Source organism: Oncorhynchus keta, unplaced genomic scaffold, assembly GCF_023373465.1.
Source record: "Oncorhynchus keta strain PuntledgeMale-10-30-2019 unplaced genomic scaffold, Oket_V2 Un_contig_13038_pilon_pilon, whole genome shotgun sequence".
NCBI classification, from domain to species: Eukaryota; Metazoa; Chordata; class Actinopteri; order Salmoniformes; family Salmonidae; genus Oncorhynchus; species Oncorhynchus keta.
Genome location: NW_026278097.1, coordinates 1 through 71,218, shown reverse-complemented (window position 1 = coordinate 71,218; position 71,218 = coordinate 1). Strand labels below are relative to the sequence as shown.

The window sequence follows — 71,218 nt, the reverse complement described above, 5'->3', positions numbered from 1 at the left end:
GTGAGTGCTCAGTCCCCTCCTGTACTCCCTGTTCACTCATGACTGCAATGCCAGGCACGACTCCAACACCATCATTAAGTTCGCCGATGACACAACAGTAGGCCTGATCACTGACAATGATGAGACAGACTATAGGGAGGAGATCAGAGACCTGGCCGTGTGGTGCCAGAACAACAACCTCTCCCTCAAGGTGATCAAGACAAAGGAGATGATTGTGGACTACAGGAAAAAGAGGACCGAGCACTTTTAGGACAACACTGTAGAGGAACAGAATGAACTAGTGTCAGACATGACCAGTAGAGGAACAGAATGAACTAGTGTCAGACATGACCAGTAGAGGAACAGAATGAACTAGTGTCAGACATGACCAGTAGAGGAACAGAATGAACTAGTGTCAGACATGACCAGTAGAGGAACAGAATGAACTAGTGTCAGACATGACCAGTAGAGGAACAGAATGAACTAGTGTCAGACATGACCAGTAGAGGAACAGAATGAACTAGTGTCAGACATGACCAGTAGAGGAACAGAATGGAACTAGTGTCAGACATGACCAGTAGAGGAACAGAATGAACTAGTGTCAGACATGACCAGTAGAGTAACAGAATGAACTAGTGTCAGACATGACCAGTAGAGTAACAGGATGAACTAGTGTCAGACATGACCAGTAGAGGAACAGAATGAACTAGTGTCAGACATGACCAGTAGAGGAACAGAATGAACTAGTGTCAGACATGACCAGTAGAGGAACAGAATGAACTAGTGTCAGACATGACCAGTAGAGGAACAGAATGAACTAGTGTCAGACAAGACCAGTAGAGGAACAGAATGAACTAGTGTCAGACATGACCAGTAGAGGAACAGAATGAACTAGTGTCAGACATGACCAGTAGAGGAACAGAATGAACTAGTGTCAGACATGACCAGTAGAGGAACAGAATGAACTAGTGTCAGACATGACCAGTAGAGGAACAGAATGAACTAGTGTCAGACATGACCAGTAGAGGAACAGAATGAACTAGTGTCAGACAAGACCAGTAGAGGAACAGAATGAACTAGTGTCAGACATGACCAGTAGAGGAACAGAATGAACTAGTGTCAGACATGACCAGTAGAGGAACAGAATGAACTACATTTACATTACATTTAAGTCATTTAGCAGACGCTCTTATCCACAGAACTAGTGTCAGACATGACCAGTAGAGGAACAGAATGAACTAGTGTCAGACATGACCAGTAGAGGAACAGAATGAACTAGTGTCAGACATGACCAGTAACCAGAATGAACTAGTGTCAGACATGACCAGTAACTGTTAATGTAGACATAGTAACCTGTTAAACTGTAGTAATACTGTAGAATACTAGAATACTACTGCAGAATACTTTAAACTGTAGTAACCTGTGTCTAATGCAGAATACTACTGTAGAATACTACTGTAATACTACTGCAGAATACTTCAAACTGCAGTAACCCGTGTCTAATGCAGATTGCAGATGAATGAATGAATCTGTTGCTACCTGAAGAAGTGTGTCTGGGGTTTACTGTGAATCTGTTGCTACCTGAAGAAGTGTGTCTGGGGTTTACTGTGAATCTGTTGCTACCTGAAGAAGTGTGTCTGGGGTTTACTGTGAATCTGTTGCTACCTGAAGAAGTGTGTCTGGGGTTTACTGTGAATCTCTAACTAGATGTTCAAAGGAGGTATATATATGGTCGTGGAAACGGTATTTTACACTCTTCAGTCCTTTCTGAAACCATAGCTGGAAGCCTGTGTCTATGAGGAAGGGAGTGAAGAGTCCTCTCTGAAACCATAGCTGGAAGCCTGTGTCTATGAGGAAGGGCGTGAAGAGTCCTCTCTGAAACCATAGCTGGAAGCCTGTGTCTATGAGGAAGGGCGTGAAGAGTCCTCTCTGAAACCATAGCTGGAAGCCTGTGTCTATGAGGAAGAGTCCTCTCTGAAACCATAGCTGGAAGCCTGTGTCTATGAGGAAGGGCGTGAAGAGTCCTCTCTGAAACCATAGCTGGAAGCCTGTGTCTATGAGGAAGGGTGTTTCGAGTGGGTTGGAAATAAAAAGGCATGGATGAGATAGCTTGTCTATGTCCCTAAACTGAGACCTGAGTGAACTTTTCACAATAGGGTTGATTGAGTGGTATTGTTTACTCAATGGTAGGGGCACAGACTAAGGAGACCAGGGATGGTAGTGGCAGACTAAGGAGACCAGGGATGGTAGTGGCACAGACTAAGGAGACCAGGGATGGTAGTGGCAGACTAAGGAGACCAGGGATGGTAGTGGCAGACTAAGGAGACCAGGGATGGTAGTGGCACAGACTAAGGAGACCAGGGATGGTAGTGGCACAGACTAAGGAGACCAGGGATGGTAGTGGTAGACTAAGGAGACCAGGGATGGTAGTGGTACAGACTAAGGAGACCAGGGATGGTAGGGGCACAGACTAAGGAGACCAGGGATGGTAGTGGCACAGACTAAGGAGACCAGGGATGGTAGTGGTAGACTAAAGAGACCAGGGATGGTAGTGGTACAGACTAAGGAGACCAGGGATGGTAGGGGCACAGACTAAGGAGACCAGGGATGGTAGGGGCACAGACTAAGGAGACCAGGGATGGTAGTGGTAGACTAAGGAGACCAGGGATGGTAGTGGTACAGACTAAGGAGACCAGGGATGGTAGGGGCACAGACTAAGGAGACCAGGGATGGTAGTGGCACAGACTAAGGAGACCAGGGATGGTAGTGGCAGACTAAGGAGACCAGGGATGGTAGGGGCAGACTAAGGAGACCAGGGATGGTAGTGACAGACTAAGGAGACCAGGGATGGCAGTGGCACAGACTAAGGAGACCAGGGATGGTAGTGACAGACTAAGGAGACCAGGGATGGTAGTGACAGACTAAGGAGACCAGGGATGGTAGTGGCACAGACTAAGGAGACCAGGGATGGTAGTGGCACAGACTAAGGAGACCAGGGATGGTAGTGACAGACTAAGGAGACCAGGGATGGTAGTGGTAGACTAAGGAGACCAGGGATGGTAGTGGTAGACTAAGGAGACCAGGGATGGTAGTGGCACAGACTAAGGAGACCAGGGATGGTAGTGGCAGACTAAGGAGACCAGGGATGGTAGTGGCAGACTAAGGAGACCAGGGATGGTAGTGGCACAGACTAACGAGACCAGGGATGGTAGGGGCACAGACTAAGGAGACCAGGGATGGTAGTGGCAGACTAAGGAGACCAGGGATGGTAGTGGCACAGACTAAGGAGACCAGGGATGGTAGTGGCACAGACTAAGGAGACCAGGGATGGTAGTGGCACAGACTAAGGAGACCAGGGATGGTAGGGGCACAGACTAAGGAGACCAGGGATGGTAGTGGCAGACTAAGGAGACCAGGGATGGTAGTGGCACAGACTAAGGAGACCAGGGATGGTAGTGGCACAGACTAAGGAGACCAGGGATGGTAGTGGTACAGACTAAGGAGACCAGGGATGGTAGTGGCAGACTAAGGAGACCAGGGATGGTAGTGGCAGACTAAGGAGACCAGGGATGGTAGTGGCAGAATAAGTGGCACAGACTAAGGAGACCAGGGATGGTAGTGGTAGACTAAGGAGACCAGGGATGGTAGTGGCAGACTAAGGAGACCAGGGATGGTAGTGACACAGACTAAGGAGACCAGGGATGGTAGTGGCACAGACTAAGGAGACCAGGGATGGTAGTGGCAGACTAAGGAGACCAGGGATGGTAGTGGTACAGACTAAGGAGACCAGGGATGGTAGTGACAGACTAAGGAGACCAGGGATGGTAGTGGTACAGACTAAGGAGACCAGGGATGGTAGTGGCACAGACTAAGGAGACCAGGGATGGTAGTGACAGACTAAGGAGACCAGGGGTGGTAGTGGCACAGACTAAGGAGACCAGGGATGGTAGTGACAGACTAAGGAGACCAGGGGTGATGTTTGAGTTATTTTCCATAAAGGACCGGTCCTTCCTCCTCTATGAGCGTTCCTAGGCCGTCTGAAATATTTATATATATTTTTTTAAATGTAAAAACCCCAATTCTTGTGAATATTAGTAGTACAGTAGTAATGGAGGACGAGGGTCTCTCCTTTCTGTCTCTCTGTTTATTCTTGTGAATATTAGTAGTACAGTAGTAATGGAGGACGAGGGTCTCTCCTTTCTGTCTCTCTGTTTATTCTTGTGAATATTAGTAGTACAGTAGTAATGGAGGACGAGGGTCTCTCCTTTCTGTCTCTCTGTTTATTCTTGTGAATATTAGTAGTACAGTAGTAATGGAGGACGAGGGTCTCTCCTTTCTGTCTCTCTGTTTATTTTTGTGAATATTAGTAGTACAGTAGTAATGGAGGACGAGGGTCTCTCCTTTCTGTCTCTCTGTTTATTCTTGTGAATATTAGTAGTACAGTAGTAATGGAGGACGAGGGTCTCTCCTTTCTGTCTCTCTGTTTATTCTTGTGAATATTAGTAGTACAGTAGTAATGGAGGACGAGGGTCTCTCCTTTCTGTAGTACAGTAGTAATGGAGGACGAGGGTCTCTCCTTTCTGTCTCTCTGTTTATTCTTGTGAATATTAGTAGTACAGTAGTAATGGAGGACAAGGGTCTCTCCTTTCTGTCTCTCTGTTTATTCTTGTGAATATTAATAGTACAGTAGTAATGGAGGACGAGGGTCTCTCCTTTCTGTCTCTCTGTTTATTCTTGTGAATATTAGTAGTACAGTAGTAATGGAGGACGAGGGTCTCTCCTTTCTGTCTCTCTGTTTATTCTTGTGAATATTAGTAGTACAGTAGTAATGGAGGACGAGGGTCTCTCCTTTCTGTAGTACAGTAGTAATGGAGGACGAGGGTCTCTCCTTTCTGTCTCTCTGTTTATTCTTGTGAATATTAGTAGTACAGTAGTAATGGAGGACAAGGGTCTCTCCTTTCTGTCTCTCTGTTTATTCTTGTGAATATTAATAGTACAGTAGTAATGGAGGACGAGGGTCTCTCCTTTCTGTCTCTCTGTTTATTCTTGTGAATATTAGTAGTACAGTAGTAATGGAGGACGAGGGTCTCTCCTTTCTGTCTCTCTGTTTATTCTTGTGAATATTAGTAGTACAGTAGTAATGGAGGACGAGGGTCTCTCCTTTCTGTCTCTCTGTTTATTCTTGTGAATATTAGTAGTACAGTAGTAATGGAGGACGAGGGTCTCTCCTTTCTGTCTCTCTGTTTATTCTTGTGAATATTAGTAGTACAGTAGTAATGGAGGACGAGGGTCTCTCCTTTCTGTCTCTCTGTTTATTCTTGTGAATATTAGTAGTACAGTAGTAATGGAGGACGAGGGTCTCTCCTTTCTGTAGTACAGTAGTAATGGAGGACGAGGGTCTCTCCTTTCTGTCTCTCTGTTTATTCTTGTGAATATTAATAGTACAGTAGTAATGAAGGACGAGGGTCTCTCCTTTCTGTCTCTCTGTTTATTCTTGTGAATATTAGTAGTACAGTAGTAATGGAGGACGAGGGTCTCTCCTTTCTGTCTCTCTGTTTATTCTTGTGAATATTAGTAGTACAGTAGTAATGGAGGACGAGGGTCTCTCCTTTCTGTAGTACAGTAGTAATGGAGGACGAGGGTCTCTCCTTTCTGTCTCTCTGTTTATTCTTGTGAATATTAGTAGTACAGTAGTAATGGAGGACGAGGGTCTCTCCTTTCTGTAGTACAGTAGTAATGGAGGACGAGGGTCTCTCCTTTCTGTCTCTCTGTTTATTCTTGTGAATATTAGTAGTACAGTAGTAATGGAGGACGAGGGTCTCTCCTTTCTGTCTCTCTGTTTATTCCTGTGAATATTAGTAGTACAGTAGTAATGGAAGACGAGGGTCTCTCCTTTCTGTCTCTGTTTATTCTTGTGAATATTAGTAGTACAGTAGTAATGGAGGACGAGGGTCTCTCCTTTCTGTCTCTCCAAAAACGCTTTACGCAACCGTGGGACCTTTTGATTCCAAATTTAAGTAGATAAGATAGTAGCTGTCTATTAAAAAAATATATACTGGTTGTTGGATTCCTCATGTCCACTCAAAAGGTAGGAAGAAGAAGTGTTTGGTTCTAATTGGATGTTGGACACTATATTTATTGACTATTATGTGAATCCTATAAATCAAAAAGGGCCAATCAACTAGCTTCATTTCCTCAGAGATCAAGTTACATTTCAAGTTGCTGAAATGACATGGAATGCCTCAGCGGTTTTTCCTAAATCTGTAGCAGCAGCTGGAATTTCCAGAGTTTTCCATCCCTGTGATTGGGTAGGGAATCTCCTACTCCTATAGGTCAGTAAAGAGGTCAGGTAGTATGGGAGTTGGATTGTGCCTAAGAACAGCCCTTAGCCGTGGTATATTGGTGAGGGTTTGAACAAATGGAACATCTCTAATTCATAGACAGAGCTGTGGATGCAAGGACCCACCATGAGATCATAATTATGGTTTTAAAACCGCTTTGAGTCAAATACAGTGTTTGTTTACATTTGCATTGTTTACAAGCTTATATTTGGGGTTCTGGTGAGGAGCACATTTCCGTGTAATGTCCCTTTGGCTTTAAAACCACACATTAGTTCAACAACTGCAGAGTTTCTGGACATGTTTTTAAGACAGTACTCACTGGTGTTAATCAGATCTTCAGTGTCCTCTTCATCTCTCCAAGCGTCTTCCTCCTCTTTTATTGAGATCGCCTCCTCTTCCACTCCAAAAGGTTCTTCCTCTTCTTTCAATGTGATACTGATAGCCTCCTCTTCCTCCTCTTTCATTCTGAAAGCTTCTTCCTCTCCTTTTACTGAAACATCTTCCTCCTCTTCTTTCACGACAATGTTCAGCCACAGACCCTCTTTCTCCGTCCAGCAGACCTCTTCTTTAGCAAGAGGGGAGTAGCTTGGAGAGCTCATGGTGCGCTAGCTAGCATTAACGATTAGCTTAGGTTAAGTATAATCAACACATTTGTAAATTGAACAAGTAAGTTACGTTTAAGTTAAATAGTAGATAGGTGTGTTAAAACACCGAGAACAATATACACAAAAATGGTCGAAAGAGCTTTAATGTTTTCGGTTGTATGTTGGCTACCAGGCTAAAGAGATGGTTGAATGAGTCAGTATCCGTGTTGTTGAAACAGCTTCCGGTGTCGTGTTGGTCCACTAGATATGATGTCACCAACGGAAGGTCGCGCATCGCAGTCAGCTGACTGGAATGGGTAACGCAGTTTAGAAAAATATTCACTACATTGTTTATTCATTTAACGATGAGCAAATATGTTTTGTCTGACTTTTTACAGCCAATGCTTTCGTCTATGCAGACCTATAGCTACATATGAATATGTACATTATGAATATATACTGGTAGAATAGTTCCGTGTAGCTCAGTTGATAAAGCATGGCGCACGCAACGCCAGAGTTGTTTGATATGAGTCTGCTTAATTAATAAAATGTTCATAAATTAATACCTAGTTAGGGAGTTAACTCCAATCTTGACAATATAACGTCAATTGTCAGTGTTATGGCTGCTTTGCTTGATGTATTGTTGTCTCGACCTTCTTCCTCTTTGTGCTGTTGTCTGTGCCCAATAATGTTTGTATAATGCCTTGTGCTGCTGTCATGTGTTGCTGCCATGCCATGTTGTCGTCTTAGGTCTCTCTTTATGTAGTGTTGTGTTGTAGGATTGTGTTGTCTCTCTCTTGTGATGTGTTTGGTCCTATATATTTTTTCTATCCCCCGTCCTGCATTTTGCCTTTTGGTAGGCCGTCATTGTAAATACGAATTTGTTCTTAACTGACTTGCCTAGTTAAATAAAATTACACTACTTCACATCAGCAATATTTTGTCATTCAGTCAAACAAACAGACAATTGTTTATTAATTTATTAAGAAAATCTGCGAAATGGAGAGTTGAAAATAAAGAGACTGGAGGGTCACAAAAGTGAAGTTTGGGAAAGATTTGCTGAAGTGCTGAAAGAGCAAGATGATACCTATGTCATGTGTGATGAATGTGAGGCACGATACAACTTTGTTCCCATTGGAAACAACGCCAATGACACATCTGGGGTTAGTTATCAGTGCGCTGCATTCATAACCAAGTGGGAATTTACCACATACGACTGGGGAAAAAATCCACATGAATGGCCATTCAACTGGTATTTACTACTTCACAATTGAAAAATCCCGACCTCCCACTTGGTTACGAACACAGCATTATTGGTTGCCACACCTCAGTCCATCTCATTCACATGAAAAGGGTTGGGGCTAGCTCTTTAAATGCCCCCACCTGCAGTCTTTGGGCGCGTTTCTCTGCTCAGACGTTGCTGACACCTGACTGAGTTTACAATGCTTGGACAGGTATTTGCACATGTTATGGCAATGGGCTCGTTCGAGCGGATCACTTTCGTCAAGTCACCGCCTTTTCAAATTGTGATGCATTATGGGGATAAAAAATGTCCATCTTGCGCCTACATGAACTTAAAAAAAAAAAAAAAACATATGATCAAAGATCATAAAGTCAATTGCAGACAGTCGACTGCACACAGTTCCTCCTCCCCAGCTGTAACTTACAGCCATTGGCTGAAATTGTGGAAGGTTCTATTGGGTCAACCAATCATCAGAGTGTTTCTGTTTGACCAAATACGAACAGGAACCAACTTTGCAAAACAATGGATAGTTACTAATGAATGTGATATTTGAGGATCTCTTTTTACTAATTGATTGTAAAATGTAGACATCTATTTATAGTTTCTGACTGTGTGAAAATGAAGACATGTTTATTTCGACATTGTTTCAACATACTATTTGAAATACACAGTGAATTCGGAAAGTATTCATACCCCTTCCCATTTTGTTACGTTACAGCCTTATTCTAAAATAGATTAAATACATTTTTCTCATCATCAATCTACACACAATACCCCGTAATGACACAATACCCCATAATGACACGATGACACAATACCCCATGATGACACAATACCCCGTGACGACACAATACCCCGTGATGACACAATACCCCATGATGACACAATACCCCATGATGACACAATACCCCGTGATGACACAATACCCCATGATGACACAATACCCGTGACGACACAATACCCCGTGATGACACAATACCCCATGATGACACAATACCCCATGATGACACAATAGCCGGTAACGATACAATACCCCATGATGACACAATACCCCATGATGACACAATAGCCAGTAATGACACAATACCCCATAATGACACAATACCCCATGACGACACAATACCCCATAATGACACAATACCCCATGATGACACAATACCCCATGATGACACAATACCCCATGATGACACAATACCCCATGATGACACAATGATGACACAATACCCCATGATGACACAATACCCCATGATGACACAATACCCCCACCCCCAACCCCTCTTTTACGCTGCTGCTACTCTCTGTTTATCATATATGCATATATCCTTTAACTATACATTGATGTACATACTACCCCAATCAGCCCGACTAACCAGTGTCCCTTTAACTATACATACTACCCCAATCAGCCTGACTAACCAGTGCCCCTTTAACTATACATACTACCCCAATTAGCCTGACTAACCAGTGTCCCCCTTTAACTATACATACTACCCCAATCAGCCTGACTAACCAGTGTCCCTTTAACTATACATACTACCCCAATTAGCCCGAACTAACCAGTGTCCCTTTCACTATACATACTACCTCAATCAGCCCGACTAACCAGTGTCCCTTTAACTATACATACTACCCCAATTAGCCCTACTAACCAGTGCCCTTTAACTATACATACTACCCCAATTAGCCCGACTAACCAGTGCCCCTTTCACTATACATACTACCTCAACTAGCCCGACTAACCAGTGTCCCTTTAACTATACATACTACCCCAATCAGCCCGACTAACCAGTGCCCCTTTAACTATACATACTACCCCAATTAGCCTGACTAACCAGTGCCCTTTAACTATACACACTACCCCAATTAGCCTGACTAACCAGTGTCCTTTAACTATACATACTACCCCAATCAGCCCGACTAACCAGTGCCCTTTCACTATACATACTACCTCAATTAGCCCGACTAACCAGTGTCCCTTTAACTATACATACTACCCCAATTAGCCCGACTAACCAGTGCCCCTTTAACTATACATACTACCCCAATTAGCCCGACTAACCAGTGCCCCTTTAACTATACATACTACCTCAACTAGCCCGACTAACCAGTGCCCCTTTAACTATACATACTACCTCAACTAGCCTGACTAACCAGTGTCCCTTTAACTATACATACTACCCCAATTAGCCCGACTAACCAGTGTCCCTTTAACTATACATACTACCCCAATTAGCCTGACTAACCAGTGTCCCTTTAACTATACATACTACCCCAATTAGCCCGACTAACCAGTGTCCCTTTAACTATACATACTACCCCAATTAGCCCGACTAACCAGTGCCCTTTAACTATACATACTACCCCAATTAGCCCGACTAACCAGTGTCCCTTTAACTATACATACTACCCCAATTAGCCCGACTAACCAGTGCCCCTTTAACTATACATACTACCCCAATTAGCCCGACTAACCAGTGCCCTCTAACCCTATTGTTCACCTAATACCAATTTTTTACTTAATCACACTGTTGGTTAGAGCCTGTAAGTAAGCATTTCACTGTGAGGTCTACTACACCTGTTGTATTCAGCATTTCACTGTAAGGTCTACTACACCTGTTGTATTCAGCATTTCACTGTGAGGTCGACTACACCTGTTGTATTCAGCATTTCACTGTGAGGTCTACTACACCTGTTGTATTCGGCATTTCACTGTAAGGTCTACTACACCTGTTGTATTCAGCATTTCACTGTAAGGTCTACTACACCTGTTGTATTCAGCATTTCACTGTAAGGTCTACTACACCTGTTGTATTCAGCATTTCACTGTAAGGTCTACTACACCTGTCGTATTCAGCATTTCACTGTGAGGTCGACTACACCTGTTGTATTACCTCCCGTGACAAATAAACTTTGATTTGTTCTGGATCAGACAAGACAAGGCTCCTGTTTCTAGGAGCTGTTCTGGATCAGACAAGACAAGGCTCCTGTTACTAGGAGCTGTTCTGGGTCATACAAGACAAGGCTCCTGTTTCTAGGAGCTGTTCTGGATCAGACAAGACAAGGCTCCTGCTTCTAGGAGCTGTTCTGGATCAGACAAGACAAGGCTCCTGTTTCTAGGAGCTGTTCTGGAAGGCTACTTACTGATATAATCATTTACATTTTGCAAATAATATAATAAACAACATCATAGGGTTTACATTTTGCATCCAATCAATCGAAGCTAATAAGATTTTTTTGTGTATACATATTTTAAAATATTTTGATTTGATTTTAGACATGATCAGGTCTCCAGATGAAAATTTAAACAAAAGTAGGTCTATTTTGTTAATGATTTCATATAAACAATAGGATTTCACCAAAAACACAAAATTCTCAGGTCAAAAACACAAGTCAGAACACAGCCTCTCTATTCTCTCATGTGTTTTCAGGTCCTCTAACTGGGAAAATGTCTTTCCACACTGAGAGCAGTGGTATGTCTTCTCCTCCGGTGTATGTATCCTCTGATGTGATTTCAGGTTCCCCAACTGAGTAAAACTCTTTCCACAGTGGGAGCATTGGTAGGGCTTTTCTCCTGTGTGTGTCCTCTCATGCTTTGTCAGGCCTTCTAACCACCTAAAACTCTTTCCACAGTGGGAACAGTGGTAGGGCTTTTCTCCTGTGTGTATTCTCTCGTGTGACTTCAGGCTCCCTAACCAGGTAAAAGTCAAGCCACAATGGGAGCAGTGGTAAGGCTTCTCTCCAGAGTGTATTCTCTTGTGTATTTTCAGGCTCCCTAACTGACTAAAACTGTTTCCACACTGGAAGCATTGGAAAGGCTTTTCTCCTGTGTGTGTCCTCTCATGCTCTTTTAGGTTTCGTAACTTAGTAAAACTCTTTCCGCAGTGCGAGCAGTGATGTCGTTTGGCTGGTTTGGGCGTCTCTGGGTCTGGTTCCCCTGAAGGACTCTTCCCGCTGTCAGAGTGAGAGTCTGGTCTCTCTCCTGCCAAAGACAAACAGAGTATTTAGTTAAACAGAGAGGCCTGAATGAAACCTCCACATGATAAAACTGTCTTCCTATGAGGTTTAATCTAGACTACAACCTGAGGTCAGTTTTCACAACATTACATCATTAAAAGTAAACTTGGTGAGATTTTAAAAACAAATGATGTAGAGCTCCAAATCCAATCTTGTTCTCATGGGCGTCATGTTTTGGTCGAAATATGTTCTTAAATGGTCATAAAATGTACATTTTCGACTTCCAAAGCAAACCACAAAGATGGTTGGAGGTCCACACATCAGAGAATGTTGGACTTGAATGGGAATATCTGTTATAAATTATATATATAAATTATACTGTCAATCCTCCATAGGAAACCTGTTGAAATCATAGAAATAAACAGAATAGAGAGGACCATTTAAGTTGACATTCAACGGATGGATGGACCGGCGGCCATCTTTGTGGTAGTAATTAGAAGTTAAAATGTAAATTTCATTACAATTTAAATGATGTACTGCAGTGGTCTGAAGCAGAGGTGCAAAGTACTTAAGTAACAATACTTTAAAGTACTACCTAAGTACTTTTCCTTGACATCCGAAAGTACTCGTTACATTTTGAATGCTTAGCAGGACAGAAAAATGGTCCAATTCACACACTTATCAAGAGAACATCCCTGGTCATCCTTACTGCATCTGATCTGACAAATACATGGTTTGTAAATGACTTCTGAATGTTGGAGTGCGCCCCTGGCTATCTGTAAAATAATAAAACAAGAAATGCTAAATATAAGGAATGTGAAATGATTTATACTTTTACTTTTTATACTTAAAAGTATATTTTAGGAATTTCATTTACATTTGATACTTAAGTATATTTAAAACCAAATACTTTTAGACTTTTACTCAAGTAGTCTTTCACTCTGTGACTTTTACTTGAGTCATTTTCTATGAAGGAATCTTTACTTTTACTCCAGTTTGACAGTTGGGTACTTTTTCCACCACTGGTCTGAAAGGTCCATTCTATGAATTCTATGGTCTGAAAGGTCCATTCTATGAATTCTATGGTCTGAGTGGTCCATTCTATGAATTCTATGGTCTGAAAGGTCCATTCTATGAATTCTATGGTCTGAAAGGTCCATTCTATAAATTATATGGTCTGAAAGGTCCATTCTATGAATTCTATGGTCCGAAAGGTCCATTCTATGAATTCTATGGTCTGAAAGGTCCATTCTATGAATTCTATGGTCTGAAAGGTCCATTCTATGAATTCTATGGTCTGAAAGGTCCATTCTATGAATTCTATGGTCTGAAAGGTCCATTCTATGAATTCTATGGTCTGAAAGGTCCATTCTATGAATTCTATGGTCTGAAAGGTCTATTCTATGAATTATATGTGTATAATTGAAATGACTCCCTGTATTCAACCAATGGCAGAAACCTCAGATGATGTAAAGTAGGGTCTAAACTACAACATGAACCTCAGATGATGTAAAGTAGGGTCTAAACTAAAACATGGACCTCAGATGATGTAAAGTAGGGTCTAAACTACAACATGGACCTCAGATGATGTAAAGTAGGGTCTAAACTACAACATGGACCTCAGATGATGTAAAGTAGGGTCTAAACTACAACATGGACCTCAGATGGTGTAAAGTAGGGTCTAAACTAGAACCTCAGATGATGTAAAGTAGGGTCTAAACTACAACATGGACCTCAGATGATGTCAAGTAGGGTCTAAACTACAACATGGACCTCAGATGATGTAAAGTAGGGTCTAAACTACAACATGGACCTCAGATGGTGTAAAGTAGGGTCTAAACTAAAACATGGACCTCAGATGATGTAAAGTAGGGTCTAAACTACAACATGGACCTCAGATGATGTAAAGTAGGGTCTAAACTACAACATGAAACTCAGATGATGTAAAGTAGGGTCTAAACTACAACATGGACCTCAGATGATGTAAAGTAGGGTCTAAACTACAACATGAACCTCAGATGATGTAAAGTAGGGTATAAACTACAACATGGACCTCAAATGATGTCAAGTAGGGTCTAAACTACAACATGGACCTCAGATGATGTAAAGTAGGGTCTAAACTACAACATGGACCTCAGATGATGTAAATTAGGGTCTAAACTACAACATGGACCTCAGATGATGTAAAGTAGGGTCTAAACTACAACATGGACCTCAGATGATGTAAAGTAGGGTCTAAACTACAACATGGACCTCAGATGATGTAAAGTAGGGTCTAAACTACAACATGGACCTCAGATGATGTAAAGTAGGGTCTAAACTACAACATGGACCTCAGATGATGTAAAGTAGGGTCTAAACTACAACATGGACCTCAGATGATGTAAAGTAGGGTCTAAACTACAACATGGACCTCAGATGATGTAAAGTAGGGTCTAAACTACAACATGGACCTCAGATGATGTCAAGTAGGGTCTAAACTACAACATGGACCTCAGATGATGTAAAGTAGGGTCTAAACTACAACATGGACCTCAGATGATGTAAAGTAGGGTCTAAACTACAACATGGACCTCAGATGATGTCAAGTAGGGTCTAAACTACAACATGGACCTCAGATGATGTCAAGTAGGGTCTAAACTACAACATGGACCTCAGATGATGTCAAGTAGGGTCTAAACTACAACATGGATTTTGCACGTTTTAGATAATTGACGGTAAAAAGGTAAAAAAATGTAATAAAAAATATTTTAAAAATTGGGAGGGGGGGGTTATAAAACAGTTTAACAAACCTTTTGTAAGCTTTTAAATTATATCACACTCAACTGTTTGTCTATTCCAGTGATTCAAACATGGGATGTCTCATGGTATGGTGGGGAATACAAAACGGGTCAACTTTGAACATTTTTTATTATTTATTTAACGAGACAAGTCAGTTAAGAACAAATTCTTATTTTGAATGAAGGCCTAGGAACAGTGGGTTAACTGCCTTGTTCAGGGGCTGAACGACAGATTCTCACCTTGTCAGCTCGGGTTTCGATCTTGCAATCTTTTGGTTACTAGTCCAATGCTCTAACCACTAGGCTACCTGCTCCCCCTACACTCTAACCACTAGGCTACCTGCTCCCCCTACACTCTAACCACTAGGCTACCTGCTCCCCCTACACTCTAACCACTAGGCTACCTGCTCCCCCTACACTCTAACCACTAGGACACTCTATGGACACTCTAACCACTAGGCTACCTTTATGGAACCACTAGGCCACCTACTCCCCTACACTCTAACCACAGGCTACCTGCCGCCCCTGGACACTCTAACCACTCTACCTGCTGCCCCTACACTCTAACCACTCTACCTGGCCCTACACTCTAACCACTAGGCTACCTGCCACCCCTACACTCTAACCACTAGGCTACCTGCCGCCCCTACACTCTAACCACTAGGCTACCCTGCTATGGACACTCTAACCACTAGGCTACCTGCTCCCCCTACACTCTAACCACTAGGCTACCTGCTCCCCTACACTCTAACCACTAGGCTACCTGCTCCCCCTACACTCTAACCACTGGACTACTCTGCCGCCCTATGGACACTCTAACCACTAGGCTACCTGCTCCCCTACATTCTAACCACTAGGACACCTATGGACCTACACTCTAACCACTCTACCTGGACACTCTAACCACTACGGCTACCTGCCGCCCTACACTCTAACCACTAGGCTACCTGGCCCCTACACTCTAACCACTAGGCTACCTGCCACCCCTACACTCTAACCACTAGGCTACCTGCCGCCCCTACACTCTAACCACTAGGCTACCTGGACACTCTAACCACTAGGCTACCTGCCACCCCTACACTCTAACCACTGGACTACCTGCGCCCCTACACTCTAACCACTAGGCTACCCTGCCGCCCCTACACTCTAACCACTAGGCTACCTGCCACCCCTACACTCTAACCACTAGGCTACCTGCCGCCCTACACTCTAACCACTAGGCTACCCTGCCGCCCCTACATCCCCCTACACTCTAACCACTAGGCTACCTGCCACCCCTACACTCTAACCACTAGGCTACCTGCCGCCCCTACACTCTAACCACTAGGCTACCTGCCGCCCCTACACTCTAACCACTAGGCTACCCTGCCGCCCTACACTCTAACCACAGGCTACCTGCCGCCCCTACACTCTAACCACTAGGGCTACCTGCCGCCTCTACACTCTAACCACTAGGCTACCTGCCGCCCCTACACTCTAACCACTAGGCTACCTGCCGCCCCTACACTCTAACCACTAGGCTACCTGCCGCCCCACATCTCCTGAATGTTTTGCCATTCAGGTCCAAAAAGTAACTTTCTGACCACTTCTTACATGGACAAACATCTATGGACTCTATGGACACTATGGATACTCAAAATGGATGCTGTCAAAAACGTGATTGAATTGAAATGGATTTATCCTCTTTATCTACAACAGGGCTACGCTACATCCTCTAAATCTACAACAGGGCTACGCTACATCCTCTATATCTACAACAGGGCTACGCTACAACCATCCTCTATATCTACAACAGGGCTACGCTACAACCATCCACTATATCTACAACAGGGCTACGCTACAACCATCCTCTCTATATCTACAACAGGGCTACGCTACAACCATCCTCTATATCTACAACAGGGCTACGCTACAACCATCCTCTATATCTACAACAGGGCTACGCTACAACCATCCTCTATATCTACAACAGGGCTACGCTACAACCATCCTCTATATCTACAACAGGGCTGCGCTACAACCATCCTCTATATCTACAACAGGGCTACGCTACAACCATCCTCTATATCTACAACAGGGCTACGCTACATCCTCCATATCTACAACAGGGCTAGGCTACATCCTCTATATCTACAACAGGGCTACGCTACATCCTCTATATCTACAACAGGGCTACGCTACATCCTCTATATCTACAACAGGGCTACGCTACATCCTCTATATCTACAACAGGGCTACGCTACATCCTCTATATCTACAACAGGGCTACGCTACATCCTCTATATCTACAACAGGGCTACGCTACATCCTCTATATCTACAACAGGGCTACGCTACATCCTCTATATCTACAACAGGGCTACGCTACATCCTCTATATCTACAACAGGGCTGCGCTACATCCTCTATATCTACAACAGGACGACGCTAAAACCATCCTCTATAGAATCGAGCTCCAATGTAATACAGTGTAATTTAAGTCATGATAAGAGCAAGTCCATTCTGTGAGACATTAAAGATGGGATTTTGCGTGTAAATCCATTGTTACCGTGTTGTCGGTGACCCACTCTTTGGTGGTATACACATCTTACAGTGTAGTTTTTTCAATTCCTACATTAAACAACATATTCAAGCATAAACAGTCAGTCGAACGTCGCTTTAAAACCACGCATCAGTTCAACAAGAGTTTGTGCTGCCGTTTTTAAGACAGTACTTACGGGTCTTAATCAGATCTCCTGTCTCATCCTCTTTCAATGTGACAGTCATCTCCTCCTCCTCCTCTTTCACTCCAAAAACTGCATCCTCCTCTTTCTCTTCCTCTTCTTTTACTGTAACATCCTCTTCCTCTTTCACTCTGAACGCGTCTTCCTCTTCTTTCACTGAGACGTCTTTCTCTTCTTCTTTCATGGTAACAGACTCACCATCTACTTGTTTTTGTATTGTAACAGCCTCCTCTTCCTCTTCCTCTTTCACCAGATCTTCTTTCTCCGTCCAGCAGACCTCCTCTTCTTTATCAGGAGGAGAGCAGCTCAGTGAACTCATGGTCGGAGATGTTAGCTAGCTAGCGTTCATTAGCCTATTGATAAGCTCATTTATCAAGCCAGCTACCTAACACCGTATACATGAAATCAAATGGGGAAACTAGCTAGCAATAAGACATACGCATTTTTAAAACACAGGTGCAACTAAACAACGACTATTTTGTCTAGAAAGCTACCGAGGTGTCTGACCAGCTGTTGTTGTTGAAGGAACGTCCCGTCCACTACATTATACGTCACACTGGCAGCGTCGCCTGAAAGACGCTCATCGCCATCTGCTGACTGGAGTTGGTAACGCAGTTGAGATCGATGTTTATTTTATTTTTTATTTCTTTCATCACATAATAATAAAATAATGGGCGGCAAGTAGCCTAACGGTTAGAGCGGTTTGAATACCAGAGTGGAACAGGAAAACATCTGAAAGATTTGTTGATGTGTCTTTAATTAAGCAAGGAACTCATTTGCTCCAGGGATGCTGTACTACTGTGGCTCACCCTGTAAAACAACACATTTCACTGCACCTATGTGGTGATGTTTGTTGTTGTATATTACTAGCAGAAGTCCAAAGGAAAGCATGTGTTGATTGATTAGTGCAGATTTGTCATGAGTATGAATGTAAAGCATACACTAATCTCATTGCAAATGGTGAGGGGGACCCCAGAATAATAATGGTGAGGGGGACCCCAGAATAATAATGGTGAGGGGGGACCCCAGAATAATAATGGTGAGGGGGACCCCAGAATAATAATGGTGAGGGGGACCCCAGAATAATAATGGTGAGGGGGACCCCAGAATAATAATGGTGAGGGGGACCCCAGAATAATAATGGTGAGGGGGACCCCAGAATAATAATGGTGAGGGGGACCCCAGAATAATAATGGTGAGGGGGGACCCCAGAATAATAATGGTGAGGGGGACCCCAGAATAATAATGGTGAGGGGGACCCCAGAATAATAATGGTGAGGGGGACCCCAGAATAATAATGGTGAGGGGGGACCCCAGAATAATAATGGTGAGGGGGGACCCCAGAATAATAATGGTGAGGGGGACCCCAGAATAATAATGGTGAGGGGGACCCCAGAATAATAATGGTGAGGGGGACCCCCAGAATAATAATGGTGAGGGGGGACCCCAGAATAATAATGGTGAGGGGGGACCCCAGAATTATCATGGTGAGGGGGACCTCAGAATAATAATGGTGAGGGGGACCCCAGAATTATCATGGTGAGGGGGACCCCAGAATTATCATGGTGAGGGGGACCTCAGAATTATCATGGTAAGGGGGACCCCAGAATTATCATGGTGAGGGGGACCCCAGAATAATAATGGTGAGGGGGACCCCAGAATTATCATGGTGAGGGGGACCCCAGAATTATCATGGTGAGGGGGACCCCAGAATAATAATGGTGAGGGGGACCCCAGAATTATCATGGTGAGGGGGACCCCAGAATTATCATGGTGAGGGGGACCCCAGAATTATCATGGTGAGGGGGACCCCATAATTATCATGGTGAGGGGGACCCCAGAATAATAATGGTGAGGGGGACCCCAGAATAATAATTTATGTTGTAAAGAAATTAGTTCAACCACCAGAAAAACTCCTGTTTTAGCCACTCCATTGAATAAAGTACAATATTTCATGCATTTTTCAAATCCCCAAATCCGAAATAAAGAGCATTTACTTCAGTGTCTATTCTACCCCCTGATTCAGACCTGTCTCTCTGCTTCACACTGAGCCTCCCAGCTGCAGTTTCACTGTACAATCTACCCCTAGACTCAGACCTGCCCTCTGCTTCACACTGAGCCTCCCAGCTGCAGTTTCACTGTACAATCTACCCCTAGACTCAGACCTGTCTCTCTGCTTCACACTGAGCCTCCCAGCTGCAGTTTCACTGTACAATCTACCCCTAGACTCAGACCTGTCTCTCTGCTTCACACTGAGCCTCCCAGCTGCAGTTTCACTGTACAATCTACCCCTAGACTCAGACCTGTCTCTCAGCTTCACACTGAGCCTCCCAGCTGCAGTTTCACCACATTCTCATTGACAACCCCAACACCTGTCTCTGAAATGGTCCATAATATGAGGTCAACTACCTGCCCGTTGGAACCTATTTCCACAGTACTCATAAAATCCAGCCTCACTCTTATCAGTCCAACTATAACCACAACTGGAGTTGTGCATAAATGATGTAACCATTGAACAAGTTGAAGAAGCTGAGTAGCCTGTAGTCTGTAGCCTGTAGCCTGTAGTCTGTAGCCTGTAGTCTGTAGCCTGTAACCTGTAGCCTGGAGTCTGTAGCCTGTAGCCTGTAGGCTGTAGTCTGTAGCCTGTAACCTGTAGTCTGTAGCCTGTAGTCTGTAGCCTGTAGCCTGTAGCCTGTAGTCTGTAGCCTGTAGGCTGTAGCCTGTAGTCTGTAGCCTGTAGTCTGTAGCCTGTAGTCTGTAGTCTGTAGCCTGTAGCCTGTAGTCTGTAGCCTGTAGCCTGTAGTCTGTAGCCTGTAACCTGTAGCCTGTAGGCTGTAGCCTGTAGTCTGTAGCCTGTAGCCTGTAGTCTGTAGTCTGTAGCCTGTAGCTTGTAGGCTGTAGCCTGTAGTCTGTAGCTTGTAGCCTGTAGGTTGTTGCCTGTAGCCTGTAGTCTGTAGCCTGTAGCTTGTAGCCTGTAGTCTGTAGCCTGTAGGCTGTAGCCTGTAGCCTGTAGTCTGTAGCCTGTAGCCTGTAGTCTGTAGCCTGTAGCCTGTAGCCTGTAGGCTGTAGCCTGTAACTTGTAGCCTGTAGCCTGTAGGCTGTAGCCTGTAACTTGTAGCCTGTAGGCTGTAGCCTGTAGCCTGTAGCCTGTAGGCTGTAGCCTGTAACTTGTAGCCTGTAGCCTGTAGGCTGTAGCCTGTAACTTGTAGCCTGTAGGCTGTAGCCTGTAGCCTGTAGTCTGTAGCCTGTAGCTTGTAGCCTGTAGTCTGCAGGCACCTTTCATGAATAGTGATTCTAGAGGATGTGCCGCAGCAGTAATCTGGTCATGGTTAGAGACGGCTGTCATGTACACTTTCAATGTATATAAGGACTTCCCTGCTGCCATCAGCTCCTGGAGGACTTCCCTGCTGCCATCAGCTCCTGGAGGACTTCCCTGCTGCCATCAGTTCCTGGAGGACTTCCCTCAGTTCTGCCATCAGTTCCTGGAGGACTTCCCTGCTGCCATCAGTTCCTGGAGGACTTCCCTGCTGCCATCAGTTCCTGGAGGACTTCCCTGCTGCCATCAGTTCCTGGAGGACTTCCCTGCTGCCATCAGTTCCTGGAGGACTTCCCTGCTGCCATCAGTTCCTGGAGGACTTCCCTGCTGCCATGGGAGGTTGTTCGCTGTACAAGGTCTGAAAACAAGTGATGCTGTGGCCAACGTGGAGCAACAAGTAGAACTGACTCTCTCTCTCTCTCTTCCTCAAGTGGATCAACGGAATTGGTGAAAAAAACGCCTACAGCACCATCTGTGTGATAGGGCATCACCACCCATCTGTGTGATAGGGCATCGCCCCCCCCATCTGTGTGATAGGGCATCGCCCCCCCATCTGTGTGATAGGGCATCGCCCCCCCATCTGTGTGATAGGGCATCACCCCCCCATCTGTGTGATAGGGCTTCGCCCCCCATCTGTGTGATAGGGCATCGCCCCCCATCTGTGTGATAGGGCTTCACCCCCATCTGTGTGATAGGGCATCGCCCCCATCTGTGTGATAGGGCTTCACCCCCATCTGTGTGATAGGGCTTCACCCCCATCTGTGTGATAGGGCATCACCCCCATCTGTGTGATAGGGCATCACCCCCCATCTGTGTGATAGGGCTTCACCCCCATCTGTGTGATAGGGCATCACCCCCATCTGTGTGATAGGGCTTCACCCCCCATCTGTGTGATAGGGCATCGCCCCCATCTGTGTGATAGGGCATCGCCCCCATCTGTGTGATAGGGCATCGCCCCCCATCTGTGTGATAGGGCATCGCCCCCCATCTGTGTGATAGGTCTTCACCCCCCATCTGTGTGATAGGGCTTCGCCCCCCATCTGTGTGATAGGGCTTCACCCCCCATCTGTGTGATAGGGCTTCACCCCCCATCTGTGTGATAGGGCTTCACCCCCCATCTGTGTGATAGGGCATCGCCCCCCATCTGTGTGATAGGGCTTCGCCCCCCATCTGTGTGATAGGGCTTCACCCCCCATCTGTGTGATAGGGCTTCGCCCCCCATCTGTGTGATAGGGCTTCACCCCCCATCTGTGTGATAGGGCATCGCCCCCCATCTGTGTGATAGGGCATTGCCCCCATCTGTGTGATAGGGCTTCGCCCCCCATCTGTGTGATAGGGCATCACCCCCCATCTGTGTGATAGGGAATCGCCCCCATCTGTGTGATAGGGCATCACCCCCATCTGTGTGATAGGGCATCGCCCCATCTGTGTGATAGGGCATCGACCCCATCTGTGTGATAGGGCATCGCCCCCATCTGTGTGATAGGGCATCACCCCCATCTGTGTGATAGGGCATCGCCCCCATCTGTGTGATAGGGCATCGCCCCCCCATCTGTGTGATAGGGCACGCCCCCATCTGTGTGATAGGGCATCGCCCCCATCTGTGTGATAGGGCATCGACCCCATCTGTGTGATAGGGCATCGCCCCATCTGTGTGATAGGGCACGCCCCCATCTGTGTGATAGGGCACGCCCCATCTGTGTGATAGGGCATCGCCCCCATCTGTGTGATAGGGCTTCGCCCCATCTGTGTGATAGGGCATCGCCCACCATCTGTGTGATAGGGCACGCCCCCATCTGTGTGATAGGGCACGCCCCCATCTGTGTGATAGGGCTTCGCCCCCATCTGTGTGATAGGGCATCGCCCCCATCTGTGTGATAGGGAATCGCCCCCATCTGTGTGATAGGGCATCGCCCCCATCTGTGTGTTAGGCATCGCCCCCATCTGTGTGATAGGGCATCGCCCCCATCTGTGTGATAGGGCTTCGCCCCCATCTGTGTGATAGGGCTTCGCCCCCATCTGTGTGATAGGGCTTCACCCCCCATCTGTGTGATAGGGCCCCCATCGCACCCCATCTGTGTGATAGGGCTCGCCCCCATCTGTGTGATAGGGCTTCGCCCCCATCTGTGTGATAGAGCTTGCTCGCCCCATGACATCTGTGTGATAGGGATTCGCCCCATCTGTGTGATAGGGCACGCCCCCTATCATGTGTGATAGGCATCGCCCCATGACATCTGTGTGATAGGGCATCTGCCCCCATCTGTGTGATATTAATCGCCCCCATCTGTGTGATATAAACATTATCATTATGATAGATCTCTGCTCAGCCTATAAACATGACATTATCTATTATTATAGAGCTCTGCTCAACATGACATTATCTATTATAGAGCTCTGTTCAGCCTAAAACATGACATTATCTATTATTATAGAGCTCTGTTCAGCCTGTAAAACATGACATTATCTATTATTATAGAGCTCTGCTCAGCCTATAAACATGACATTATCTATTATTATAGAGCTCTGCTCAGCCTATAAACATGACATTATCTATTATTATAGATTATAGCTCTGTTCAGCCTATAAACATGACATTATCTATTATTATAGAGCTCTGTTCAGCCTATAACATGACATTATCTATTATTATAGAGCTCTGCTCAGCCTGTAAACATGACATTATCTATTATTATAGAGCTCTGCTCAGCCTATAAACATGACATTATCTATTATTATAGAGCTCTGCTCAGCCTGTAAACATGACATTATCTATTATTATAGAGCTCTGTTCAGCCTGTAAACATGACATCATCTATTATTATAGAGCTCTGTTCAGCCTGTAACCATGACATTATCTATTATTATAGAGCTCTGTTCAGCCTGTAAACATGACATTATCTATTATTATAGAGCTCTGCTCATTCTATAAACATGACATTATCTAGTATTATAGAGCTCTGCTCAGCCTGAAGACATGACATTATCTATTATTATAGAGCTCTGCTCAGCCTGAAGACATGACATTATCTATTATTATAGAGCTCTGCTCAGCCTATAAACATGACATTATCTATTATTATAGAGCTCTGTTCAGCCTAAAGACATGACATTATCTATTATTATAGAGCTCTGCTCAGCCTATAACCATGACATTATCTATTATTATAGAGCTCTGCTCAGCCTATAAACATGACATTATCTATTATTATAGAGCTCTGCTCAGCCTAAAACATGACATTATCTATTATTATAGAGCTCTGCTCAGCCTATAAACATGACATTATCTATTATTATAGAGCTCTGCTCAGCCTATAAACATGACATTATCTATTATTATAGAGCTCTGCTCATAAACATGACATTATCTATTATTATAGCCTATAAACATGACATTATCTATTATTATAGAGCTCTGGTCAGCCTGTAAACATGACATTATCTATTATTATAGAGCTCTGCTCAGCCTATAAACATGACATTATCTATTATTATAGAGCTCTGATCAGCCTGTAAACATGACATTATCTATTATTATAGAGCTCTGTTCAGCCTATAAACATGACATTATCTATTATTATAGATCTCTGCTCAGCCTATAAACATGACATTATCTATTATTATAGAGCTCTGTTCAGCCTATAAACATGACATTATCTATTATTATAGAGCTCTGTTCAGCCTATAAACATGACATTATCTATTATTATAGAGCTCTGTTCAGCCTATAAACATGACATTATCTATTATAGAGCTCTGTTCAGCCTGTAAACATGACATTATCTATTATTATAGAGCTCTGTTCAGCCTATAAACATGACATTATCTATTATTATAGAGCTCTGCTCAGCCTATAAACATGACATTATCTATTATTATAGAGCTCTGTTCAGCCTGTAAACATTATCATTATTATAGATCTCTGTTCAGCCTGTAAACATGACATTATCTATTATTATAGAGCTCTGTTCAGCCTGTAAACATGACATTATTATTATAGAGCTCTGTTCAGCCTGTAAACATTATCTATTATTATAGAGCTCTGTTCAGCCTGTAAACATGACATTATCTATTATTATAGAGCTCTGCTCAGCCTATAAACATGACATTATCTATTATTATAGAGCTCTGCTCAGCCTATAAACATGACATTATCTATTATTATAGAGCTCTGTTCAGCCTATAAACATGACATTATCTATAAACATGACTGTATTATCTATGGCATATATTATTAGAGCTCTGTTCAGCCTATAAACATGACATTATCTATTATTATAGAGCTCTGTTCAGCCTATAAACATGACATTATCTATTATTATAGAGCTCTGCTCAGCCTATAAACATGACATTATCTATTATTATAGAGCTCTGCTCAGCCTATAAACATGACATTATCTATTATTATAGAGCTCTGTTCAGCCTATAAACATGACATTATCTATTATTATAGAGCTCTGTTCAGCCTATAAACATGACATTATCTATTATTATAGAGCTCTGTTCAGCCTATAAACATGACATTATCTATTATTATAGAGCTCTGTTCAGCCTGTAAACATGACATTATCTATTATTATAGAGCTCTGTTCAGCCTATAAACATGACATTATCTATTATTATAGAGCTCTGTTCAGCCTGTAAACATGACATTATCATTATTATAGATCTCTGTTCAGCCTGTAAACATGACATTATCTATTATTATAGAGCTCTGCTCAGCCTATAAACATGACATTATATATTATTATAGAGCTCTGTTCAGCCTATAAACATTATCATTATGATAGATCTCTGCTCAGCCTGAGAGGACACATACAAGAGGAGAAGACATACCACTGCTCCCAGTGTGGAAAGACATTTTCCCAGGCAGAGGACCTGAAATCACATGCGAGAATATAGACGCTGTGTTCTGACTTATGTTATTGACCTGAGAATTTGTGTTTTTGCCAAATGAAATCATATTGTTTATATGAAATCATTAACAAAACAAACCTACTTTTGTTTTGTGTTTTTCATCTGGAGACCTGATCATGTCTAAAATCAGATTAAGTATTTAAAAATGTGTATTTTGTTTTCATTATTAGCTTCGATTGATTTTATACAATTATAAACCCTCTGGTGTTCACTATATGATTTGGATATTATTAAAGTGAAGTTAATATATAAGTAACAGGAGTCTTGGCTTGTCTGATCCAGATCATAGTAACAGGAGCCTTGGCTTGTCTGATCCAGAACGGCTCATAGTAACAGGAGTCTTGGCTTGTCTGATCCAGATCATAGTAACATGAGCCTTGGCTTGTCTGATCCAGAACAGCTCATAGTAACAGGAGCCTTGGCTTGTCTGATCCAGATCATAGTAACAGGAGCCTTGGCTTGTCGGATCCAGATCATAGTAACAGGAGCCTTGGCTTGTCTGATCCAGATCATAGTAACAGGAGCCTTGGCTTGTCTGATCCAGATCATAGTAACAGGAGTCTTGGCTTGTCTGATCCAGATCATAGTAACAGGAGCCTTGGCTTGTCTGATCCAGATCATAGTAACAGGAGCCTTGGCTTGTCTGATCCAGATCATAGTAACAGGAGCCTTGGCTTGTCTGATCCAGATCATAGTAACAGGAGTCTTGGCTTGTCTGATCCAGATCATAGTAACAGGAGTCTTGGCTTGTCTGATCCAGATCATAGTAACAGGAGTCTTGGCTTGTCTGATCCAGATCATAGTAACAGGAGCCGTGGCTTGTCTGATCCAGATCATAGTAACAGGAGTCTTGGCTTGTCTGATCCAGAACAGCTCATAGTAACAGGAGCCTTGGCTTGTCTGATCCAGAATGGCTCATAGTAACAGGAGCCTTGGCTTGTCTGATCCAGATCATATTAACAGGAGCCTTGGCTTGTCTGATCCAGATCATATTAACAGCAGCCTTGGCTTGTCTGATCCAGATCATATTAACAGGAGCCTTGGCTTGTCTGATCCAGATCATAGTAACAGGAGTCTTGGCTTGTCTGATCCAGAACGGCTCATAGTAACAGGAGCCTTGGCTTGTCTGATCCAGATCATAGTAACAGGAGCCTTGGCTTGTCTGATCCAGAACGGCTCATAGTAACAGGAGTCTTGGCTTGTCTGATCCAGATCATAGTAACAGGAGTCTTGGCTTGTCTGATCCAGATCAGATCATAGTAACAGGAGCCTTGGCTTGTCTGATCCAGATCATAGTAACAGGAGCCTTGGCTTGTCTGATCCAGATCATAGTAACAGGAGTCTTGGCTTGTCTGATCCAGATCAGATCATAGTAACAGGAGCCTTGGCTTGTCTGATCCAGATCATAGTAACAGGAGCCTTGGCTTGTCTGATCCAGATCATAGTAACAGGAGTCTTGGCTTGTCTGATCATAGTAACAGGAGCCTTGGCTTGTCTGATCCAGATCATAGTAACAGGAGTCTTGGCTTGTCTGACCCGGTGAATCCAGGTGAAAGATCCCTTATTGAGGTCATAGACTGACCAGGTGAAATATCCCTTATTGAGGTCATAGACTGACCAGGTGAATCCAGGTGAAAGATACAATCCCTTATTGATGTCACTTGTTAAATCCACTTCAATCAGTCACAGGTTAAGGTCACAGGTTAAATAATGTTTTTTTAAGCCTAGAGACAATTAAAACATAAATTGTGTGTGTGTGCCATTGACGATGAACGGGCAAGACAAAATATTTAAGTGCCTTTGAACGGGTTATGGTAGTCGGTGCCAGGCACACCAGTCTGGGCGTCAGGGTAGCCTAGTGGTTAGAGAGTTGGACTAGTAACCGAAAGGTTGCAAGTTCAAATCCCCGAGCTGACAAGGTACAAATCTGTCATTCTGCTCCTTAACAGGCAGTTAACCCACTGTTCCAAGGCCATCATTGAAAATAAGAATTTGTTCTTAATTGACTTGCCTAGTTAAATAAAGGTAGAAATTTAAATTAACAATTGTGTCAAGAGCTTCAACAATGATAGCTTTTTCACACAACAGTTTCCTGTGTGTATCAAGAATTGTCCACCACCCAATGGACATTCAGCCAACTTGACACAACTGTGGGAAACATTGGAGTCAACATGGACGAATTGAGGCTGTCCTGAAGTAGTTACAGTGCCTTCGAAAAAGTATTCAGACCCCTTGACTTTTTACACATTTTGTTACGGTACAGCCTTATTCTAAAATTGGATTACATTTTTTAAAATCCTGATCAATCTACACACAATACCCCACAATGACATCACAATACCCAATAACGACAAAATGAAAAACAGGTTGCTAGAAATGTTTCCACATTTTATTTCCATCAGAATTCAGACCTTTCGATATGAGACTTGAAATTGAGCTCAGGTGCATCCTGTTTCCATTGATCATCCTTGAGATGTTTCTACAACTTGATTGGAGTCCACCTGTGGTAAATTCAATTGATTGGACATGATTTGGAAAGGCTGTCTATATACGGTCCCAGAGTTGACAGTGTATGTCAAAGCAAAACTCACCAAGCCCCGAAACACTCATCCAGGTCCTCTGAGTAGAAATTGTCCGTAGAGCTCTGAGACAGGATTGTATCCAGCCGTTCCTCTGAGTAACCCCGCATAGATCTTGGGAAGGGTGCCAAAAACTCTGCTGTCTCACTGCAGTATTGAAACACTCCATCCCCAAGAACACACTCATCCAGTTCCTCTGGTAGGAAACACTCATCCAGCCGTTTGGAACCACCAAGACTGTCTTCATCCAGCCGTTCCTCTGGTCACCCGGCCAAACTGAAACACTCATCCAGCAATCGGGCCGTTCCTCTGAGAAGCTGTCTGAAACACTCATCCAATCAGAGAGGAAACACTCATCCAGCCGTTCCTCTGGTCACACTCTGCCGTTCCTCTGAGTAACCCCGCTGTCTGAAACACTCATCCAGCCGTTCCTCTGAGTAACCCCTGTCTGAAACACTCATCCAGCCGTTCCTCTGAGTAACCCTGGTCTGGAAACACTCATCCAGCCGTTCCTCTGAGTAACCCCGCTGTCTGAAACACTCATCCAGCCGTTCCTCTGAGTAACCCCGCTGTCCTCATCCAGCCGTTCCTCTGAGTAACCCTGCTGTCTGAAACACTCATCCAGCCGTTCCTCTGAGTAACCCCGTCTGAAACACTCATCCAGCCGTTCCTCTGAGTAACACACTCATCCAGCCGTTCCTCTGAGTAACCCCGCTGTCTGAAACACTCATCCAGCCGTTCCTCTGAGTAACCCCGCTGTCTGAAACACTCATCCAGCCGTTCCTCTGAGTAACCCCGCTGTCTGAAACACTCATCCAGCCGTTCCTCTGAGTAACCCCGCTGTCTGAAACACTCATCCAGCCGTCAGTAACCCCGCTGTCTGAAACCCCGCTGTCTGAAACACTCATCCAGCCGTTCCTCTGAGTAACCCCGCTGTCTGAAACACTCATCCAGCCGTTCCTCTGAGTAACCCCGTTCCACTCATCCAGCCGTTCCTCTGAGTAACCCCGCTGTCTGAAACACTCATCCAGAGTAACACTGAAACACTCATCCAGCCGTTCCTCTGAGTAACCCCGCTGTCTGAAACACTCATCCAGCCGTTCCTCTGAGTAACCCCGCTGTCTGAAACACTCATCCAGCCGTTCCTCTGAGTAACCCCGCTGTCTGAAACACTCATCCAGCAGCCGCTTCCACTCATCCAGCCGTTCCTCTGAGTAACCCCGCTGTCTGAAACACTCATCCAGCCGTTCCTCTGAGTAACCCCGCTGTCTGAAACACTCATCCAGCCGTTCCTCTGAGTAACCCTGCTGTCTGAAACACTCATCCAGCCGTTCCTCTGAGTAACCCTGCTGTCTGAAACACTCATCCAGCCGTTCCTCTGAGTAACCCTGCTGTCTGAAACACTCATCCAGCCGTTCCTCTGAGTAACCCTGCTCTGAAACACTCATCCAGCCGTTCCTCTGAGTAACCCCGCTGTCTCTGAAACACTCATCCAGCCGTTCCTCTGAGTAACCCCGCTGTCTGAAACACTCATCCAGCCGTTCCTCTGAGTAACACTCAAACACTCCCAGCCGTTCCTCTGAGTAACCCTGCTGTCTGAAACACTCATCCAGCCGTTCCTCTGAGTAACCCCGCTGTCTGAAACACTCATCCAGCCGTTCCTCTGAGTCAGTAACCCCGCTGTCTGAAACACTCATCCAGCCGTTCCTCTGAGTAACCTCATGTCTGAAACACTCAAACACTCATCAGCCGTTCTCTGAGTAGTAAACACTCATCCAGCCGTGTCTGAAACACTCATCCAGCCGTTCCTTAACCCCGCTGTCTCTGAAACACTCATCCAGCCATAACCCTGCTGTCAGAAACACTCATCCAGCCGTCCTCTGAACCCCGCTGTCTGAAACACTCATCCAGCCATTCCTCTGAGTAACCCTGCTGTCTGAAACACTCATCCAGCCGTTCCTCTGAAAACACTCATCCAGCCGTTCCTCTGAGTAACCCTGCTGAAACACTCATCCAGCCGTTCCTCTGAAACCCCGCTGTCTGAAACACTCATCCAGCCGTTCCTCTGAGTAACCCTAATCATCCATCCTCTGACATAAGCAAAACCCTGCTGTCAAAACACTCATCCAGCCGTCCATCATCCATGTTTATTTACATTAGTACAAATTGTCCACTGATATTGGTGTAATTTCTCACCCCTTTTGGCTGTATGAAAGTTAATTTTCCCTCAGACACAAACATTTGTTCTTTGATATTATGAAGGTAATTTATGTAGAATTTACTTTTCCCCACATCTCTTTACATTGCTTATGCATATTTGGTGGCTTGACCGCGTCAAAGGCCCATCCTGTTAGATCTGAACCTAATGGAGCGATCGGATGACAGAAATCACATTTAGGTGCCAGGTGACATAAGCAGAGCTGTGGGAGACCATCTTAAGCCCCTGGTAGAGCCGGGGGTGGTGTTTACCTCTCCAGCACGCCTTCAGCAGGTTGGAAAAGTGGGATTGATCCATTTGTCTGATTTTCATACTAAGAGGGACCAGGAGTCTGATGATTGGTCAGTCATTGGGTTCATTTGTTGAAATCAAATCAAGCTTTATTTATACAGCACATTTCAGACATGGATGCAACACAATGGATTCACAGGAAAAAACAATGAAAATAAACAAATATTTTAGTACACAAACATAAGAATATAAAAAACAGAATAACAACTGAAAGACTAATGAACATTAAGGAAATTCCATTGATTAAAATATTAATTGGATGCAACATCCAACCCAAAATATAAACTTGTTTTTTAGGAGGGGTTCTGAAAGACACTATGGGGGTGTCCACTGGAAGTTGACTAGTAACAACAACTGGGACATAAGACACCCACCACGAGACCCACTAAATCTGCCCAAGAAGAGGGAAACAAAAGAAAAACCCACACCAAACTTAGACAGGACGCAAACCAAAACGGTGGTTAAAATAATTTATTTACAATCAATACCATTCACACTTTACAAAATCATATCTCTCACCATCAACCAGACCATGGCAAGCCATTAGCCCAGAGATGGCACCTGCACTGCTATCACCGCCTACCCCTAAATCTATATTAAAGTCTCCTCCTATCACCAAGTGCCTGTTTGTAACACACAGGGGCGCCAGACAGTCCGCCATCTCCCTCCTGTCTGCCGCCACCTGTGGCCCATACACCCCAATTAACCTATATCTAGCTTCTCTAAACTTAACATCTATCCCCAAAACTCTACCCTGCATTATTACAAAAGTGTTCTCTATTTTAACCTCTCTATGCCCACACAAAATCCCTACTCCTGTTGAGTGCACCCTCCTATGCCCCAAAAAGATTCCCCCTTATCCCACTCCCTCTTAAATCTACACACATCCCCACCATCCCTCAGGTGAACCTCCTGTAAAAAACAGAAATCAAACCCCACACCCTCTAAATAACAAAAAACCGCCCTCCTTTTAACATTATTCCTTAACCCCCTAACATTTAGACTAAAAAAAGAAACCGAACTATTCATTTAATTATTAACAACAAATAAAACCCCCAAAAACCAAAAAAAAACAGGAGACTCACCCGATGCTCCCCTGGTCCATCTCCACCGGCGGGGACGTCCTCTCATCTCCTGACGCCCCCCCGTCCTCCATCCCAACCCATGACCCAGGCAGTGTGTTGGGTCCTCCCTCCCCACCCACCACCCCCCCCTCCCCGTTTGCCTCGGGGCTGCATGTAGGGGACCCCATCTCCTCAAACAGGAGTTGGGATCCCTCTAGCAAACAGCCCACCGACCCCTCACTGGAGTCATCCACTAAAATGCAAGGGGCTGAGGCAAACCGGGAGGACAAATTACCCTCCCCCCCCGCCACTCTCTTAGCCCCCCCCTCCACACCCCCCTCCCTCTCACAACCTGCCAAGCTCCCCCTCTTCATCCCTTTCTTCTTTGGTGAAGGAGGTAGCGGGGAGACACAACGTCCCATCCCCGCTAAATCCTCCACCAAATCCCTAATTTCAACCTCGAGGAAGCCTGGCAGGCTGTCCCCCACTCCTTTCCCCCATCTCCCCCTCCCACCCCCTCCCCTCCCATCTCCACACCTCCCTCCGTCCCCGTCACTGTCACCACTCCCTCTTCCACTCCTTCTCGCACCACTGTCCCACTCTCCCTCTTCTCCGCTCCTTCCTGTTCTTCCGCCTTCTTTTTCTTCTCTCCTTCTTTTTCCTTCTTTCCATCTTCACTCCTCTTTCTTTTCGCCTCTTCCTTCTTCCCTTCTTCGTCCTTCTCCGTCCTTTCCCCTGTGCCATCCGTACAATCCGCATGCGTCCTCTCTTTCCTCCCCCCATCCCCCGCTCCTCCCCCAGCTGCAGACGCGTATGACCTGTGACGAGACGGGCAATCACGCCACAGGTGTGCTCTTGAGCCACACCCGTGGCAAGCCTTGGGCTCGTCACACTCCCTGGCCTCGTGCTCTTCCGACCCACAAAACCGACACCTCTTGGCGCTGCACGTGGCCAGGATATGGCCATAGGCCATACAACGCCTGCAGAACGGGGGCTGACGTGCATAGTAGAGTGTTCCCCTGTCAGCCCCCAGGGAGAACATCGCCGGAGGATGGAGGTAGCCATCCACACTCTTCGGGGACTCCCTGAGTAACGCCTGGAAGCCTCTCTTCCCATTCCAGAAACCCAGGGAGTCCCTGAGGTACCTCGCTGAAGAGACATTGTCCATGTACCTCCCCAGAAAGGCCCTCACTTCTTCGTCCTTCACGTGCGGATTGTACATGGTTACGGTGACCACCCTGAAGTTGTTCTTTGCCAGGCTGGTCACCGCATAATGGCACAGGGGTCCCTTTTTCTCCGCTTCCTTTGCCATCTTCATTACTTCGTCATGTTTTTGTTCTTTGTGAAACGTCACATCGAAAGCCTTCTCATTCGGGTTCCCTTGAAGGCAGAGCACTTCCTTCACCTCTATCCTGAGGCATCCCATCAAAATGGTCCTTCCAAATGTCTCTCTACTCCACGGCTCCATCTCCTTTTCAGTCCAGGCAAATCGTAAGGTATTTGCCATACCAATCCCCGGAAACGATCTTGTTTGCTTGTATTGATTCATTTTAAAAAATAAGCTCTCTTCAGAAAGAAGCTTCAACCTGAAATGAAAAACATCTTTAATAGGAAACGGTGGAGCAACTGAAGGTGTTGACTCTCCACATCTATCAAGACAACTGGAGCACTGGGCCAGACACTCTTTAATAGAACCTGGACCAGCTCAGGTGAAAAAACTTCCCACTAACGAGATGGACAAGCCAGCACAGGTGTAACACATACTGACTAACGAGGTGACACCAATCAGTGCGTCCTACGTGCTAACAAGCTATACGTGCTAAAGTCCAACCTCAAAACATACATGGAAAAACCAAAGCCTGTATCACCTTCCCCCTTAAGACAACAAATATATCCTATATTTTTGGACAAGTTTGCTCACCACCAGAAAACAACTTCCAATTTACATCATAATCAACTACAATGCTTCACCTTCTCCAATATAAACATCGTGTCTACTGGCTGTCAACAATTAAAATCAAGAAAAATAACAAATTTCTAAATAATAATATACAATCTTCTCATTTTTCTTTCTATAGAATCCTAAAACTCACTAGCTTCTAGAACTCTCGTCCCCTTGGAACGAGCCCAAACAAAACTAAATCTCCAATACAGGAAAAACGTGCAGTCAAAATAAATTGTGATCCATGGCAACTCACTGACGAAACGCAAACATTTTTGACTGCCCAGTACGGGAATAAAGACAATTTGAATTTGAATGTTGTCAAAGAAATACTGGAGTGATGTCAGATTGTTAATAAAATTAATTATAGACCAATTTATTATACTGCTTTCATGTGTGTATATACACAAACATCTGCAACAATTATCATATTACATGCATTTTTTTTCCGCTTGTAGAAAACAGCTCCCTACATGTTGAAGTGCTGCATGTTGATTAAAGTGGGTCACCAACACAGTGAGTGTAACACAGCTCTTTTTTTTGTTCGTCACTTTTTGTTTAATAATACTCTTTCAATTCAGAGCCTGGATTTCCCCCTGAGGTTAATATCCATATCATGCTGCAATCAATTGAACAGGGTAAACGAAAAGGTAGAACATCATTAAAATACTCCTACTACAATGTTAAAACATTCTACATTGTGACATCATTAAAATACTCCTACTACAGTGATATCATGAAACAACTTCTTCATGTATGTATTTTCTGATGTTTGATCAGAGATCTTTTATCAGAGTATCTCTTGTCACATTGATCACAGCTAAAAGGTTTCTCTCCTGTGTGTGTTCTCTGGTGTACTGTCAGAACGCTAGATGTAGTAAAACTCCTCCCACATTGATCACAGATATAAGTCTTCTCCCCTGTGTGTGTTCTCTGGTGCTGAGTCAGATGGCTTGCTTGAACAAAACTCCTCCTACATTGACCACAGCTAAACGGTTTCTCTCCTGTGTGTGTTCTCTGGTGTACTGTCAGACCACTAGATGTACTAACACTCCTCCCACATTGATCACAGATATAAGGCTTCTCTCCTGTGTGTGTTCTCTGGTGTACTGTCAGAATGCTAGATGTAGTAAAACTCCTCCCACATTGATCACAGATATAAGGCTTCTCCCCTGTGTGTGTTCTCTGGTGCTGAGTCAGATGGCTTGCTTGAACAAAACTCCTCCCACATTGATCACAGCTATAAGGTTTCTCTCCTGTGTGTGTTCTCTGGTGCTGAGTCAGATGGCTTGCTTGAACAAAACTCCTCCCACACTGATCACAGCTATAAGGTTTCTCCCCTGTGTGTTTTCTCTTGTGTAATGTCAGACCGCTAGATGTACTAAAACTCCTCCTACATTGACCACAGCTATATGGTTTCTCTCCTGTGTGTGTTCTCTGGTGTACTGTCAGACCACTAGATGTACTAACACTCCTCCCACATTGATCACAGATATAAGGTTTCTCTCCTGTGTGTGTTCTCTGGTGTATTTTAAGTTTTGATGAAGATTTGCAACCTTTCCCACAGTCAGAGCAGCAATGAGATTTCTTCCCTGTGGGTCTCTGCTGGTGTTTCCTGAGGGGTTTTGATTTGGAGAGATTCTTCTCTGCCTCGTCAGCATCATGAGGTTGTTGAGGCCCCCCAGAGGATCCACGATAGTCAGGTCTCTCCCCTGTGTGAACAAAGAGTCAGACAGGTGGTTTAAGGAGAGCGATGCACCTATTGGAGATGTCTGATAGTGGTGGTGCGTAAATACTAATGATTTGTGGAGCTTCTCAAAGTAATTTTCTCTTCACCTCAAACAGCAAGTAAACAAAGTCTTACAAATACTTTGAGGAACTATTGATTAGAGTAAAATATTTCCAGCTCTCACTCTTGATAACCACTCGACTTCTTATCCCTTTCACAAGTAGCCTACAGTGTCCCAAACTCTCTGGTGCAGGAAACAGTTTTATACAATGTTGCCATCACATTTCAGACAGACCATAGAACTTTAAACAGTGTATCAACTATGTAGACAGGCCATGCGCAGCCAATGTGATTTATTTTTATCTGGATATTTTCTAGATGTTTTTATTTGTTGGCTTTATGTAGGCTATTTTTACATAGTTGGCAATGGCAGTAAACATTATTTAGATTTATATCATTTTCATTTATATAGAATGTAGATTAATCACAGACAATGATTTTGAGATACGATTAAAAATCAAAATTAATTGTTCCAGTAAAATGTGAATAGGAAAATCATAACTGGCACCAGATCAGTAGAAATGGTCAGATAAATTTGCACTCCAAATGGAAAAGGTTGCCGACTGCTGTTGTAGTCTATTACTAAAAACTTCAGGAGCATAACGTCAGAATTCACAAAGGCCAGCAGCAGCGGGAGGAGGAAGAGTTTTTTTTTCTTATGGTTTGGCCATCTTGATCTCTGGTTCCCTCAAGTCATTTGTGTGTCTCAATTATTTAGTAAAAACAGGTGATTCCTATGTTGATGATGTAAAGAATATTTGCTGCTCTGTGGTGTGTAATGAGGAGCAACCAGACGCTGCACGCATTTATGAAATTGCTTATTCCAGTTACTAATATAATGACAATTCTAATTCTAGATTTGGAATAGAATGTGCAGCACCTTAATTATATTGTTGTTTGACATGACTACAAATTAATAAACGAGGGAGGAATTACTGACAGAGTAGGAGCATGGTGGAGACATCCAAGAGAGGAAAATCAGGAAGGGAAATGACAGCAAGTAGTGCAGACGAAAGGGTTAACAAGTTGGATAAACAACAGATGTGCTGGAATGACAACAATATAGATGCTACTTTGAGAACACAAACTCACATCTTTCACAGCACAGAGCGAGGGAGTCCGGGGGATGACTGGAGGAGCAATGGAGGAAGCATTGAGGGATTATCTTGGCGGGAGTACAGTTGGTGAGACTGAGTGGACGATGGTGAAGAACAGTGGAGTGAAAAAGGCTAAAGTTGGTAATGAACAGCAGTTTTGGGTCAGAGTTGGAATCATCAGCAAGGATGTTTCTGTGGGTGACCTGTTAACGGTCTCAAAGATGGTGAAGTGGAATCGGTTCGAGTGACCAGGAGTGGTATGATGCCGATTGTGTGTCAACAGAGCAAAAGGAGAAAGCTTTGTGTGGTTTAGGTTAAACATTTCAGGTAGGTGGATTAAAATTAATGATAGACTGAAGGTTTTACTGTGGTTTGGTGAAGTGGTTCTCCCATCTGATGTAAAACCTGGGTAAGTGAGATATACAGAAGCCGCTGCAGTGTTACAATTGTAAAAAAGGTTGGACATGTGGCAAGTGTTTGTTGAAGGAATGAATATGTCATAGTCAGATGAAGCATGTTGTAATTGTAATGGGAATCACGTTCCCGAGTTCCCGGAGTGCACTGTATGGATGAAGGAGGTTGTAGTAGCTAGGATGATCAGGTCCATCCAGCAGGTATCCTATGTGGAGGCAGTGAAAATAGCTGAAGGAGTAGAGAGGAGAAGGTAGTGGATGTCCCACAGTCTGCAGTGAAGCCATGCAGGAGAAGGATCCCAATACACTAATAGTGAACAAGGTGGACTTTGTTGTGTTTATAGAGCAAGTGAGAAATTGCATTAATAAATTATTAGCAACCTTCGTCTAAAACTAGCAGTTTCCGCATTAGCTTGGAGTTTCTACAACAACATTGGTTTGCATTGCCCTCACTGCCGCAGTGATAAATTGCATTAATACTAAACTAATACAACATCTAAGAAGCTAGACATCATTGTGAAGGCAGCAAATAGATTTCTGGATCCCCAGGACTTCAGACAAAATGGTACAGGGAGAACTGAATGAAGACGTTCCAGCCCTCTCAGGTTCATGAACCTGTGTGGGGATCTGAATAGTACCATTTTTGTTTGAAATTCAGGGTAGTGGAGTGAATTTGGTTCATGTTTATTTTAGGTAATTAGTATGATTTGTTAATCCCAATTTTTTTGCATTTTGGTTACTGTAGGTGGCAGCAATACACCTGATGAGTGTAGTCTGACAAACCTCAGCGAGGAAGACATGGTAGGAACCAAAGTGATGGTCAGTATTTCCAGTTGACCCTAATTAGATGTTACATTACATGTCGTTTTCTTACTTCATGTAGCTGGCTTGCAAGCCAACATATTCATACTTCGCCTACTCCTCTCTGATAAGATACCGCTGCACAGACATGCTTATCTAGGCCTACACCAGCACTGGTACCAGGCAGTATTAGCTAGCTACGTTTGCTCTGACTCTTAATACATTTAGCAAGCTAGCTAGCCCGCTAACTAGCGATTAGCAGCTAGCATTATTTGAGCAACACCTTGCTAAGAAAAGACAATATTTCACCTTTAATATAATGGCATGAAAATAATTGCTAGAATATTATACAATGACTTATCAACAGCTCTACCAATTTGACCCCAACAGGAAATCTACACTGGTAGTAATAGTAAGACCCATTTACTATATAACCATTGATTCTTGAAGAATATAACTTACATGTGCCTCAAATGTTTCAGCCGTATTACCCTACCAGAAACCAAAACATAAGCTCGTAATAACGCCACTGTTTGTAAACTAATACTATATGGCTGAGGAGTAGGGTCGATCCAAGCGTTCTGACCTCACAATGACAGTAAAGCACCCAAGCTAACTGGCTAACGTTGGATAACTTGCTGGACACAAATCAGAGAAAACCTCACTCTTACCATTTTACTTGCCCTAGCAGAGCTGGTTAGGCTGTTTTCATGTGATCCAGAGTGTCGGTGACTAACTGTGCTGCTGGCAACAAATTATGTTGTTTATTATGTTGTTTACTGACACCGGCCATATTCAATGGGTGTTGAGCGTTATTAAATTCATCAGGTATTCTGCTCTCTAATCAAGTCAATAAACATCGGGTAGTTAGTTAGAATATAGTTACTAGACTGGCAGGTTTGATGTATAAGTAGCCAACTAACGTTAGATAGCTAGTTAACATACCGATACATACTGCTGTAAAGATATGCTATTGGTTTTGTAAGGACAGTGTAGCTAACATAACGTGTCACGTATGCATATATTCCACCATTTTATTCAAATCTGAAAATGTTGAAGCCACGCCCATTTCCTTAAGAATTGCATTACGGGCCCTAAAGTACTGCGTGTATATGTCATATTTTGATGAATTTAGTACTACATCCGGGAACTTTTGGCATACTAACTACATCATACTTTAATAAGCAAACTATATGCTCCATTAACATCAAATAGTATGGTTAGTCTGAGTATTCTGACACAGCTCAGGTGTTGGGCAGCAATTTAAAAAAAAAACTAGGTTGCCCCTTTAAAAAAGCCACACAACAATCAACCAATCTGCAGTTCAACCAATAACAAAGCTGTAATTACACCACTGTTTTGGTAATAAGATGGATGGGGCTGGAGAAATGTAACTACTCTCAAATTCATAGACAGACCTATGGATGCAAGGACTGACCATCCATGATATCAACATTATGTTTTGAGGCTATACAGTGTTGGTTTACATTGTTTCTAAACATTGGAGTAAAAAAAAGCATATTTGATGATCTGACGTGGTAAACAGTTTAACTAAGCTCATAAGGCATGCGTTATATTCTTCAAGAATCAAATGCCTATAAATTAATTAATTTAAAAGTCAAAATATGGATGTAGCAATTGCAAATTTCCCCTTTAACACCACACATCAGTTCAACAACCGCAGAGTTTGTGCTTCTGTTAAGACAGTACTTACTAGTGTTAATCAGGGCCGGTTCATCGTTAGAACCATCGGACGACTTAAGATGCGTTTGGGAAACCGGGCCCAGATATCCAGTTTCCTCCTCTTCTTCATTGTTCGATGACACAGTCACCTCCCCCTCTTCTTCTTCTTCTTCTTCTTCTTCTTCGTCTTCTTCTTCTTCTTTCACTGAAACGTCGTCGTCTTCCTCTTCTTTAACTGAGACGTCATTTTCTTCTTCGTTCACAGTAACAGCCTCAACCTCTACTTGTTTTTGTATTGTAACAGCCTCCTCTTCCTCCACCTCTTTCACGAGAGTTTCTTTCTCCATCCAGTAGACCGCCTCTTCTTCAGCAGGAACGTGGTTAAGTTTGAGACTGGAGCTATGAGGCATGTACTGAAGTCGCTAAGCAGTATAATTCAAAGCAGTGACCCTTTATCAGCAGCACGTGATCAATGACGTCTGAAGAATAATTTCGTCGAACACCTGATTGGTATTGATTAATTTGGGCTCGTTCGACATTGCAGCCGACAGTGCAGGTGGCTGCTGACTGCTGACGGATTAATTTACAAATCACCTTGCATCATAAATAACTACTCATTATGAAAAGCCAACTGACATTTACTCCTGAGGTGCTCCTGAGGTGCTGATCTGTTGCACCCTCGACAACTACTGTGATTTTTATTATTTTACCATGCTGGTCATTTATGAACATTTGAACATCTTGGCCATGTTCTGTTATAATCTCCACCCGGCACAGCCAGAAGAGGGCTGGCCACCCCTCATAGCCTCTCTAGGTTTTTTCCTAGCCACCGTGCTTCTGCACCTGCATTGCTTGCTGTTTGGGGTTTTAGGCTGGGTTTCTGTACAGCACTTTGAGATATCAGCTGATGTAAGAATAAATACAAAATACTCTTCCATTTCAGAGCCTGGATTTTTCACCTGAGGCTAATATCCATAACATGTTGATATCAATTCATAAGTGGGCAAAGGTTTAGCCTTCTACATTGTGAAATCATTACAATACTCCTACTACAATGTAAAAAAAAAAATCTACATTGTGACATTAATTCCTTGAAATCATGAAACAACTACTTCATGTATGTATTTTCTAATATTTGATATCTTTTATCAGATTATCTCTGGTCACAGCTATGAGATTTCAATCCTGTGTGTTCTCTGGTGTAGAGTCAGATGGCAAGATTGACCAAAACTTTTCCCACACTGACCACAGCTAGAAGGTTTCTCTCCTGTGTGTGTTCTCTTGTGTAGAGTCAGAGAGCCAGATATAGTAAAGCTCTTCCAACATTGATCACAGCTACAAGGTTTATTTCCTGTGTGTGTTCTCTGGTGTTGAGTCAGATGGCAAGCTTTTAAAAAAATCTTCCCACATTGACCACAGCTATAAGGTTTCTCTCCTGTGTGTGTTATCTTGTGTTGAGTCAGATGGCAAGCATAAACAAAACTCTTCCCACATTGACCACAGCTATAACGTTTCTCTCCTGTGTGTGTTCTCTTGTGTACTGTCAGATCTCCAGATTGACCAAAACTCTTCCCACATTGACCACAGCGATAAGATTTCTCTCCTGTGTGTATTCTCTTGTGCACTGTCAGATCTCCAGATATAGTAAAACTCTTCTCACATTGATCACAGCTATAAGGTTTCTCTCCTTTGTGTGTTATCTGAGGTATTTTAATGCCTGATGAGGTGAATCTCTTCCTACACTCAGAGCAGCAGTGAGTTCTCTTCCCTGTGGATCTCTGCAGGTGTTTTGATCTGGAGAGACTCTTCTCTGCCTCTTCAGGGGCGGCAGGGTAGCCTCGTGGTTAGACATGCCTTGTAAAATAAAGGTAAAATAAAATAAATAAATAAAATTCAGCATCATGAGGTTGTTGAGGGTCCCCAGAGGATCCACGATAGTCCCCACTCTCTCCTGTGTGAACAACAAAGTCAGATGATTAAAAGCCCACAACAGCGGAAAACCACTGTAACAGAAAGGTGAGGCCAACAGAGTTGCCATGATGTTGTACAACAATTGATGCCTATAATGAATGTTAAAATGATTTGACATTTGTCTTAAAATGAGCAAGAATAGTCATATTTTGCCTTGTTTTCACATTAGTAGTAACTTTGATGATCGTAGACTAGAAATAAGTTATTCATGTTGTTGAAACGCTAAGCAGTGTGCCAGACAACTTTTGGTCTAGGCCCCTTTCTGTGTTTAATAAAATTGTGGCTCAAGGGCGATGCACACACAATTTGATTGCAGAAACACCTCCCTGCTAAACTAATGAGGAAACCGCTAGTTATGGATGTAGGATATCTGCTAATGAGGAAGCGGATAGTTATGGATGTAGTATATCTGCCTGGAGCAAATATGGTGAGCAAAGATTTAAGTTTTTCACAATGTATTCTGAATATGAATGGGGGAAAACTCAGGGGAGTAACCTCCATTTCCAGGTTGCTTATGAGAGCATTTCACACTACTTTGGATTATAATTGTAAGGCTCATTTGAATGTCCTGCTTAATATAATGTTTGCTACAGTATTAAGAATTATGTGTAATTATTGAAGAACCGCGTTAATGACAGTTTCCATTTGGATGATGCTAATAAAGTTAAGATTGTTTTGTATTTCACCTTTATTTAACCAGGTAGGCCAGTCGAGAACAAGTTCTCATTTCCAACTGTGACCTGGCCAAGATAAAATTAATTAATTAATTAAAATTAATTACAATTTAGCAAATTAACACTGGAGTGATGGATGTGCAGATGATGATGTGCAAGTAGAAATACTGGTGTGCAAAATAGCAAAAAAAGTAAATAAAAACATGGGGATGAAGTAGGTAGTTGGATGGGCTATTTACAGATGGGCTGTGTACAGCTGCAGCGATTAGTAAACTGCTCAGATAGCTGATGCCTAAAGTTAGTGAGGGAGAGTCTCCAGCTTCAGTGATTTTTGCAATTCGTTCCAGTCATTGGCAGCAGAGAACTGGAAGGAAAGGCGGCCAAAGTAGGTGTTGGCTTTGGGGATGACCAGTGAGATATACTTCCTGGAGCACGTGCTATGGGTGGGTGTTGCTATGGTGACCAGTGAGCTGAGTTAAGGCGGCCTAGCAAAGACTTATAGATGACCTGGAGCCAGTGGGTTTGGAGGCGAATATGTTGCGAGGGCCAGCCGACGAGAGCATACATGTCGCAGTGGTGGGTGGTATATGGGGCTTTGGTGACAAAACGGATGGCACTGTGATAGACTGCGTCCAGTTTGCTGTGTAGAGTGTTGGAGGCTATTTTGAAAATGACATCACCAAAGTCAAGGATCGGTATGATAGTCCGTTTTACAAGGGTATGTTTGGCAGCGTGAGTGAAGGAGGCTTTGTTGTGAAATAGGAAGCCGTTTTTTAATTTAATTTTGGATTGTAAATGCTTAGTATTAGTCTGAAAGGAGAGTCTAACCAGACACCTAGGTATTTATAGTTGTCCACATATTCTAAGTGAGAACCGTCCAGAGTAGTGATGCTGGACGGGTGGGTGCGGGCAGCGATCAGTTGAAGAGCATACATTTAGTTTAACTAACGTTTTAGAGCAGTTGGAGGCCACGGAAGGAGTGTTGTATGGCATTGAAGCTCATTTGGAGGTCTGTTAACAGTGACCAAAGAAGGGCCACATGTATACAGAATGGTGTCATCTGCGTAAAGTTGGATCAAGGAATCACCTGCAGCAAGAGCAACATTGTTGGTATATACAGAGAAAAGAGTCGGCCAGAGATTTGAACCCTGTGGTACCCCCATAGAGACTACCAGAGGTCCGGACAACAGACCCTTCGATTTGACACACTGAACTTTTGAGAAGTTGTTCTGAGAAGTAGTTGGTGAACCAGGCGAGTCAGTCATTTGAGTAACCAAGGCTGTTAAGTCTGCCAATAAGAATACAGTGATTGACAGAGTCGAAAGCCATGGCCAGGTTGTCTCTTATCGACGGCGGTGATGATATAGTTTAGGACCATGAGTGTGGCTGAGGTGCACCAGTGACCAGCTCGGAAAACGGATTGCACAGCAGAGAAGGTACGGTGGGATACAAAATGGGATACAAAACCTCTTGGAACTCTGGGGGTGGTATTTCATTTTTGGATAAAAAAAACTTTCCCCTTCTTAAACTGGATATTTTCTCACGACAAGATGCTATTTCGCCTACAAAAATATTTTTTTGGGGGAAAAGGAACATTTGCTATCTAACTGGGAGTCTCGTGAGTGAAAACATCCGAAGTTCTTCAAAGGTAAATTATTTAATTTGATTGCTTTTCTTATTTTCGTGAAAATGTTGCCTGTTGCTAGCAGGGCATAATGCTATGCTAGGCTATGATAAACTTACAGAAATGCTTGTCTAGCATTGGCTGTAAAGCATATTTTGAAAATCTGACAGTATGATTAACAAAAACAATATATTTCATTTGTGATTTTCATGAATAGGAAGATTTTCTAGGGATATTTATGTCCGCTGCGTTATGCCAATTAGTTTGAGGCGGTGATTACGCTCCCGGATCCGGGTTTGAGAGTCGCAAGAAGTTGACTTTGCTTTCAAGACTTTAGAAAGGCAGGGCAAGATGGAAATAGGTCTGTAATAGTGTGGGTCTAGAGTGTCACCACCTTTGAAGAGGGGGATGACCGCAGAAGTGTTCCAATCTTTAGGAATCTCTGACGATACGAAAGAGAGGTTGAACAGACTAGTAATAGGGGTTGCCACAATGGCGGCAAATCACTTGAGAAAGAGAGGGTCCAGATTGTCTAGCCTAGCTGATTTGTACGGGTCCAGGTTTTGCAAATCTTTCAGAATATTATCTATCTGGATTTGGGTGAAGGAGAAGCTGGGGAGGTTTGGGCAAGTACCTGCGGGGGGTGGGGAGCTGTTGGCCAGGGTTGGGGTAGCCAGGAGGAAAGCATGGCCAGCCGTAGAGAAATTCTTCTTGAAATTCTCGATTATCGTGGATTTATCAGTGGTGACAGTGTTTCCTAGCCTCATTGCAGTGGGCACCTGGGATGAGGTGCTCTTATTCTCTATGGACTTTACAGTGTCCCAAAACTTTTTGGAATTAGAGCTACAGGATGCAAATGTTTGTTTGAAAAAGCTAGCTTTTGCTTTTCTAATTGACTGTGTGTATTGGTTCCATACTTCTCTGAAAAGTTGCTCTGGTTCAAGGCTAGCTTCGGGGCTGGGCCACTCGGTAGCAGCTAGCAAGCTGCGATTATCCAGTGTAATGGTCCAGAGCTTACGGCAGGAATACGGTGATGTAGTGGAGAAAAACAGTCCGATATGCTCATGGATGATATCGCGCTGTGTAGACTGGCAGGTATTATCCAGGCTAAAAGCGGCTGGTGTTTGAGCTAAAAAAAAGTTAAAGGCCGGAAGCAGTGGCTAACAATGACTAAATAGCTAGTAGCTAATTAGCTGGTTAGTTGCTGATGGAGGTTCTAGCTATATAAATAAATAGCAGATCCATCACATTGGTGAGACGGGTTGCCGGAAGGTTTATTTAATTTAAACATGGAAAAAGATTGAAATGTATTGCAATACCAAAAAAGACAAAAATATATAACATTTACAACAACAAACACGTCTGTTTTGGAATAGTTTTCATTTTTCAAACCGTTGTTATATTATTTCAGGTTTCTAAATAGTTTTCCCTAATTACTTTTTCTATAAGGCATAGTTAGTCTAATTCCCAGGAATGGGGTTCATATGAACCACAGAGACTTGTATAATGACATGGCCTTGTCCAACCCTGCTTGTTCCCTCGATTCCGCTACCAACCACCAATCTCCAACAGGGCCCTTAACCTGTATCACTAGACGCCCAGTGAACAGGTAGGAAATGAATACCAATAATTGGTAGAAATGACTGATTACAAGATGACACTCAGTTAAAAACCATTGGATTTAGCAAACTAGAAATTATTTAGTATTTCTGTTCCCAAAAAACTGTTTTTCAAGCAACATAAGGAGCAATGATACATAGTTCGAGTGCATTTCAGAATACAAAAAACAAAACCTTCTACAGGTGATTATATTTATTCCTTAAGTTTCATACCGCTCTTCACCGACCCAGGAAGGGGTAGGGAAAACAGGTTACCTATTTGAACACTAATTTTTCAGAAATAACTCACGGACACTATAGAAGCTTAACCATGTTTAAATATTCCCAAAGTGTCTTTACAGCTGTAATTCAGACAAAAATGTGTTCTCACCATCACAAGTATATATACCCCACTTTGGACAATCCTCCTCTCCAATGCTTACATCTTCTGGTTTGACAGGAAGAGGGTAACAGGATACTAAACCCCTAGGTTGCAGATCGTTCCCCGAGCTGACAAGGTACAAATCGGTTCTCCCTCCCACTGTTCAAGCCATCATGAAAATAAGAATGTGTTCAGAGTAAAATGACCGGCTCCCTCCTAGTCAGGTTGTGTCGACGACCGGCTCCCTCCTAGTCAGGTTGTGTCGATGACCGGCTCCCTCCTAGTCAGGTTGTCCCTCCTAGTCAGGTTGTGTCGACGACCGGCTCCCTCCTAGTCAGGTTGTGTGTGTCAGGTTGTGTTGATGACCGGCTCCCTCCTAGTCAGGTTGTGTCGATGACCGGCTCCTCCTAGTCAGGTTGTGTTGATGACCGGCTCCTTCCTAGTCAGGTTGTGTCGATGACCGGCTCCCTCCTAGTCAGGTTGTGTCGAACCGGCTCCCTCCCTCAGTCAGGTTGTAGTCAGGTTGTGTTGATGACCGGCTCCCTCCTAGTCAGGTTGTGTCAGTCGGTTCCCGGCCTCCTAGTCAGGTTGTGTTGATGACCGGCTCCCTCCTAGTCAGGTTGTGTCGACCTCCTAGACCGGCTCCCTCCTAGTCAGGTTGTGTCGATGACCGGCTCCCTCCTAGTCAGGTTGTGTCGATGACCGGCTCCCTCCTCTCAGGTTGTGTCGACCCCGGCTCCCTCCTAGTCAGGTTGTGTCGTCAGGTTGTGTCGACCGGCTCCCTCCTAGTCAGGTTGTGTCGATGACCGGCTCCCTCCTAGTCAGGTTGTGTCGATGACCGGCTCCCTCCTAGTCAGGTTGTGTCGATGACCGGCTCCCTCCTAGTCAGGTTGTGTTGATGACCGGCTCCCTCCTAGTCAGGTTGTGTCGACGACCGGCTCCCTCCTAGTCAGGTTGTGTTGATGACCGGCTCCCTCTAGTCACTAGTGTATCTTATTTATTTAATCAAACAGCGTGCTTAAAGCATCATATGTTCAGTACATATAGTTTGTATACCGAAAGGTTGTGTCGATGACAAGGTTGTGGGACGATTCCTAGATAGAAATTACAGATGACTCTTCAGGTTGACCGTGGATCAGGTTGTGTTGATCGAGGCTGTATCATAACCGGCCGTGATTGGGAGTCCCATCAGGGCGGCGCACAAGGCCCAGCATCGTCCAGGGAACGCAGTCATTGTAAATAAGATTTTGTTCTTAACTGATTTGCCTAGTTAAATAAAGGTTACATTTAAATAGTGATTCATTGACAAACAATATTTTACAAATCCTTCAAGTCACCAAAACAAAGGTTTCAAACCAATTCATGAATGTAATTGAATCTAGGTATGTCTTGCCTTTAATGTAAGGGCATGAAAAAAAATGGCTGACAATGACTTATCAACAGCTCTACACTGGCAATTATAGAACATACTATGTAGCCTCAAAATCTGTTTAAAACAATCATTTTGACCTCATGGATGGCCAGTCCTTGTATTCATAGTGTAGTGAATTCAGGGGGTAGCCCTGGGCTGAACTCAAACCTGGGTCCAGCAACTGTCAAGCCAACAACTTAAAACTGTTATGCCAAGATTTCTGAACTTCTTGACGGTTTCTCTAAGAATGTGAGAGTGGAAACACTTCTCCTTCCCCCATCCCTCAGCTGTTAACCAAACCAAGTCTCTGGGCAGCCATTTTGTTGCTGTTTAAAAAACCCACACAACCCAGCAATCTGCAGTTCAAACAATAACAAATCTGTCATTCCACCACTATCCTATATTTGTGTTGGACAAGTTTGCTCACCACCAGAAAACAACTCCCATTTTACATTATAATCAACTACAACGCTTCACCTTCTCCAATATAAACAGTGTCTACTGGCTATCAACAATTAAAAACAAGAAAAAAAACACATTTCTAAATAATAATATACAATCATATCTTCTCTCATTCTTTCTATAGAATCCTAAAACTCACTCGTCCCCTTGGAACGAACCCAAACAAAACTAAATCTCCAATACAGGAAAAACGTGCAGTCAAAATAAATTGTGATCCATGGCAACTCACTGACGAAACGCAAACATTTTTGACTGCCCAGTACGGGAATAAAGACAATTAGAATTTGAATGTTGTCAAGAAATACTGGAGTGATGTCAGATTGTTATAGACCAATAATACTGCTTAATGTGATTAATTTTACCTTTATTTTACTAGGCAAGTCAGTTAAAAGAAGAAATTCTTATTTTCAATTTATTTAACTGCCTTTCAGGGGCATTTGTGTTGTCATATTGCAACCTTCCTTACTAGTCCATATGGCTGTCAAACAATTATCATATTACATGCATTTTTTTTCACTTGAAGAAAACAGCTCACTACATTTTGAAGTGCTGCATGTTGATTAAAGTGGGTCACCAACACAGTAAGTGGAACACAGCTTTGTTTTTTTTTTGTTAGTCACTTTTTGTTAAATAATACTCTTTCAATTCAGAGCCTGGATTTCCCCCTGAGGTTAATATCCATATCATGCTGCAATCAATTGAACAGGGTAAACGATAAGGTAGAACATCATTAAAATACTCCTACTACAATGTTAAAACATTCTACATTGTGACATCATTAAAATACTCCTACTACAATGTTAAAACATTCTACATTGTGACATCATTAAAATACTCCTACTACAATGTTAAAACATTCTACATTGTGACATCATTAAAATACTCCTACTACAATGTTAAAACATTCTACATTGTGACATTATTTCAGTGATATCATGAAACAACTTCTTCATGTATGTATTTTCTGATGTTTGATCAGAGATCTTTTATCAGAGTATCTCTTGTCACATTGATCACAGCTAAAAGGTTTCTCTCCTGTGTGTGTTCTCTGGTGTGAAGTCAGCTGGCTAGATGTAGGAAAACTCCTCCCACATTGATCACAGCTATAAGGCTTCTCTCCTGTGTGTGTTCTCTGGTGTGAAGTCAGCTGGCTAGATGTAGGAAAACTCTTCTCACATTGATCACAGCTATAAGGCTTCTCTCCTGTGTGTGTTCATTTCAATTCATGCTGCAATCTGGTGTTGAGTCAGATGGCTAGATGAACAAAAACTCCTCCCACATTGATCACAGATATAAGGTTTCTCTCCTGTGTGTGTTCTCTGGTGTTGAGTCAGATGGCTAGCTTTAACAAAACTCCTCCCACATTGATCACAGATATAAGGTTTCTCTCCTGTGTGTTTCTCTGGTGTAATGTCAGACCGCTAGATGTAGTAAAACTCCTCCCACATTGATCACAGCTATAAGGTTTCTCTCCTGTGTGTGTTCTCTGGTGTAATGTCAGACTGCTAGATGTAGTAAAACTCCTCCCACATTGACCACAGCTATAAGGTTTCTCTCCTGTGTGTGTTCTCTGGTGTACTGTCAGACCGCTAGATGTAGTAAAACTCCTCCCACATTGATCACAGCTATAAGGTTTCTCTCCTGTGTGTGTTCTCTGGTGTTTAGTCAGATGGCTAGCTTGTAACAAAACTCCTCCCACATTGATCACAGATATAAGGTTTCTCTCCTGTGTGTGTTCTCTGGTGTATTTGAAGTTCTGATGAAGATTTGCAACCTTTCCCACAGTCAGAGCAGCAATGAGATTTCTTCCCTGTGGGTCTCTGCTGGTGTTTCTTGAGGTGTTTTGATTTGGAAAGACTCTTCACTGCCCTGTCACCATCATGAGGTTGTTGAGGCCCCCAGAGGATCCACGATAGTCAGGTCTCTCTCCTGTGTGAACAAAAAGTCAGACAGGTGGTTTAAGGCCCACAACAGCAAAAATACACTGTAAAAAGGTGATGCCAACAGCGTAGCCATTATGTTGTTCAAACAATGATGTCTGGAATGAATGTGAATTATTTGACATTCGTCTTAAGACAGTCAAGTGAACAACAGTCATATTTTGTCTTGTTTTCCCATTAGTGGTAACATCGATGATTGTATGCAAGAAATACGTTTTTGAAGTTGTTGAAATCCTAAGCAGTGTGCCAGACAACTTTTGGTCTCCAATATAGGCACCTTTCAGTAGGTCTATGTTGTTGTTAGGTGAAGTTATGAGTCTACAGTAAGTCTATGGTATTGGTATAACTATACGCATTTATGAAATAGCATATTCCAGTTACTAACCAAATTGCATTTTAAAAAATTAAGAAAATGAGAGAGCTGTGAAATTTTATAGAATGTTTGATAATTTGTTGGCTTAGAAAGATGAGGCTATAATTTTCATCACAGGTAATTCAACTATGACAGACAAAATGAGAAGAAAAAAAGTCAGAAAATACTTTGAGATGATTGTTAATTAAATTATTTGCAGCTCTCATGGTGGAAAATAAGTATTTGGTCACTTACAGGGAAAGCAAATGTCTGGCTCTCACAGACCTGTCCACTTCTTTAAATGGCTCCTTGTTACTTCTTATTACCTGTATTAATGGCACCTGTTTGAACTTATTATCAGTGTTGTTAAGACACCTGTCAGACAATCTCAGAACAGTCAACACTCAACTATGTCCACTATGGCCAAGACTTTAGGTAGGCAAAGAGCTGTCAAAGGACACCAGATAAATCAAAATGTGTATTTATATTGATAGATTGGGAAGACTGAATTTGCAATAGGTTAAAATTAAATTGTTTTGAAGAAATAAACTGTGGGAGCCAGATTATTAGAAATGGAAGACATAAAGACCACTGAAATAAAACTTAGATCTGGGCTCCATTAGGAAGATCTCAGGGCATAACGTCAAAATGATCACAAGAACAGCGTGAGCAAAAAGAGTTCCAGAACCACATGTTTAGGCCTCTTGAATGACCTGCAGAGATTTGTGACTAAAGTAACAAAACCTATTATCAGTAATGTAAAGAATATTTGCTAAATGGTGTGTAATGAGGAGCAAAGAAGCTGTCCCCCTTTATGAAAGTACATATCCAGTTACAAAAGTGCAGTCCACTAAGAAAATGGTCAATAACAAAAGTTTAAATCCCAGTAATTTGAGGATTTAAAAATCATTGAAAGGATCCTAAAGGAATGTGATTTTCTGGCTTTTTTCCCCCAGACGATTTTGTCTGTCATAGTTTAAGTGTACAAATAATGAAAATTATAGTAGGCCTCTCTTAACATCTTTTTAATGTTGGGAGAATTACAGTCAATTGTGTGGATGACAAATACTACTTTATATGATTTTTTTTTTTCATTGGCAAGATTAGCAAACGTAGGCATGTCATACCAGCAACAAACGCTGACACTACACTTCCAAGTATATCTGACCAAATTATGAAAAGACAAGCATTGTAATTTAGAAATCCGTAAAGTCAGTGTGGAAGAGGTGAAAAAATTATTGTTGTCTATCAACAATGACAAGCCACCGGGGTCTGACAATCTAGATGGAAACTTACTGAGGATAATAGCGGACTATATTGCCACTCCTATTTTCCGTATCTTTAATTTAAGCCTACTGAGAGAGCGTGTGTCCTCAGGCCTGGAGGGAAGCTAAAGTCATTCGACATGCGCTATGCTCTGCAGAGTTAGCTCCAGGTAAAATGTTGCACTTATTCAGCCATTCTGTGACCAAAAACAAGCTACATATGGACAGTAACAAAATAAACTGACTCTGGAAATGACAAAACGCCTCTTAACCTAGCTGGAAATGGGACAAACCATTCTGTGGTAACAGACTGGGACAATTTTTAATCAAATCTAATTCCCAGGAACGGGGTTCATACAAACCACAAGACTGTGTGGGATAATAACATGGCCGTGTCCAACTCTGCTTGTTCCCTCGACTCAGCTGGGCCCTTTACCTGTATCAATAGACACCTCATGGTGAGCTACAGGTAGGAATCAGCAATGAATCCCAATAATGAGCCAACATGGGAGGGGTAACCAATCTTTGTGGACAAATCTCAACGTATTACTGCTACCCTGGGGAGATTGCTATACCCCTTGAACATCGGCTCCAACCCTCGTCGGATGTGGCAGGCTTCCCACATCAAACTACAAAGGGAAGCACAGACGATAGCTGCCCAGTGACACAGCCTACAAGAGAAGCTAAATAACTTCTATGCTCGCGTCGAGGTAAGTATCACTGAAACATGCATGAGAGCATCAGCTGTTCACCCTCACTGCCGCAGTGATAAATTGCATTAATACTAAACTATTAAAACGTCTAAGAAGCTAGACATCATTGTGAAGGCAGCAAACAGATTTCTGGATCTCCAGGACTTCAGACAAAATGTTACAGGGAGTACTGACTGAAGAAGTTCCCCCTCCCAGGTTTCTGAACCTGTGTAGGGATCTGAAGAGTACCATTTTTGTTTGAAATTCAGGGAAATGGAGTGAATTTGGTTCGTGTTTATTTTTTTATTTTACAAAATAAGTATAATTTGTTAATCCCATTTTTTTAGCGTTTTGGTTATTTTTTACAACCCCGTACAGTAGGTGGCAGCAATACACCTGGTGAGTGTAGTCTGACTATAAACCTCAGAGAAGAAGACATGGTAGGAACCAAAGTGTTGGTCATTGTTTCCAGTTGACCCCTAATTAGATGTTAAATTACATGTTGTTTTCTTACTTTATGTAGCCTGCTAGCTAGCAAACATCTTCATACTTCGCTTACTCCTCTCTGATAAGATACCGTTGCACAAACATGCTTATCTAGGCCTACACCAGCACTGGTACCAGGCAGTATTAGCTAGCTACGTTTGCTTTGACTCTTAATAATACATTTAGCAAGCTAGCTAGCCCGCTCACTAGCGATTAGCAGCTAACATTATTTGAGCAACACCTTGTTAAGAAAAGACAATATTTCACCTTTAATGTAATGGCATGAAAATAATTGCCAGAATATTATATTAACAGCTCTAATAATTTGACCCCAACAGGAAAGCTACACTGGCAATTATAGAAAGACCCATTTACTATATAACCATTGATTCTTGAAGAATAGAACTTATAAATGCCTCAAATGTTTATACCGCACCAGAAACCGGCCATATTCAACTTGTGTTGACTGTTATTAAATCCAAATCAAAGAAAACCTCACTCTTCTGAAAACGGTGTGAAGCCCATTTCCTGAAGAATTGCATTATGGACCCTAAAGTACTGAGCGTATTTGTCATATTTTGGCAAATTTAGTACGACATCCGGGAACTTTTGGCATTCTAACTACATCATACTATAATAAGCAAACTATATACTCAATTAACATCACAAATAGTGCAGTTAGTATGAGTATTCTAACACAGCTCAGGTCTCTGGGCAGCCATTTTGTTTGTTTAGAAACTAGGTTGCCCCTTTAAAAAAGCCACACAACAATCAACCAATCTGCAGTTCAACCAATAACAAAGCTGTAATTACACCACTGTTTTGGTAATAAGATGGATGGGGCTGGAGAAATGTAACTACTCTCAAATTCATAGACAGACCTATGGATGCAAGGACTGACCATCCATGATATCAACATTATGTTTTGAGGGATACAGTGTTGGTTTACATAGTTTCTAAACATTGGAGTAAAAAAAAGCTTATTTGGGGTTCTGATGGGGTAAACAGTTGAACTAAGCTCATGGGGCCTTATATTCTTCAAGAAACAATGCCTATAAATAAATAATTTACGTGAAAATATGGATGTAGCAATTGCAAATTTCCCCTTTAACACCACACATCAGTTCAACAACCGCAGAGTTTGTGCTTCTGTTAAGACAGTACTTACTAGTGTTAATCAGGGCCCGTTCATCGTTAGAACCATCGGACGCCTTAAGATGCGTTTGGGAAACCGGGCCCGGATATCCAGTTTGCTCCTCTTCTTCATTGTTCGATGAGACAGTCACCTCCCCCTCCACTTCTTTCACTGAAACGTCGTCGCCCTCTTTCATTCTGAACGAGTCTTCCTCTTCTTTAACTGAGACGTCTTTCTCTTATTCTTTCACAGTAACAGCCTCAACCTCTACTTGTTTTTGTATTGTAACAGCCTCCACCTCTTTCACGAGAGCTTCCTTCTTCATCCAGCAGACCTCCTCTTCTTCAGCCGGAACGGGGTTAAGTTTGAGACTGGAACTATGAGGCATGTACTGAAGTCGCTAAGCGGTATAACTCAAAGCAGTGTCCCTTTATCAGCAGCACGTGATCAATGACGTCTGAAGAATAATTTCGTCGAACACCTGATTGGTATTGATTAATTTGGGCTCGTTCGACATTGCAGCCGACAGTGCAGGTGGCTGCTGACTGCTGACTGCTGACGGATTAATTTACAAATCACCTTGCATCATAAATAACTACTCATTATGAAAAGCCAACTGACATTTACTCTTGAGGTGCTGATCTGTTGCACCCTCGACAACTACTGTGATTTTTATTATTTTACCATGCTGGTCATTTATGAACATTTAAACATCACAGCCAGAAGAGGGCTGGCCACCCCTCATAGCCTCGTTCCTCTCAATGTTTTTTCCTAGCCACCGTGCTTCTGCACCTGCATTGCTTGCTGTTTGGGGTTTTAGGCTGGGTTTCTGTACAGCACTTTGAGATATCAGCTGATGTAAGAATAAATACAAAATACTCTTCCATTTCAGAGCCTGGATTTTTCACCTGGATTTTTCCCCTGAGGCTAATATCCATTACATGTTGATATCAATTCATAAGTGGGCAAACGTTTAGGCTTCTACATTGTGAAATCATTACAATACTCCTACTACAATGTTAAAAAATTCTACATTGTGACATTAATTCATTGAAATCATGAAACAACTACTTCATGTATGTATTTTCTAATATTTGATCAGAGATCTTTTATCAGATTATCTCTGGTCACAGCTATGAGATTTCAATCCTGTGTGTTCTTGACTGACCACAGCTATAAGTTTCTCTCCTGAGTCAGATGGCCAGATTGACCAAAACTTTTCCCACACTGACCACAGCTATAAGGTTTCTCTCCTGTGTGTGTTCTCTTGTGTAGAGTCAGATGGCAAGCTTGAACAAAACTCGTCCCACATTGATCACAGCTATAAGATTTCTCTCCTGTGTGTGTTCTCTGGTGTTGAATCAGATGAAAAGCATAAACAAAACTCTTCCCACATTGACCACAGCTATAACTTTTCTCTCCTGTGTGTGTTCTCTTGTGTACTGTCAGATCTCCAGATTCACCAAAACTCTTCCCACATTGACCACAGCGATACGATTTCTCTCCTGTGTGTTTTCTCTGGTTTACTTTCAGAGAGATTAATGTTGTAAAACTCCTCCCACGTTGATCACAGCGATAAGATTTCTCTCCTGTGTGTATTCTCTTGTGCACTGTCAGATCTCCAGATATAGTAAACCTCTTCCCACATTGATCACAGCTATAAGGTTTCTCTCCTTTGTGTGTTATCTGAGGTATTTTAATGCCTGATGAGGTGAATCTCTTCCCACAGTCAGAGCAGCAGTGAGTTCTCTTCCCTGTGGATCTCTGCAGGTGTTTTGATCTGGAGAGACTCTTCTCTGCCTCTTCAGGGGCGGCAGGGTAGCCTCGTGGTTAGACATGCCTTGTAAAATAAAGGTTAAATAAAATAAATAAATAAAATTCAGCATCATGAGGTTGTTGAGGATCCCCAGAGGATCCACGATAGTCCCCACTCTCTCCTGTGTGAACAACAAAGTCAGATGATTAAAAGCCCACAACAGCGGAAAACCACTGTAACAGAAAGGTGAGGCCAACAGAGTTGCCATGATGTTGTACAACAATTGATGCCTGTAATGAATGTTAAAATTATTTGACATTTGTCTTAAAATGAGCAAGAATAGACATATTTTGCCTTGTTTTCACATTAGTAGTAACTTTGATGATCGTAGACTAGAAATAAGTTATTCATGTTGTTGAAACGCTAAGCAGTGTGCCAGACAACTTTTGGTCTAGGCCCCTTTCTGTGTTTAATAAAATTGTGGCACAAGGGCGATGCAAACACAATTTGATTGCAGAAACACCTCCCTGCTAAACTAATGAGGAAACCGCTAGTTATGGATGTAGGATATCTGGTAATGAGGAAGCCGATAGTTATGGATGTAGGATATCTGCCTGGAGCAAAAATGGTGAGCAAAGATTTTAGTTTTTCACAATGTATTCTGAATGTGAATGGGAGAAAACTCCCCCTGAGTTTTCCCCCAGAAACCTCAATTTCCAGGTTGCTTATGAGAGCATTTCACACTACTTTGGATTATAATTGTAAGGCTCATTTGAATGTCCTGTTTAATATAATGTTTGCTACAGTATGAATTGTGTGTAATTATTGAAGAACCGCGTTAATGACAGTTTCCATTTGGATGATGCTAATAAAGTTAAGATTGTTTTGTATTTCACCTTTATTTAACCAGGTAGGCCAGTCGAGAACAAGTTCTCATTTCCAACTGTGACCTGGAAAAGATAAAGCAGTGCAGTGCGACAAAAAAACAACAGTTACATCATCTTGGGATAAACAAACGTGCGGTCAATAACACAATTGAAAGTCTAAATACAAAGTTTACAAATGGAGTAAGGAGGTAAGGCAATAAATAGGCCATAGTAGCAAAGTAATTACAAATTAACACTGGAGTGATGGATGTGCAGATGATGATGTGCAAGTAGAAATACTGGTGTGCAAAATAGCAAAAAAAGTAAATAAAAACATGGGGATGAAGTAGGTAGTTGGATGGGCTATTTACAGATGGGCTGTGTACAGCTGCAGCGATTAGTAAACTGCTCAGATAGCTGATGCCTAAAGTTAGTGAGGGAGACTCTCCAGCTTCAGTGATTTTTACAATTTGTTCCAGTCATTGGCAGCAGAGAACTGGAAGGAAAGGCGGCCAAAGTAGGTGTTGGCTTTGGGGATGACCAGTGAGATATACTTCCTGGAGCACGTGCTATGGGTGGGTGTTGCTATGGTGACCAGTGAGCTGAGTTAAGGCGGCCTAGCAAAGACTTATAGATGACCTGGAGCCAGTGGGTTTGGAGACGAATATGTTGCTGAGGGCCAGCCGACGAGAGCATACAGGTCGCAGTGGTGGGTGGTATATGGGGCTTTGGTGACAAAACGGATGGCACTGTGATAGCAAACTGGATGCAGTCTGTGTAGAGTGTTGGAGGCTATTTTGAAAATGACATCACCGAAGTCAAGGATCGGTATGATAGTCAGTTTACGAGGGTATGTTTGGCAGTGAAAGATGCTTTGTTGCGAAATAGGAAGCCGTTTTCTTATTTAATTTTGGATTGTAAATACTTAATATTAGTCTGAAAGGAGAGTCTAACCAGACACCTAGGTATTTATAGTTGTCCACATATTCTAAGTCAGAACCGTCCAGAGTAGTGATGCTGGACAGGTGGGTGGGAGCAGCGATCGGTTGAAGAGCATACATTTAGTTTAACTAACGTTTTAGAGCAGTTGGAGGCCACGGAAGGAGTGTTGTATGGCATTGAAGCTCATTTGGAGGTTTGTTAACAGTGCCCAAAGAAGTGCCACATGTATACAGAATGGTGTCATCTGCGTAAAGTTGGATCAAGGAATCACCCGCAGCAAGAGCAACATTGTTGGTATATACAGAGAAAAGAGTCGGCCAGAGATTTGAACCCTGTGGTACCCCCATAGAGACTGCCAGAGGTCCGGACAACAGGCCCTTCGATTTGACACACTGAACTTTTGAGAAGTTGTTCTGAGAAGTAGTTGGTGAACCAGGCGAGTCAGTCATTTGAGAAACCAAGGCTGTTAAGTCTACCGATAAGAATACAGTGATTGACAGAGTCAAAAGCCATGGCCAGGTTGATGAAGATGGCTACAGAGTATTGTCTCTTATCGACGGCGGTTATGACATAGTTTAGGACCTTGAGCGTGGCTGAGGTGCACCAGTGACCAGCTTGGAAAATGGATTGCACAGCGGAGAAGGTACAGTGGGATACAAAATGGTCATTGATCTGTTTGTTAAAACCTCTTGGAACTCTGGGGGCGGTATTTCATTTTTGGAAAAAAACGTTCTCGTTTTAAACGGGATATTTTGTCACGACAAGATGCTCGACTATGCATATAATTGACAGCTTTGGATAGAAAACACTCTGACACATCCAAAACTGCAAAGATATTGTCTGTGAGTGAAACAGAACTGATGTTACAGGCGAAACCCAGATAAAAATCCAATCAGGAAGTGCCCCATATTTTGAAAGCGCTGCATGCCAATGACTCCTTATATGGCTGTGAATGGGCTACGAATGAGCTTACGTTTTCCCCAAGGTGTCTACAGCTTTGTGACGTCTTTTTACGCATTTATGTTGACAAATAGCCGTAAGGGACCACATTGAGCAAGTGGTCACATGATGGCTCCCGCAGAAAATCTTGCGTAAAGTACAGAAGTAGCCATTATTCCAATCGCTTCTAATGAGAAACCAATTGTCCCGGTGGATATATTATCGAATATACATGTGAAAAACACCTTGAGGATTGATTCTAAACAACGTTTGCCATGTTTCTGTCGATATTGTGGAGCTAATTTGGAAAAACTTTGGCGTTGTAGTGACCGCATTTTCCGGTCGATTTCTCAGCCAAACGTGAAGAACAAACGGGAGCTATTTTGCCTACAAAAATAATATTTTTGGGAAAAAGGAACATTTGCTATCTAACTGGGAGTCTCGTGAGTGAAAACATCCAAAGTTCTTCAAAGGTAAGTAATTTAATTTGATTGCTTTTCTTATTTTCGTGAAAATGTTGCCTGCTGCTAGCAGGGCATAATGCTATGCTAGGCTATGATAAACTTACACAAATGCTTGTCTAGCGTTGGCTGTAAAGCATATTTTGAAAAAATGAGATGACAGTGTGATTAACAAAAGGCTAAGCTGTGTCTGAATATATTTCATTTGTGATTTTCATGAATAGGAAGATTTTCTAGGGATATTTATGTCCGCTGCGTTGTGCTAATTACTTTGAGGCGATGATTACGCTCCCGGATCCGGGTTTGAGAGTCGCAAGAAGTTGACTTTGCTTTCGAAGACTTTAGAAAGGCAGGGCAAGATGGAAATAGGTCTGTAATAGTGTGGGTCTAGAGTGTCACCACCTTTGAAGAGGGGGATGACCGCTGAAGTGTTCCAATCCTTAGGAATCTCTGACGATACGAAAGAGAGGTTGAACAGACTAGTAACAGGGGTTGCCACAATGGCGGCAAATAACTTGAGAAAGAGAGGGTCCAGATTGTCTAGCCTAGCTGATTTGTACGGGTCCAGGTTTTGCAAATCTTTCAGAACATCAGCTATCTGGATTTGGGTGAAGGAGAAGCTGGGGAGGTTTGGGCAAGTACCTGCGGGGGGTGGGGAGCTGTTGGCCACGGTTGGGGTAGCCAGGAGAAAGCATGGCCAGCCGTAGAGAAATTCTTCTTGAAATTCTCGATTATCGTGGATTTATCGGTGGTGACAGTGTTTCCTAGCCTCAGTGCAGTGGGCACCTGGGAGGAGGTGCTCTTATTCTCCATGGACTTTACAGTGTCCCAAAACTTTTTGGAGTTAGAGCTACAGGATGCAAATGTCTGTTTGAAAAAGCTAGCTTTTGCTTTTCTAACTGACTGTGTGTATTGGTTCCATACTTCTCTGAAAAGTTGCTCTGGTTCAAGGCTATCTTCGGGGCTGGGCCACTCGGTAGCAGCTAGCTAGCTGCGATTATCCAGTGTAATGGTCCAGAGCTTATGGCAGGAATACGGTGATGTAGTGGAGAAAAACAGTCCGATATGCTCATGGGTGATATCACGCTGTGTAGACTGGCTGTCACGTTCTGACCTTTATTTTCTGTGTTTTGTATTTAGTTAGTATGGTCAGGGCGTGAGTTGGGTGGGCAGTCTATGTTTGTTTTTCTAGGTTTTGGGTTATTTCTATGTTTCGGCCTAGTATGGTTCTCAATCAGAGGCAGGTGTCATTAGTTGTCTCTGATTGAGAATCATACTTAGGTGGCCTGGGTTTCACTGTGTGTTTGTGGGTGATTGTTCCTGTCTCTGTGTGTGCACCAGATAGGACTGTTTTGAGTTTTCACTTTTTTTGTTTTTGTTAGTTTGTTCATGTGTACCTTAACGTATTAAAAAGTACCATGGAAAATTACCACGCCGCGTATTGGTCCTCTGATCCGTTTCGCCTCTCCTCTTCGGAAGAAGAGGAGGAAATTCATTACACTGGCAGGTATTATCCAGGCTAAAAGCGGCTGGTGTTTGAGCTAAAAAAAAGGTAAAGGCCGGAAGCAGTGTCTAACAATAACTAAATAGCTAGTAGCTAATTAGCTGGTTAGTTGCTGATGGAGGTTCTAGCTATAAGGTCTAAAAAAAAATAGCAGATCCGTATCACATTGGTGAGACGGGTTACGGGACGGTTTATTTAATTTAAACATGGAAAAAGAGATTGAAATATATTGCAATACATACAAAAAAGACAAAAAATATATAACATTTACAACAACAAACACATCTTACTAGTTTTGGAATAGTTTTCATTTTTCAAACCGGTTTGTTATTTTATTTCAGGTTTCTAAATAGTTTTCCCCTAATTACTTTTTCTATAACAAGCAGGCATAGTTACAAATATAATTCCCAGGAATGGGGTACATATGAACCACAGAGACTGTGTGGGATAATGACATGGCCGTGTCCAACCCTGCTTGTTCCCTCGACTCCGCTACCAACCACCAATCTCCAACAGGGCCCTTAACCTGTATCACTAGACGCCTCATAGTGAGCTACAGGTAGGAAATGAATACCAATAATTGGTCAGCAATGAATACCAATAATTGATTACAAGATGACACTCAGTTAAAAACCATTGGATTTAGCAAACTCTGAAATTATTTAGTATTTCTGTTCCCACGAAAACTGTTTTTCAAGCTTAACATAAGGAGCCACTGAATGATACATAGTTCGAGTGCATTTCAGAATACAAAAAAACAAAACCTTCTACAGGTGATGAGTGTGAGGCTCGGATTTATTCCTTAAGTTTAATACCGCTCTTCACCGACCCAGGAAGGGGTAGGGACAAACAGGCGTTGTACCTCGTTTCCCTACTTCAGTGAACACTAATTATAGTGTTAGGTTCTAATTTTTCAGAGTGAATAACTCACGGACACTAGAGAAGCTTAACCATGTTTAAATATTCCCAAAGGGTCTTTACAGCTGTAATTCAGACAAAAATGTGTTCTCACCATCACAAGTATATATACCCCACTTTGGACAATCCTCCTCAGCAATGCTTACATCTTCTGGTTTGACAGGAAGAGGGTAACAGGATACTAAACCCTTAGGTTGCAAGATCGGTTCCCCGAGCTGACAAGGTACAAATCTGTCATTCTGCCCCTGAACAAGGCAGTTAACCCACTGTTCCTAAGCCATCATTGAAAATAAGAATGTGTTCTTAACTGACTTGCTGAGTAAAATTAAAATAAATAAATAAAAATTGTGTCGACGACCGGCTCTATCTAGTCAGGTTGTGTCGACGACCAGCTCCCTCCTAGTCAGGTTGTGTCGATGACCGGCTCCCTCCTAGTCAGGTTGTGTCGATGACCGGCTCCCTCCTAGTCAGGTTGTGTCGATGACCGGCTCCTTCCTAGTCAGGTTGGAAATTACAGATGACTCTTGGTTGACCGTGGATCAAATCCAGGCTGTATCATAACCAGCCGTGATTGGGAGTCCCATAGGGCGGCGCACAATTGGCCCAGCGTCGTCCAGGGAACGCAGTCATTGTAAATAAGATTTTGTTCTTAACTGATTTGCCTAGTTAAATAAAGGTTACATTTAAATCATTTAAAAAAAAGTGATTCATGACAAACCATATTTTACAAATCCTTCAAGTCACCAAAAACAAAGGTTTCAAACCAATTCATGAATGTAATTGAATCTAGGTATGTCTTGCCTTTAATGTAAGGGCATGAACAAAAATGGCAGACAATGACTTATCAACAGTTCTAATAATTTGCCCTCACAGGAAATCTACACTGGCAATTATAGAACATACTATGTAGCCTCAAAATCTGTTTAAAAAAATAATTTTGACCTCATGGATGGCCAGTCCTTGTATTAATAGTGTAGTGAATTCAGGGAGAGGCCCTGGGCTGAACTCAAACCTGGGTCCAGCAACTGTCAAGCCAACACCTTAGAACTGTTACGCCAAGATTTCTGAACTTCTTGACGAGGTCGCTGGGTGTTAGATTACAGTTACAATAGCCTTCTCTAAGAATGTGAGTGGATTCACTTCTCCAGACCCCATCCCTCAGCAGTTAACCAAACCAAGTCTCTGGGCAGCCATTTTGTTGCTGTTTAAAAAAAACACACAACCCAGCAATCTGCAAGTTTAAACAATAACAAATCTGTCATTCCACCACTATCGTATATTTGTGTTGGACAAGTTTGCTCAACACCAGAAAACTCCCACTTTACATTATAATCAACTACAATGCTTCACCTTGTCCAATATAAGCAGTGTCTGGCTATCAACAATTAAAAACAAGAAAAAAAACACATTTCTAAATAATAATATACAATCGTATCTTCTCATTTTTCTTTCTATAGAATCCTAAAACTCACTAGCTTCTAGAACTCTCGTCCCCTTGGAACGAGCCCCAAAAAAAACTAAATCTCCAATACAGGAAAAACGTGCAGTCAAAATAAATTGTGATCCATGGCAACTCACTGACTAAACGCAAACATTTCTGACTGCCCAGTACGGGAATAAAGACAATTAGAATTTAAATGTTGTCAAGAAATACTGGAGTGATGTCAGATTGTTAAGAAAATTGATTATAGACCAATTTATTATACTGCTTACATGTGTGTATATACAATCTTTTAATTTTACCTTTATTTTACTAGGCAAGTCAGTTAAAAGAAGACATTCTTATTTTCAATGACGGCCTAGGAACAGTGGGTTAACTGCCTGTTCAGGGGCAGAACGACAGATTTGTACCTTGTCAGCTCGGGGGTTTGAACTTGCAACCTTCCGGGTACTAGTCCACCGCTCTAACCACTAGGCTGTCCACAAACATCTGCAACAATTATCAAATTACATGCATTTTTTTCCACTTGAAGAAAACAGCTCACTACATTTTGAAGTGCTGCATTTTGATTAAAGTGGGTCACCAACACAGTAAGTGTAACACAGCTCTTTTTTTTGTTAGTCACTTTTTGTTTAATAATAATCTTTCAATTCAGAGCCTGGATTTCCCCCTGAGGTTAATATCCATATCATGCTGCAATCAATTGAACAGGGTAAACGATAAGGTAGAACATCATTAAAACACTCCTACTACAACGTTAAAACATTCTACATTGTGACATCATTAAAATACTCCTACTACAATGCTAAAACATTCTACATTGTGACATCATTAAAATACTCCTACTACAATGTTAAAACATTCTACATTGTGACATTATTTCAGTGATATTATGAAACAACTTCTTCATGTATGTATTTTCTGATGTTTGATCAGAGATCTTTTATCAGAGTATCTCTTGTCACATTGATCACAGCTAAAAGGTTTCTCTCCTGTGTGTGTTCTCTGGTGTGAAGTTCGCTGGCTCGATGTAGGAAAACTCCTCTCACATTGATCACAGCTATAAGGCTTCTCTCCTGTGTGTGTTCTCTGGTGTGAAGTCAGCTGGCTCGATGTAGGAAAACTCCTCTCACATTGATCACAGCTAAAAGGTTTCTCTCCTGTGTGTGTTCTCTGGTGTGAAGTTCGCTGGCTCGATGTAGGAAAACTCCTCTCACATTGATCACAGCTATAAGGCTTCTCTCCTGTGTGTGTTCTCTGGTGTGAAGTCAGCTGGCTCGATGTAGGAAAACTCCTCTCACATTGATCACAGCTATAAGGCTTCTCTCCTGTGTGTGTTCTCTGGTGTTGAGTCAGATGGCTAGCTTGAACAAAACTCCTCCCACATTGATCACAGATATAAGGTTTCTCTCCTGTGTGTGTTCTCTGGTGTAATGTCAGACTGCTAGATATAGTAAAACTCCTCCCACATTGATGACAGCTATAAGGTGTTTCTCCTGTGTGTGTTCTCTGGTGTACTGTCAGAATGCTAGATGTAGTAAAACTCCTCCCACATTGATCACAGCTATAAGGTTTCTCTCCTGTGTGTGTTCTCTGGTGTTGAGTCAGATGGCTAGCTTGAACAAAACTCCTCCCACATTGACCACAGCTATAAGGTTTCTCTCCTGTGTGTGTTCTCTGGTGTATTTTAAGTTCTGATGAAGATTTGCAACCTTTCCCACAGTCAGAGCAGCAATGAGATTTCTTCCCTGTGGGTCTCTGCTGGTGTTTCTTGAGGTGTTTTGATTTGGAGAGACTCTTCTCTGCCCTGTCACCATCATGAGGTTGTTGAGGCCCCCCAGAGGATCCACGATAGTCAGGTCTCTCTCCTGTGTGAACAAAAAGTCAGGACAGGTGGTTTAAGGCCCACAACAGCAACAATACACTGTAAAAAGGTGATGCCAACAGCGTAGCCATTATGTTGTTCAAACAATGATGTCTGGAATGAATGTGAATTATTTGACATTCGTCTTAAGACAGTCAAGTGAACAACAGTCATATTTTGTCTTGTTTTCCCATTAGTAGTAACATCGACGATTGTATGTAAGAAATACGTTTTTGAAGTTGTTGAAATCCTAAGCAGTGTGCCAGACAACTTTTGGTCTCCAATATAGGCACCTTTCTGTAGGTCTATGTTGTTGTTAGGTGAAGTTATGGGTCCTACAGTAGGTCTATGGTATAACTAGCGGTTTCCGCATTAGCATGGAGGAGTTTCTGCAACTAAATTGCGTTTCAGTGAACAGAGGGCAGAGAGCGATGCACCTATTTGGGGATGTCTGATAGTATTAACGCACCACCACTAATGACTTGGAGCTTCTCAAAGTAATTTTTTCTTCAACACACACAGCAAGTAAACAAAGTCTTACAAATACTTTGAGGAACTATTGATTAGAGTAAAATATTTCCAGCTCTCACTCTTGATAACCACTCGACATGAAAGGGAAAAAATGTAATGCTCTGATCCAGTGGAAATGTCATACAATACCTGATTACTTCTTATCCCTTTCACAAATAGCCTACAGCTGTGTCTGTCCCAAACTCTCTGGTGCGGGAAACTGAGAGCCCAGAATATTTTATACAATGTTGCTATCATGTTGTTTCAGACAGACCTAGGTGATAGAACTTTAAACAGTGTATCAACTATGTAGACAGGCCATGCTCAGCCAATGTGATTTATTTTTATCTGGATATTTTCTAGATGTTTTAATTTGTTGGCTTTAGGTAGGCTATTTTACATAGTTGGCAATGGCAATAAAACATTATATAAATCTAAATAATGTTTATTTTTATTTATATAGAATGTAGATTAATCACAGACAATGATTTTGAGATACGATTATAAATTAAATTGTTCCAGTAACATGTGAATATGAAAATAATAACTGGCACCAGATCAGTAGAAATGGTCAGATAAATTTGCACTTCAAATGGAAAACGTTGCTGACTGCTGTTTTAGTCTATTACTGGAAACTTCAGAAGCATAACGTCAGAATTTAAGGCCAGCAGCAGCAGGAGGAGGAAGAGGTTTTTCTTCTTATGGTTCGGCTATTTTGATCTCTGGTTCCCTCAAGTTATTTGTGTGTCTCAATTATTTAATAAAAACAGGTGATTCCTATGTTGATGATGTAAAGAATATTTGCTGCTCTGTGGTGTGTAATGAGGAGCAACCAGAAGCTGCACGCATTTATGAAATTGCTTATTCCAGTTACTAATAAGCATGAACCCATTAAGAAAATGACTGTAAAAGCTGTTAAATCCCAGTGGAATGATGAGGAATTGAAAAATGGCATGGTTGAGAAGGATGAGGCAAAAGGAATGGCAAATAAGTCTGGCTGTACAACCGATTGGCAAACGTCCTGCAAATTGAGAAATCATGTGACTAAACTGAATAAAAATAATAAAAATTACAAAATGAAACAAAGATAAATGACAAAGAATGATAGTAAAAAGCTTTTCAGAAACTTACATACAATGTTGGGAAAAAATGAACTGAATCAGATGGCTCATTCATCACAAAACCCACTACTTTTATGACTTTTTCATTGGCAAGATTAGCAAACGTAGGCATGTCATACCAGCAGCAAACGCTGACACTACACTTCCAAGTATATCTGACCAAATTATGAAAGACAAGCATTGTAATTTAGAATTCCGTAAAGTAAGTGTGGAAGAGGTGAAAAAATTATTGTTGTCCATCAACAATGACAAGCCACCAGGGTCTGAATCTAGATGGAAAATTACTGAGGATAATAGCGGACTATATTGCCACTCCTATTTTCCGTATCTTTAATTTAAGCCTACTAGAGAGCGTGTCCTCAGACCTGGAGGGAAGCTAAAGTCATTTGACATGCGATATGCTCTGCATAGTTAGCTCCAGGTAAAATGTTGCACTTATTCAGCCATTCTGTGACCAAAAACAAGCTACATATGGACAGTACCAAAATAAACTGACTCTAGTGACAAGGCGCCTCGCCTCGTAAGCTAGCTAGAAATGGGACAAGCGGACCCCTTCTGTGGTAACAGACTGGGATGATTTTTAATCAAATCTAATTCCCAGGAACGGGGTTCATATGAACTACAGAGACTGTGTGGGGTAATAACATGGCCGTGTCCAACCCTGCTTGTTCCCTCGAATCAGCTACCAACCAGCAATCTCCAACAGGGCCCTTAACCTGTATCCATAGACACTTCATAGTGAGCTACAGGTAGCAATCAGCAATGAATCCCAATAATGAGCCACCTATGGGAGGGGTACCCCTTTGTGGACAAATCTCAAAGTATTACTGCTACCCTGCTATACCCCTTGAACATCGGCTCCAACCTCGTCGATCAATGTCAGGCTTGCCAAATCAGACTACAAAGGGAAGCACAGCAGACAGCTGCCCAGTGACAAGCCTACAAGACGCGCTACATAACTTCTATGCTCGCGTCGAGGTAAGTAACACCATTTCGGACGACTTTGTGATCACGCTCTCCGCAGCCGATGTGAGTAAGACCTTTAAAAAGGTTAACATTCACAAGGCCGCAGGGCCAGACGGATTACCAAGACGTGTGCTCCAAGCATGCGCTGACCAACTGGCAAGGGTCTTCACTGACATTTTCAACCCCTGTTTGAGTCTGTAAAACCAACATGTTTCAAGCAGACCACCATAGAGTTCTTGGGCAAAGGGACTAAGGCAACCTGCCTAAATGACTATGCATGAGTAGCCATGAAGTGCTTTGAAAGGCTGGTCATGGCTCATCAACACCATTAACCCAGAAACCCTAGACCCACTCCAATTTGCATACCACCCAAACAGATCCACAGATGATGCAATCTATATTGCACTCCACACTGCCCTTTCCCACCTGGACAAAAGGAACACCTATGTGAGAATGCTGTTCATTGACTACAGCTCAGCGTCCAACACCATAGTCCTTCAAAGAGCATCACTAAGCGAAGGACCCTGGAACTAAACACTGAGCACGCCCCCATTCTCATCAAAGGGGTTGTAGTGGAGCAGGTTGAGAGCTTCAAGTGGAGCAGGTTGAGAGCTTCAAGTTCCTTGGTATCCACATCTTTTGTGTCCACATTATAGGCTTAGTTAACTGGTGAACTGTTGAAATCATGGAAACATAATGACAATTCTAATTCTAGATTTGGAATAGAATGTACAGCACCTTTAATATATTGTTGTTTGACATGACTACCAATTAATAAACCAGGGAGGAATTACTGACAGAGTAGGAGCATGGTGGAGACATCCAAGAGAGGAAAATCAGGAAGGGAAATGACAGCAAGTAGTGGAGACTAAAGGGTTAACAAGTTGGATAAACAACAGATGTGCTGGAATGACAACAATATAGGTGCTACTTTGAGAACACAAACTCACATCTTTCACAGCACAGAGCGAGGGAGTCCAGGGGATGACTGGAGGAACAATGGAGGAAGCATTGAGGGATTATCTTGTTGTGAGTACAGTTCAATCTTTCGATTTTAATGTAATGGCATGAAAATAATTGCCAGAATATTATTCAATGACTTATCAACAGCTTTAACAATTTGACCCCAACAGGAAATCTACACTGGCAGTTATAGAAAGACCCATTTACTATATAACCAGTATGACATCCGGGAAACTTTTGGCATACTAACTATATCACACTATGACCAATAAGCATACTATATACTCAATTAACATCACAAATAGTATGGTTAGTATGAGTTCTAACACAGCTAATGACTTATCAACAGCTCTTAACAATTTGACCCTAACAGGAAATCTACACTGGCAGTTATAGAAAGACCCATTTACTATATAACCATTGATTCTTATAGAATATAACTTACATGTGCCTCAAATGTTTCAGCCGTATTACCCCACCAGAAACCAAAACATAAGCTTGTGTAACACCACTGTTTGTAAACTAATACTATATGGCTGAGGGTCGATCCAAGCGTTCTGACCTCACAATGACAGTGAAGCACCCAAGCTAACTGGCTAACGTTGGATAGCTTGCTAAACACAAATCAGAGAAAAACACACTCTTACCATTTTACTTATAGTTACTATACTGGCAAGTTTGAAGTATAAGTAGCCAACTAACGTTAGGTAGCTAGTTAACATACCGATACATACTGCTGTAAAGATATGCTATGCGTTTTCTAAGGATAGTGTAGCTAACATAACGTGTAACGTAACTTATTTGTAAAGTCATTACTTTATTACATTGCTCAACATTTGTCATAATTATTTAACCTCTAGTGACACCCCATCCCACACTAATTAGCATAACGCAACGGACATAAATCTTCCTAGAAAATATTCCTATTCATGAAAATCACAAGTGAAATATATTGGATTTATATATTACAGTATTACATTATATTACAGCCTTTTGTTAATCAGTGAAATATATTGGATTTATACAGTTTAGGCTTTTATCATCCTGTAATCTCATATTTTCAAAATATTGACAGAAACATTTAAACAATTAGCTTCATAATATCGACAGAAACATTTAACTTCTGTTGTTTATAATCAATCCTCAATGTGTTTTTCAAATATCTATTCGATAATATATCAACCGGGACAATTGGTTTCTCAGTAGAAGCGATTGGAGAAACTGTACTGCTGTACGTAGAAAGCGTAATCTGGTTCACAGCTCAATAGGGACGCATCGGAACGCAGGGCTTTCAAAAGATAACTTCCAGATTGGATTTCTCAGGCTTTCGCCTGTAACATCAGTTATGTTATACTCAGACAATATTTATTACAGTTTTTGTAACTTTAGAGTGTGTTCTATCCTAAGCTGTCAATTATATGCATATTCTAGCATCTTGTCCTGGCAAAATATCCTGTTTAATTTGGGAACGTTATTTTTCCAAAAATGAAAATACTGCCCCCTAGTACCAACAGGTTTTTAAAGCAGTTCATTTGTATCCACTCTCGTTGGACTTTGGCTGAATATTTTCATCGATGTGAAGTCACGCCCATTTCCTGAAGAATTGCATTATGGGCCGTAAGGTACTGCGTGTATATTTCATATTTTGGTGAATTTAGTACGACATCCGGGAACTTTTGGCATACTAACTACATCATACTATAATAAGCAAACTATATACTCAATTAACATCACAAACAGTACGGTTAGTATGAGTATTCTAACACAGCTCAGGTCTCTGGGCAGCCATTTTGTTTGTTGAAAAACTAGGTGGCCCCTTTAAAAAAAAACACAACATTCAATCAACCAATAACAAAGCTGTAAATACCTCACTATTTTGGTAATAAGATGATGGATGGGGCTGGAGAAATGTAACTACTCAAATTCATAGACTGACCATCCATGATATCAACATTATAGTTTTAACCCTGTTGAGGCTACACAGTGTTGGTTTTCATTGTTTCTAAACATTAGAGTAAAAAAAAAGCTTATTTTGGTTCCGATGTGGTAAACACTTAAACTAAGCTCATGAGGCATGTGTTATATTCTTCAAGAATCAATGGCTATAAATTAATAATTTACTCAAAATACGGATGTAGCAATTGCAAATTTCCCCATTAACACCACACATCAGTTCAACAACCGCAGAGTTTGTGCTTCTGTTAAGACAGTACTTACTAGGGTTAATCAGGGCCCGTTCATCGTTAGAACCATCGGACGCATTAAGATGCGTTTGGGAAACCGGGCCCAGACATCCAGTTTCCTCCTCTTCTTCATTTTCCGATGTGACAGTCACCTCCCCCTCTTCTTTCACTGAAACGTCGTCGTCCCCCTCTTTGACTCTGAACGAGTCTTCCTCTTCTTTAACTGAGACCTCTTTCTCTTCTTCTTTCACGGTAACAGCCTCAACCTCTACTTGTTTTTGTATTGTAACAGCCTCCTCTTCCACGAGAGCGTCTTTCTCCATCCAGCAGGCAGACCACCTCTTCTTCATAATCAGGAACGGGGTTAAGTTTGAGACTGGAGCTATGAGGCATGTACTGAAGTCGCTAAGCGGTATAATTCAAAGTAGTGTCCCTTTATCAGCAGCACGTGATCAATGACGTCTGATGAATCATTTCGTCGAACACCTGATTGGTTTTGATTAATTTGGGCTCGTTCGACATTGCAGCCGACAGTGCAGGTGGCTGCTGACTGACTGATTTACAAATCACCTTGCATCATAAATAACTACTCATTATTATTTATAAATCAGTCAGCCAGTCACCGTTTACCCACAATTCAGCATAGACTTGATGCTCTCGATGAAGGCCCGTGGTTTCGTAGAAGACATGAAGGCTACGCTGCTACGGTGGGGGACGTCATCTTTAAAAATGTGGCTGTTCTAAATTCTGTGTCGCTCAAAGCCTTGAGTAATGAACCTATTTTTTTTTAAACAATTATCTGGAAAGAGCCAATGCTTCAGGAAGCTTTGTTTCCCCATCACTACTTTTCAGCATGTTTTCTGTGAATTCGACTACTGGAGTTTTGTAACTTTTTCCACCTTGGCTTACTGTTAGTTGGGATCTAATTGGTCTCCAGTAGTTGGTCTCTGCTGACCATAACCGTGCTGGTTGGTTATGTTGTTTAGGCTAATAGCTAGTTGGCTAAATAGCAAACGTTAGCTGGCTGTCTAAGATAACTGCATATAGCTAACATTCTTTGATTGGTTAGATGGCATTATGTAT

The 71,218-nt window shown here is 42.5% G+C and overlaps 3 protein-coding genes and 1 long non-coding RNA gene across 23 annotated transcripts; 1 reads left to right on the top strand and 3 right to left on the bottom strand.

Moving 5' to 3' along the window:
* Positions 1-9,625: 9,625 nt before the first annotated feature.
* On the bottom strand, positions 9,626-18,134 carry LOC127918072 (zinc finger protein 239-like). 17 transcript variants are annotated; one of them, XR_008098718.1, is made up of 4 exons: positions 17,597-18,134; positions 10,418-12,126; positions 10,188-10,279; positions 9,626-9,868 (listed from the first exon to the last, which is right to left on the bottom strand). XR_008098718.1 is itself a non-coding variant. In XM_052501267.1 (2 exons), the coding sequence occupies exons 1-2, from the start codon at positions 17,919-17,921 to the stop codon at positions 11,525-11,527; spliced, it is 927 nt and encodes a 308-aa protein (XP_052357227.1). In that variant the 5' UTR covers positions 17,922-18,134; the 3' UTR covers positions 9,626-11,524. The 17 variants fall into 17 exon arrangements, 1 of the variants encoding a protein (XP_052357227.1); XR_008098720.1 differs by having other exon boundaries at positions 10,555-12,126; XR_008098706.1 differs by having other exon boundaries at positions 9,915-12,126.
* Positions 18,135-34,269: 16,135 nt separating this feature from the next.
* On the bottom strand, positions 34,270-54,158 carry LOC127918070 (zinc finger protein 239-like). Of its 3 annotated transcripts, XM_052501266.1 has the most exons (4): positions 54,000-54,158; positions 53,853-53,966; positions 39,741-39,858; positions 34,270-35,638 (listed from the first exon to the last, which is right to left on the bottom strand). In XM_052501266.1, the coding sequence occupies exons 2-4, from the start codon at positions 53,895-53,897 to the stop codon at positions 34,677-34,679; spliced, it is 1,125 nt and encodes a 374-aa protein (XP_052357226.1). In that variant the 5' UTR covers positions 53,898-53,966; positions 54,000-54,158; the 3' UTR covers positions 34,270-34,676. The 3 variants fall into 3 exon arrangements, with proteins under 3 accessions (XP_052357226.1, XP_052357225.1, XP_052357224.1); XM_052501265.1 differs by lacking the exon at positions 39,741-39,858 and having other exon boundaries at positions 53,735-53,966; XM_052501264.1 differs by lacking the exon at positions 39,741-39,858 and having other exon boundaries at positions 53,735-54,136.
* On the top strand, positions 48,341-64,165 carry LOC127918071 (uncharacterized). 2 transcript variants are annotated; one of them, XR_008098704.1, is made up of 6 exons: positions 48,341-48,857; positions 49,129-49,212; positions 49,296-49,463; positions 63,596-63,679; positions 63,764-63,931; positions 64,016-64,165. It is a non-coding gene; the product is annotated as an uncharacterized LOC127918071 (long non-coding RNA). The 2 variants fall into 2 exon arrangements; XR_008098703.1 differs by lacking the exons at positions 48,341-48,857; positions 49,129-49,212 and having other exon boundaries at positions 49,219-49,463.
* Positions 60,340-71,062, bottom strand: LOC127918069 (zinc finger protein 73-like). The gene is made up of 2 exons (XM_052501263.1): positions 70,170-71,062; positions 60,340-64,396 (listed from the first exon to the last, which is right to left on the bottom strand). Exons 1-2 carry the CDS (start codon positions 70,483-70,485, stop codon positions 63,435-63,437), a joined length of 1,278 nt encoding a protein of 425 aa, XP_052357223.1. The 5' UTR covers positions 70,486-71,062; the 3' UTR covers positions 60,340-63,434.
* Positions 71,063-71,218: the final 156 nt, after the last annotated feature.

Bases quoted from the DNA above. Each gene is read 5' to 3' on its own strand.
- LOC127918069 (XM_052501263.1), bottom strand. From the start codon at position 70,485: ATGAAGAAGAGGTGGTCTGCCTGCTGGATGGAGAAAGACGCTCTCGTG. The intron at 64,397-70,169 runs GTAAGTACTGTC...TTGTTCACACAG, and splicing joins ACGGGCCCTGATTAACCCTA to GAGAGAGACCTGACTATCGT.
- LOC127918070 (XM_052501265.1), bottom strand. From the start codon at position 53,897: ATGAAAGAGGGCGACGACGTTTCAGTGAAAGAAGTGGAGGGGGAGGTG. The intron at 35,639-53,734 runs GTAAGTACTGTC...TTGTTCACACAG, and splicing joins ACGGGCCCTGATTAACACTA to GGGAGAGACCTGACTATCGT.
- LOC127918072 (XM_052501267.1), bottom strand. From the start codon at position 17,921: ATGAGTTCACTGAGCTGCTCTCCTCCTGATAAAGAAGAGGAGGTCTGC. The intron at 12,127-17,596 runs GTAAGTACTGTC...TGTCTTTGGCAG, and splicing joins AGGAGATCTGATTAAGACCC to GAGAGAGACCAGACTCTCAC.